We start from the raw sequence: 72,089 nt of genomic DNA on the forward strand, positions 1-72,089 counted from the left end.
ACTAATATATTTCCACACTCAGGTGCAAAGTGGTCAAAGTGGCTCGAACAGGTTATCAGTAGAAGGAGTCACAAACTAGAACCCCTAAACCCCAAGTGCTAACCTCCTTTCAATATTCCCTCCTTCTCATGTGCAAAATAGCCACAGTGACAGCCTTATCTGTAGGACCAATTTCAGTCTCCTATGGGGAAAACATGAGAAGCTTCTGTGAGATTTTTCCTCAAGACTTGGGGCATGTCTACTATCCTAGAGTCATCCCTGGATCATCTCTGTGTGTCCAAATGATGCACAGAGGATCTCAGGGACAACCTGGGATGACTAGGGACTTTCACTCTGATATTTGGGATCGTGGAAAACCTGGTTTTTCCATGGTTCTGGGACCATTCCGAGGAGCATGGGCCATGTGGCTGCTTCTCCCGGGTCATTCCTTCCTCCCTGCAAGTAGCGGGGCTCTTAAAATGGCCACGGAGCTGCGTGAGGGCAGTCCGTGCCCATCAGGAGTGGGGAGCGGTTTCAGGTTTGTTTTGTTGTTTTTTAAAAAACCTCTGTGGAGGAGCTCAATTGTGCTCCTCCTTTTCCTGAAGAAAAAAATGGTGACTGCGACATCCTGCAGGTATGTCCGCGATCCTTTCCCCTCCCTCCCTCCCTTTACACCCTTAGGTGTTGCCCTTGAAACAACTTTGTTTTCTTTGAGGGATAGCAAATAATGGTCCTGGATGCATGAACAAATCAATCTTAGGATGCAGAAATGTTTTCCAGCTAGCAAGAAGGGGTGGCAGAGAGAGAGAGAGAGAGAGAGAAGAGGGGGCTTTTTTACTTTGGCTCTGGCCCTGTCTACCACTGGCATGCTGACCCTAATAGATTACCCCTTATGGAGTAGAACTCACAACAGAAAGAAGGCGCCCCACCTGGTCTAACCACTAGCTTGTATGGTCCTTGCAGCAATGTTTTGCTGAATTTGGATCAGCTTGAAATATGCAAATACCTGATTATTCTTGGGATTCTGAATGACAATGACTAAGCCTACTAGATTTCAGAGCATACAGTTTTCCCCTGAAAGTCGATGCCCTCAAGAAACTGACTTCTTCTTCACTTCTAGTTTGCTAGAAAATCTGAACTCTGAAACTGTGAGGTCGATTGGAAATCTGAGGGCAGCCATCCCACCAGGCCACTCAACCAAACAAAGCAAAAGAACACAAATGTTTGTACCACCCCATCATACGAAGACAAGCAAGCAAGACCATGAAACCACCGGTCTAATTATATGGCAGTGATTGTGGGAAACCAGACATTTGTCCCAACTTCTGTACATACGTTTTGTTTTGTTTTTAAAAAGAAACAAACACCAGCATATCTTAAAATACTGAGTTGCTTTATCAATTGAAAGCTAAGGCTAGCTTACTACTTGAGCCAAGTAGTTGTGGGCTAAAGTTAGTGGAGTTGACAAATATGTGAGCGCATTTAGGACTGAAGCTCACGTGGCCAGAACATTTTGAGAACCAAAGTCAACATTTGAATTTCCGTATTCATTTCTTTTGATGGGTTGCCTCCCTCAGCTATTTGCCTAGCTTGTCACAATGATACCCAGCAAATGTTTACAACGGACCTGCACAAAAAAGGGCTATTCAACAATATATATTTAAAAATGGGCTTTTTCACTGATGTCTTGTTTTACAGATGGCCAGACTAGAGGTACAGGGCATTTCCATGTGTTTTAACTTAAGCACATGATTGTCCCATTCACATATAAAATGGAGGGTATGGGTAAGGGTCTATTTCTCTCACAAAAAGGAGTGTGCAGAAGAGAAGAGTGAAATTTCCCTTTCTCTCTTGCCTTATATTGCTGCAATCTACTGCTTTTCAGCTGGTTTACCCCTGCACATGGACTGAGGCAGGAAAAATTGCTTAAAGCAATGGTATGCAGTGAGATGAGCAGGGCCGATGCAAGACTTAGTGTGGGGCGTTCATCTGATGCTACTAACACCCTACTACCATCCCTGTGTGGCGTTGCTACTTGCTGCCACCAGCCATCACTCTACACCCTCCCCCCCATTTTTTTTCTGGTGGTGGCGTTTATTACAGGAGTTGAACCAGAAGACAGCTTGGTTCTGTGGCAGGCAGCCACCATCTGTTACTGCCCCCACCCCATGCTATGCCTGGCATTGGGGTCATCTACACCTAGAGCCCTTTCAAGAGGAGGGAGGGATGATAGCGAAGTTATGCCTTTATTTTACTGTTCCATACTAGAACAGTGGATCTTGGTCCTATTGAATTTATGGACAGACTTGATTTCCTTCAGGACATTTTTATTATTATTATTATCATTATTATTATTATTATTATTATTATTATTATTATTATCTTCTTTGATGCCTAAGTCATGGTGCATTCACATTACACGGCTTGGGACCACAATACCTGATGGAACATCTCTCCCGACATGAACCTACCCATACACTATGCTCAACATCTAACATTCTCCTCTGGGTACCTATTCCAAAGGAAGCTTGGAGGATGGCAACAAGGGAGAGGGCCTTTTCTGTGGTGGCCCCCCAATTATGGAACGATTTCCCCAACGAGGCTCACATGGCACCAACGTTGTTATCTTTTCAGCACCAGGTCAAGACTTTTCTCTTCTCCCAGGCATTTAACAGCATATGTTGAGTTTTTAACTGACCCAGAATAGTTGTTTTAAACGGATATTGTATCTAATCTGTTTTTATGCTTTTTATGGTTTTAAATTTTGTATATCAGTTTTTAATGTTCAGTGTTTTAATCTTTGTAAACCGCTCAGAGAGCTTTGGCTATGGGGTGGTATATAAATGTAATAAATCATCATCATCATCTTCATCATCATCAAACCAGAGTGCTTCAGAAATGGTGGTTGGTTTAACAAGAGATGTGCATAGGAAAGCAGAAGTCAGATGCACTCAGGATACACAGATCTACACCAAACAGGATACAACACTTTGAAAACGTTTTGGAAATGGTATATGGAATGTGTCCTGGGCCTGAACAGTTGTTAAAACTATTATAAACTGTTAAAAAGCAGTAGTGTAGATCCTGCCCCACTTACATTTTTCCATCTGCGGTGCTGCTCTCTTTTGCTCAACATCCAAGGGGATCAAACTCAATATTCTGTCAGACGGGAGGTGGAATATTGACTGAGGGGCAGCAGTGACCCTTGAGAGAGAGCGCTTTAACCATACTTTAATATTATTTAATCCATATCCCACACTTCAGTTGCAATGATAATACTCCCTAATAATACTTTATTAGGCAGCTAATAAAATAAAACAATTAAAACAACAACAACAACAACAACAACAACAACAACAACAACAACACAATAATTAGAATGGAAGAAAGCAAACTAAAAGAACAGAAGCACTGAGAAGAGATTGAAAACAAACAATTCCTGTGGAAAGTAAGACCTTTTTTTATTTTTTTAAGGTCTTTAAAAATAAGACCTTCACCTTTTGTCCAAAAGACAAAAGATCTGCTGCCAGACAAAAGAGAAGCTATCTATAGAGAGTTCTCCAGAGATGGAGGGTCAACTACTGAAAGTAACCTTTTCCTGGTCATCGCGTGGAGAAGCCCCACTTTTCGGCATTCAGACATGTTCATGCGAAAGGAGGCAGTTCTTTAGAGGCACATGTGCAGCAAATTGAAGTAAAAAAAGTTGAGGTGGTAGTAGGAGGGCTTGTACTGTTTCACACTACATGGTTGTGTGTCATTTTCCAATGCTTTCCTGGGGGCAGGCGGAGGGACTTCCACCAAATAGAAACTAACACAGCATTAAACCTTCCCCTGACAACCTTGTAGCCTAAAGTTGCAGAACCTTATTATTCAGCACTCTACCAGGTAATGGTGATGTGTGTGTACACTACAGGTAGCAGCAAAGTTTTCCTGAGCCAGGCTGGGGGGGACGGACCATAGGTGTGCGCAACACATTTCATTAGGGTGTCTACTTTATTAACTCTGCTTTGAATGCCAGCATATCCAGAGAGACAGGATCTTTGTTTGTGTGTGGTTCAAGTAAATGTGACATCACGTTTTGTTTTGTGTATGGGGGTGTCCCTAAATGCATGTCAACACTACTATTTTTCTTTCAAATGAGTCTTATAATTTTGCAATGGTCTAGTGAGTGAAATGTGCAGCAGAGTCCTGTAAAAGGGGTGCACCACATATGCAATAAACATGTTTGTTCAAAGCCTTGTGGATGTCCAGTGCATAATGACTCAGTTTACAAGACTACCCTACCTGTAGATTTCACCATGCAAGAACTACAAAAATTTGCATATAGCTATCACTTCATAGTCCGACGAAATCGTCATATGAACCTAGCTCCCCGTATAAGCAAACTGTTGCATTTTACACAAGCTTGGCATTTGACTCCTACACAATTTGGAATTTCTGAAGATTTGCAAGCTGCATCTAAATTCTTAGGGTTGAGAGATGGCAAAGAGGGCAGAATAGTGCAGATGAAAGAACTTGTCAATATTATATTCTCCTTGAATCATCCTCAGTAATTTGATCAAGAGCTGTAATAGAATCATAGAATCATAGAATAGCAGAGTTGGAAGGGGCCTACAAGGCCATCGAGTCCAACCCCCTGCTCAATGCAGGAATCCACCCTAAAGCATCCCTGACAGATGGTTGTCCAGCTGCCTCTTGAAGGCCTCTAGTGTGGGAGAGCCCACAACTTCACCAGGCAACTAATTCCATTGTTGTACTGCTCTAACAGTCAGGAAGTTTTTCCTGATGTCCAGCTGGAATCTGGCTTCCTTTAACTTGAGCCCGTTATTCCGTGTCCTGCACTCTGGGAGGATCGAGAAGAGATCCTGGCCCTCCTCTGTGTGACAACCTTTTAAGTATTTGAAGAGTGCTATCATGTCTCCCCTCAATCTTCTCTTCTCCAGGCTAAACATGCCCAGTTCTTTCAGTCTCTTTCTAATAATTAATTAGAATGTTGTAGTTTGTATAAACAGAAAAATAATATCTATTACCAAAAACCACTCTGCTAAATTATGGAAGCCGATTTCCTTTTATTTAAGCTATATTTAACATTTTCACCCTACTGTTTACTTGGTTGCTCTCATGCTGGGCCTTAACCGATCAAAGAAGAAAAGAAGTACATACAAACCACCCCCACTGTCTGACATTTACATGAGTGAAAAGTTTCAGAAGGTCTCTCTGTCATGGTTCGTGATTGCACAGCCCACAGAATTTCTTTCCTCAGGAACGAAGACACTTCCTTGATCAACAGGAACAAACAAACCAAGTGAGTCAGCTATAATTGGAAACAAAGGTTGTGGGCTCCAATTAAAGTTGATTATCATTCATAAACCCTGATTCAGTTTTCCTGAGCTTGCATTCTATAAATATTTTTCAAGTCCTGCCATCCAGTTTGTTTCTTTCTTTGTTTGTTTCAAAACAAAGCGATTAAGAAGGCTGAAATATCAGTTCACCTCACATTGTGAAGAAACAACATCTCTTTAGCCAGAATAAGGAGAGAAACGATTCAAGGACAATCATACCCTAGATGTTGCAAACAATGATATAGTCTGACTGTCAACCTTTGATTCACCTTAGGGTCAAACTACACAGTACATTAAAAATGTAGCATGCTGCTGACCTTCACTTTCTCTTTTACTATAAAGTAAGGTTGCACACTGGGCTGTGGCAAAAAAATCCTGGGGCTTTGTGGCACGAAATGTTGACATAGAGCTTTTCTACATGAGCCATTTATTGTGCGTTCGTGATTGTTTATTCGTGGTTGATTACAGATTCTTCAGATGACGTGGTGAAGGTGATCTTCCAGTTTCACTTATGTTTTTTCAGTGCACTTTCCTAGGGTTTTTTTTAGAACAGGGAAAATAGTATATTATTTCTGAAAGAGCTGTTTCTACTTGCTTATTTGTGCTATTTCACTATAGCACAGCTCCACCTAGAGTTTATGTAGCAGAAAAGCAGGAAGGCAATTCTGAAATGACACCGAAAGCAGAAACAGCAATTAACAGTCTTATGTGGAAAAGCTCATAGGTTTGGAGATGAGATCACCTTGGGTTTGATCCAGATTTATGCTGGAACAATTGTGCTGATGGAAGTGAACTTCCCTGTCCCCTTCTTTGTACTGCAGACCCTCCAACCCCTGAATATGCTACACAGAAAGTCAGGAGAAGACCCCATTCAATGGTGTGGGTGTGAGGGACAGAATTCTCAAGAACTGGGCAGGGGGACCTTTCACAAGTAGAGCCCTTGAAAAAGGGCCCTTCTTCCTCTTGTGGAAGTCAGACCTCTATCAATGTGGGACCCTCCCCTCAGTATGTCATTTTCAAACTTGGGGTTGCAGCAAAAAATGTTTTATTTTCGTGTGTGGATTCAACTGGCACAAAACTTTGATTTGAATGGTACACCAGATTTGGGGGTTCTTAGTTAATACACCCAAATAGGAGTGCAGGTGACTGCTGTGAAGATAAACACCCTTAAAGCTGATAGAGATGTTTAATGGGGTATTTTGTGTCATTCAAATATATCCAAGGAAGATAATGGTATAGGGTTATTCCTTCAACATCTAGTTTGAATGTTCCTCCTATATCAAACTCTGTCAGCATATAGAAAATTAGCTTATCAAGGTGAAGGTTTCTATATTTCCTTTCCAATGAGCTTTGAATATGCACAGAAATTTTGGCATTACACTTTCAAACATGTGGGCCTCACATGGGTATCCATGATAGTATGGAGTATTCTATGTGCCTGCGGAATGTATGGATCAGCTTTTAATTGCACTATAGATCCTGGCAGGGCTTGGTCTTGGGTTGGACGGACACAGGCTTTTCTTCATCTCTTCTCATCCACCCTGTGTCTCAGGAAAACAAACACAAAAGTAATCAAGGGAAATCACATACCAGTGACCGGTTCACTGTATTTTGAATGATTGCACACTTCTCCACATGCACACATGCACAAGTGCGCAGACACACACACACACACACACACACACACACACACACACACACACACACACACAGAGTCACTGATAGCAGCCTTTGGATACCTCCAAGTAATATGCCAGGAACCACCTGCCTTTCCCTTTATGGCCTACAATGATTAGAGGAATGTTTCCAACCTGGTGCTCTCCAGATCTGTTGGACTACAACTTGAAATAAATAAGTATTCCACATGGGAAAGGAAAACAGACTTGCAATGCAAATGGCAGAGGCCATTTCTACACTAGCCCCAAAATCTGGGCTGGGCATGGCCGAGTGACACAGAGACTCCCAGGGGCAAAGGGGGACGAGTGTGGGTTTTCCCAGGGATAAATAATCCCTGGGAAAACTCGATTCTTTCCATGGTCTCGGGATCATCCCGAGACCTTGGGAGGTGTGGGTGCCCATTACGGCTTCTTCCAGGGTTTAGCAGAGGGAAAAAGCTGGACCAGGAGAAATAAAGGGACATCCGGGGGGGGGGGAGGAGCAGAGTCGGGGCTTCTTCTTTTTTACCTTAATTTTCGCTGGAGTGCAAGTGTGCTCCAGCTCTTCTTCTTTAAAAAATAATAATTGGCGGCTGCAACAGGCGCAACACCCAGGACATTGTGTGGCCATGTGAACACAGGGCGATGATCCTTGAGCTGTTAGAGCACATGTCTTGCCTGCAGAAGGTTCCAAGTTCCATTGATGGGTTCTCCAGGTAAAAGGATCTGCAGCAGATGATGAAGAAGTGCTCTGCCTGAGACCATGAAGAGCTCCTCACCATAATGTAGGCAATACTGGGCCTGATCCATAAAACCTCTGACCTCAGATAAGGCACCTTCCTAGGTTTGCCTAATTGTTGTCTGGTCAAGAAGTTGTGGTTGTAGAAGAATGATATAAGATTTGAGGTAGTATAATTTATTTATTGGTTTCATGTTTATACCACCCAATAGCCGAAGCTCTCTGGGCAGTTTACAAAAATTTAAACCATAAAACCCATTCAAAATATAAAACAAAGAGTATAAAAGCATAATATAAAATACAATACAATGCACAGCCAGGATAAAATCAAGCAGCAATGCAAAAATTAATGCGGATTTATAATACAAATTTATAACAGCACAGTTAAAATTAATTTGCTAGACTGTTAAAATGCTGAGAAAATAAAAAGGTTCTTTTTATTTGTGAATAAAAATAAAATAAAAATAAAACCTGGCATCTAAAAGAGTATAGTGTAGGTGCCAGGTGGACCTCTTTAGGCAGCTCATTCTACATCTGGGGTGCCACAGCAGAGAAGGCCCTCCTCCTGGTATAATGCTGAGATGATGGAAAGGACTGTACCACTTTAGACTACAGATGGGGGAGGAAGTGCCACTTTTGTGCATTTTTAAAAAATCACCTCACAGTTGGATATCTAGGTTAAATTAGCAGAACTTAGTTCCCATTGAGATCACTTATTCATGACTGGCTTTTCTTATTGAATTCATTGAGACTTAAGTGCAACTAATTTGCTCTGGATCACATCCACCTTAAATGGAAATCTAGTCCAGAAGGATGGATGTGGTAGCAGAATAACCATTTGCTTGTTCTGCTGGTTCCTTGTGGAGTTTTAATCATGTGGGAGCATGCAGGCAAGAATGTGATTCCCCACATGTGATCTCATATAGTACAGCCTCTTCTAGTCATTCTGCGTCGTGTGTAGGAATGCTTTCTTTCTTTGGAAATCACAAAAGATAACCCTTCCGTGTTATCCTTGCTACCAATTTGAAGTGGTGATGGTAGAATTCTTTTAAGTAATAGTGGGCTATGAAGAACTGCATCTATTCATATATAATGAATATGACAGCAAAGTACGATTATGGAAACTGACAAGATGATATCAAACTGAGCTGAATATCAAGAAGCAACTTGTGAAGAAAAAAATCACATCATGGAGTGATTTCCCCCCTCCCCCGTCTTTGGAACCACCAGAAACCTCCATGCATCAACGTGGGAAACATGAAATGATTCAGTTTCCTGGAAATATGAGGTTTATAAGACTTTTTCATTTGATAAATCTAACCTTCAGGTGGGGAAATATTAGGGTTTTGGACTCTGTTGCCCTGTGAGGAAGAGGTTCTCCAGTGCCCTTCATAAAATAACAACCTCCAGGTCATTCTATAAAATGCGGGATGTGATGTAGAGAATGGGGACTATGCCACAGTCTGACGGCAGCAGTGACTAATTTTTTTTTTTACACAGTGTTGAGTAAGCTGATGCAGTCTGATGGAGCAGCAGGGAATGATTTAGCAGCACAACATACGCAGAGCTTCACAGAAAATCTTCACAGAAAATGACACTGTGGCAATCTTGTTAATGACATTGACCTCAGACAGATCAAAAAGGCATCCAAACATTATTGTGAAATGGTTACCTTCACCACTACCCACTGCTATAGCAGATTATGGTTGTGATGAAAGGCCATGCCATAACATCATTAGCTCCTAAGTGCTGTTGTGCATGAACACCACAGCTTTCACCTTGATCTGGGTCATATACACATCATGCGCATGTGATTTCTCTATGCTTGTGGCATCACAATGTGTAACTTAGAGACCAGAGCCATTTTCAGACATTCAAAGGCACATTCAATGAAGAATGGCAGGACCTACCTCTAACCTACATGAGGTCATTAGAATATCTTCAGGGAGCCTCAGCACATACATAAATGCAGCACACATTCATTGCACACAGGTTTTGAAACATACTGTCATGTTTTAAAATAAAGGGAGTCCAGTTTGTTCAATGGAGCAGAAAAACTCTACCATGAATGACACGTCTTTAAAATAAGGTATGTCCTGTAAAACAAAGGATGTCTAGCCGCCTTGCCTTCTGGAGACAGTTTAATAAGCAGATGCTACAGGGGGCGGTGGGAACCTGTATAGCACCTCTGTTCTGTGTGCTAACTTCTGGCTGTTCTGTACAGAATAGGATTATCTGTAATCATAGACTAAAATTATACATCACATGTTATTAGCTAATTGTGGTTTGAGCATTTTTTTTAAAAAAAAAATCCTGCTTTTTCTATGTCTGTGTTCTCTTTTACATCCATCCATGTTATTCATGTATATATCAGTGACATTTGATTTTTCTGGAAAAGAACAGCACATAGATCATAACACTTTCAAGCTGTGAATAGGACCCAGTCACCCTTTCACCTTGTTTGGCAGAAGGGATGTCCTAAAGAGTTCCATTCAGTCTGAAGATCAATGCAGGATCTTTGGGCCTGGATGTTGCTGCATCTGTGCAATGTATTCAGGAAGCTAGGTACTCAATTGGGCATGGTTCCCAGCTTTCCTGTACTCATACTTCATTGGTTTCCTCCACCTCTCAGGAGAGCTCTATCGTCTGTAGCTTGGTCAGTGATGGACCAAGGGTAAGTCAAATAGCAGGCCGTGTACGAACACTGGGGTGTCATGGGAAAGCAATGCACTTATTGGCACCTGAGTCCAATAAGTTGTGAAAATAGTCACAACTTGCTGCCCTCACTCTCATATTTACTTATTTGAAATATTTGTAGCCATCTTTCATAGTGGAACCAGGCCTGGCTCAAGGCATTTTGCTGCCTGAGGCAAAGAACAAGAGCCAGTGTGGTATAGTGGTTAGAGTGTTGGACTGGGACTCAGGAGATCAGGATTCTAGTCCCCACTTGGCCATGAAATTTACTGGGTGACTTTGGGCCTGTCACTGACTAACCTACCTCACAGGGTTGTTGAGAGGATAAAATGGAGAGGAGAAGGATCATGTAAGCCACCTTGGGTTCCTTGCAAGAAAAAAAAAGCTGGGATATAAATGTAATAAATGAATAAACAAGATGGTGCCCCCTCCCACTCCATGTTCAAAAACGGGCTGGACTGGCAAGTTTAATTTTCTTTTAAGATTAGTGATGAGGCAGCCTCCTCTACCACCACATCTGAAGGCAACAAGCTAGCTTAGGAGGCACAGGGCAAGCCACTTGGCACAGAGCTCTCTCTTTCAACACTTCCTTGCAGCTATCTCTGAGCATCTGTCACCTGAGGCAACTATTTAACTCTGCCTAACGATAAAGACGGGCCTTGGGGCAACCTTTCCAAGGTGGCTTCCAACATATAAATTTACAGTATATCAACAATAAAATACTACATTAGTGATATTCCAATAAGAACTAGCAATAATGCTAAACAAATGATGATCAGCCTCATAAGTACAATAAAATCAGATAAACAAAGCTAAAACACCTTATATACCCAATAAACCCAATAAAATCCAAAGCAGTATTGAATAAATGGATCTTTAGAGTTCAGTTCAAGGCTTGCTTTAAAGGTCAATATCAGTATTTTAAATTTGGCCCATAAACACACTGTCAACCAGCGTAACTGGTACAATGTAAGTGTCACATGATTTGATCCCCAAAGCCCCAATAATTCTTAGCCAATGACATTTTACACTAGTTGAAGTTTACAAACTGTGTTTAATGGCAGCCCCATGAAGAATACATTACAGTTATCTAGCCTGGAAGTCACTAATGCATGGATAAGTGAAGCCAGATCCTTCCTCTCCAGATAGGGTTGTAATTGATGTACCAGCCAAATGTGTTACAAACCACTTGTAACTGCCGTTGCCACCTGCCCAGTCCAAGAGAATTCCCAATCTATGTACTTGGTCTTTCAAGGAAAGTGCAATCCTATCTAGGACTGGTTACAAACCTCAATTCAAGGCCCTCTGTTCCCCACCCACACTACCTCCATTTTATCTGGATTAAACCTCCGTGTTATATTTTGTGAGTGTCATGTTTTCTTGCAGGCACAACTGTGTGCAATATCTCAACCTTACAAGAATTATTTCTTTGATTTTCCAACATATAAACACTTCAAGAAGAAATGTAAGAATGTTCATGAATTAATGTCATCATACAATATAAGAAAGCAGGTCTATACAGAGTATTTTCATCCTTCATTCAAGCAAATTTTAGAAAACTAGGTGGAGCTCAATTACAGGAAGTGCCCAAGGGAAAAAAATGAGGCCTTTAATGAGAGTTCTCCAGATAATGGAAGACCGTTCAGAATAATCCATTTCCTCTTCAGAACCAAGTTTGTTTGGAATAGGACTTAAACACACAATGGGTGCTAATATTGTTGCAGTTTTGTAGCTGCTGTTATATTAAAAATAACTTGGGTTACTTCCACATTAGCTTTTTTCTATAAAAGCCCATCAGACAATGTTGCTCTTTGAGCATTGTCCTCCAGTGGTTTTTCAGTCTTGATTCATGGCAATTATTTTGCAGCAATCAAAACATATTTTGGCAGTGTCAGAACAGCATTTCCTCTTTCCAGAGGTCAGCCAGGGATTTGTAGGGCCACAGCCCATAGCAGTGGGGAAATCCCCTAGAAGAGGGACAGGCAATCTGGTGCCCTCCAAACAGGGCCAGTGCTACCATTAGGCCAACTAGGGCGCAGACCTCAGAGGGGTACAGTACTACCCTTTAAGAAAAAATTGCTGTTTTAAGAAAAAACACAATAAAAGGAAAATATAATAGTTTAGAAACTCTTCTTGACCAGCTGAATCAAAGTTGGCAATTTTTTGAGGGGTGGGGTGCAAGTAGCTCGCCTTGCCTAGGGCGCAAAATACTCTGGCACTGGCCCTGCCTCCAAATGTGCTGGATTATGGGAATTGTAGTCCAACACATCTGGAGGGCACCACATCCATCCATAACCATTAGTCTGCAGAGGTGGTTCATTCAAAAGATATTTATTTATTTATTTATTTATTTATTACATTTCTATACCGCCCAATAGCTGAAGCTCTCTGGGCGGTTCACAAAAGATTCCCCACCTATGTAGAGGCTAGGCATGTGGATGAGATTAAACCCTACCAGGTGATCTGCCCTTGATAAAGGAACCACACACAGATCACCAACATCTCACCCAGCATAAGATACCAAACCCAGTGCATTCCCTGCCAAACCTATCAAGCCAGATATCCAACAAGATAGGAACATAGGAAGCTGCCTTAGACTGAGTCAGACCATTGATCCATCTAGCCCAGTATTGTCAACACTGATTGGCAGTGACTCACCAGGGTTTCAGGCAGGATTCTTTCCTCACCCTACCTGGAGAAGCTGGGGATTGAACCTGCACCCTTTGGCATGCAAAGCAGGTGGTCTATCACACTTAGGGTGACAGATACAAGTTGTCATGGAGGTTAGGAAATCATGACCTGCTTCCAACAGGAGGACTCTGCATGAATGTGAAAGGACAATTAGGCTCAGAGACTCTTAAGATCTTTCCAAGGGGGAAATAATCTTCATCTATCTAGTGCCCTGGACTGGGTTGCTTTTATTTATTATATTTATATCTTGAATTTTTTTCTCCTAAAAGAAATCAAGGTGGCATGCATAGTGCTCCTCCTCTCTATTTTATCCTCATGACAACAACCTTGTGAGGTAAGTTGGGCTGAGAGTCTGTGATGGGGCCAAAGTCACCCAGTGGGCTTCCATGGCTGAATGGAGACTAGAATCCAGATCTCCTGACTCCCAGTCCAACACTCTAGACACTATACCACACTAGCTTTTTTCATCCCAGATCAGGTCCTTGATGGCAAGGCAGGTACACATGTATGTATTTCTATAACATTTCACCAAAGAATAAAGATTTTTTTTAAAAAGTACAAAAAAACATGTTAAAACAGTTCGTACAATAAGCCAGGGGGAAACAACCTGATGGTGGCAAAACAATTTGTGGCAAATGTCTCTTATAGAGCAGGCTTCCTTTCTTGGCCAAGTTATCTCTGCAGCTGGCTCCTGACTCTATCCAACAATTTCAAACACCCAGAGGTAGTTAGTTCCGTCTCTTCCTGGCACTGATGCCCCTGATGCTACTTCTGTCAGCTGTATTGCCCCCACCCCACTTCAAATTGTACAGGAAAGTGGTACCACATTTGGATTCTGTAGAGACTTTGTTATAACTTTGCAAAGATCCATCTTAATATCTCCAGAATGGCCAGTATGACAGGGATCTCCAGCAGTTAGGAATGATAATCTGCAGCTGTAGTTTCTGAACACTTTTCAAGAGCAGCCACAGATAGAGCACATTATAACAGAACCCCATCACATCTAGGTCGAAATGTGTGGCTCCTGTAGCTTCTCTGTTGTCACTCCGATGTCGCTTCCTGAAAACAGGAAGTAATAAGCCCATTCAGTTTGGTAGGAGAGAGCAGCAACTGGACTTTTTCTGGGGCTTTTTGTAGCACAACAAAGGCCAGAAGGGGCGGAAGACATGCACGAGGCAGACGACGTCTTGTGAGCAATCCGTGAGTGCCCGGTAAAGAGCGTGCAGTAAAATGCTCGTCGGATGGAGCTTATAGTCTAAACAAAAGGATGTCAGATCCACCTTCCCTAGGAAGGGACATAGCTAATGCTGGGTATAGCCAATGCTAAAAGAAAGGGGGAAGATCAATGTTGCAACCAAGGATAGAATGGTGAATATATATCCCACATAGTAGTTTATTTTTTCAAGATGTACTCCATCCCCATTCATGTGACCAGGGAATCACTTGTCGGGTATTTTATATAATTTTCTGCTATATGTTAATGGTGCCATCACGGTAAGATTTTTGGGCAGACGTCCAGGATCTTTCTCAGCAGAATGAGCAGGAGGGCCCCCAAATACAGCAGGTCTGGCTTACTACATTTTAAAGTGAGGGAATATGCATTACCATCTAAGGAACCCACCCCCAATTAGACCATAAAGTCCATAATCTAAAATTAATTAACTTCATAGCTGTAAGTGCAACCAATGATCAAATTGATTCAGATACCTCATAAAGCTGAGTCGATGACCTTAGGCTAATCATTATCTCTCAGTCTTACCTGCCTCATAGAGTGGTTGTAGGAAATGGGAAACCTTGTGCACCACCTTGAACTGTCCAGTGGGCTAAGAATGAACAACTATAACTGCAACTGATCCATCTCAGTACTTAAGCTATGGAGAAGCTGGGCAGATCTGTTAATCTGATTCTCTGCAGCATGAGTACAATCACTTATACAGAAACTGGAAAATTACTGCCCTTCTTGATAAAATTCTATGCAGTTTGGCTGTTCAAATCACAGTCCATCCCCCCTGCTAAGTGCAGGAATCTATCTTAAGGCATCCCTGACAGATGGCTGTCCAGCTGCCTCTTGAATGCCTCTAGTGTGGGAGAGCCCATTATCTCCCTGGGCAATTTGTTCCATTGTCATACTGCTCTTACAGTCAGGAAGTTTTTCCTGATGTCCAGCCAGAATCTGGCTCCCTGTAACTTGAGCCCTTTATTCAGTGTCCTGCACTCTGGGATGATTGAGAAGAGATCCTGGCCCTCCTTTGTGTGACAACCTTTCAGCTACTTGAATAGTCCCATCATGTCTCCCCCCAATCTTCCCTTCTCCAGGCTAAACATGTCCAGTTCTTTCAGTCTCTTTTCATAGGGCTTTGTTTCCAGACCCCTGATCTTCCTCATTGCCCTCCTCTGAACACACTCTAGATTGTCTGTATCATTCTTGAAATGTGGTGCCCAGAACTGGATGCAATACTCAAGATGAGCCCTAACCAGTGCCAAATAGAGGGGAACCAGTACCTTGCACAATTTGGAAGCTATACTTCTATTAATACAGCCCAAAGTAGCATTTGCTTTCATTGCAGCCACATCACACTGTTGTGTGATCAGCCTACCTCTATCTGGAAGACTATTATTGCATTCCATTCCCAATAAGATCCAGTCAGGGAAATGCAGCCCATCTATTTTGGGAGGGGGAAAAGAGAGTGGGAAAATGTTAAGGCAGGGGTGGGGATACATTTGTGATCATTGGCAAAACTCGCATGCTGAGATGTGGTGAGATGACGCAGAGATGATTTCCCCTTTAGTAATGCAGCTTGTGCCCATGTCAGTAATGCACTGCTCTTAAAAATAAAAGTTAAGGGAAAGGAAGAGTGTCAAATAGCCCCCATTATTCAGAAATAATAACAACATCACTGAGTCCATCCAAAACAAACATAAAATCCTCCAAATCTGCAAAGAAGGATATAGAGTAATTAGAACAGGTTCAGAGGAGGGCAACAAAGATGGTGAGTCATATAGAAAACAGTTCCTATAAGGAAAAGTTGATGGAATTAGGTATGTTTACCCTGGAGAAGAGAAGACCGAGGGGGACATGATAGCCACTCTTCAAATACCAGAAGGGCTGTCAGATGGAAGAGGTAAAAGGTTTGTTCTCTGCTGTTCCCGAGGGAAGGACTAGATTGAATGGGTTTAAGCTATGGATGGGTAGATTTCAGTTGAACATTAGGAGAAATTTCTTGTCGGCAAGAGCAGTTCAATAATTGAACCAATTTCCTAGGGTGGTGGTGGGCTCTCATTCACTGAAGGTCTTGAAGCACCGTCCAGACAGGCAATTCAAAATTGCTGCATCCTTTGCAAATCACTGGGAGCTGCTATTACATTGGACAGCAGTTGAATATCTGCAGAAAAACACATACATTGACAGTATGTCCTGTGTCCCTTTTGGAGGTGCAGTGTTAAATACCCTTTCCAAAAAGTGAGCAGTGACTGAAGCAGGAAAAACACAGTGCATTGCTCCATGCAACTCCATTTTCAAACCTGAACTATTAGGAAAAGTGTGTGTGTGTGTGTGTGTGTGTGTGTGTGTGTGTGTGTCTTTCTATTTGAGGCTTTTACTGTGCACTCGTGATTTCTCACTCATGGTTGTTTGTGGGTACAATAAAAAGGCCTTCACCTGGCCCTGGAAAGAATACAACATAGGTGCCAGGTGAACCTCTCTAGGGAGCTCATTCCATAGCTGGGGTGTCACAGTAGAAAAGGTCCTTCAGATTACCTGGCCCCAAGCTATTTAGGACTTTGAAGGTTAGGCAGATTGCTACCAAAGAAATATTCTTCTCAGCTTCATCCCTGCCTTTGGAATGACTCCACAAGAAAGTTCTGATGGTGCTTCTTCATATATTTTGGGTTTTCCGTCCAAGGTGTTTTCAACTTTGGTTGATTCGATTGTATGCTGTGATTTTATGATGTTTTCATGCTGCTGCTTTCATTGTTTAGTTGGATTTCATTGTTTGTATGATCGTTAGCTGTTCTGAGACTTTTAAAAAAAACCCTGGGTTGCTTAAATGTGTAAATAAAAGTCACATTTTACTTCAGCTGTATGGTAGATGGGAGGAGTTTGCACTCACTCTTTGACCCATGGGGGAATTATGAGTGTACAGCCATTTCTATAGGCACATAAATCACACAGAGACTTTCTTTTTGCCTGTAAGGGACATGTTATTCCAGTATGAGATGATCTATTGCTCTCCCTGGGGCCTATTTTAGATAAACAAAGTGAGGATTATTATTTTTTGCATATGGGAAACAAGGGTAGGGTTAGACCTACCATAGCAGGATCAGAAAGAACACTGCTAAGATAAGGATAAGCCCATTTAACTAGGCCTTGGATGTGCTAATTAAAGAAATGTTCATCCAGTTTGCGGTACTTTAGATAAGTGTTTTTTTTCTTTGTGCCTCTCCTTGAAGTTTCAACCAAAGAGCCTCTCAAAGTCAGGAAGCCAGTCAGACTTTCAAAGTATGCCGTGACGCTGAGGCCCCATAAACCGGAAGCAGCCATGTGCTGTGTACTTTCCCAATCCAATTGGCTTCAGATATCTGGCAGAGGCTTTGGGGTTTTGAGTAAAGGCCAAGATACCTAACCTGGAAGACTGGTCATGCATAGCTCAGACAAATTCCAGAGGGGGAGCTACGTTAGTCAGAAGCACAAAAACAACAAAGTCTTCTATGGCACCTTACAGACATTAGCTTTTGTGGACTAGACTCCACCTCATCTGATATGTGGAGTATTATCCATAGACAGATATGCACACACTGAGGGGAAACCAACTGTAAAGTGTGGGTGGGAGGGAGGAGACCATGAAATGCTGATTCACTCATTCCCCTTGCATGTCATGACTGTCTTGTGTGGGCAGATCCCTATAGGGATTCACAGGGTGCTGTTTTCTCCCCCTCTCTCCCTGGTGTGTGCAGATAATTATGTGTGCAGGCAGGGCAATAGGCCACTACAGGGAATGGGAGATTTGCACATGTATCCCATTTCCCATCCAAACCTAACCTTCTGTTCCGCCAGGCTACTCAAGCTCTGGAACCCAAGTAGCTTAACTGAGCAGAGGGTTAGAGATGAGTGGGCTCTTCTGCAGAATGCCCTGGTTTAGGGATGTGTATTTGTTTAATAGCAGATTTTAAAAAATTAAACCAAATCGTACCCATTCAGTTCAACTTGCAAACCAAGAATAACCAAGGGAACAGGTGCAGTTTGTTTTCATTACACCATCCAACATTCATTTGTACGAGCTTGGCAATCTCCTGACAGGCAGGATTTCTTTTTCACAGAATGCCTCGGTGCATTCCAAAGCATTCTGAGGAAAAAATGAGGGCTGCCACAAAACAATGGCAGTCACCAGTGGCTGGGGGAGCTTGTTTTTCTCTTTACCTTCCTGCTTTTCTCCCCTCCTAGCCTCTAGCCACACTATTTCTCTCTCCACAAACTCTTTTGACTAGCCAGATCCCTATGGCAGACATTATGTGATTAGCCACATGCTCCATTGGGGATATTTTGTGGTGGTGCCCACAGCAGTTTCACAAATTCCCAAATGTGCCTATGTGTCATTTGGGAACAGTGCTGAATCTGCCATACTGCGTGTGGGAAAACACCTAAACTGATGTTCATCTGTGGGTGCAAAACATGCCACACAGAAATGTGCAAATTCAAGTGGCTTCCAGTGAATTGCTGCACTTTATGCAAGTGTGAAAAGCTGTATCACAAGGAATCTGAAATAACCAACCCAAGTTCACCAATTTAGTTGCATTTATCGGTCAGTAATGTATGCAATTGTTTCAATGTAGACTCTGATTCAAAATTATTCGATAAATATTTTATTCCACCCTTCTAAAGAATTATCCTCACAATAACTACAATAATTCTGTTGAGGTAAGTTAGTCTAAGAGATGGTGATTGCCTGAAGTGCATCAAGTTGATCAATAAATTCTACTTGCACGTATTGTTTTCCTCAGACTTTGATTAAGTGGGTGCAAAGGTGTGCAAAAGTGTGCCAGTGTAGTCTAGCGGTTAGAATATGTATTTATTTATTACTTTATTTATTTATTATTTTATTTAATACTTTATGTGTGTATGTTCTGTGTTTTAGAATTTTAAATTTTGTATACTTGTTTTAATCTTATTTTAGAATTTCTGTAAACCGCCCAGAGAGCCCTGGCTATGAGAACGGTATATAAGTGCAATAAAATAAATAAATAAATAAATAAATTTCCATACCACCCAATAGCCTGGGAATGAATGGAAGACCTGGTTTGAGATCCCCATTCAGCCAGGAAACTCACTAGGTGACTTGAGCCATGAATACTTTCCTAAACTCCTTTAAGGAAGGCTGGGATATACATGTCAACAACAACAACATGTATTTTATAAGGAAAGTTGTGGTTCCTCATCTTGCCAATTGTAATCAGTTTGACTAAACCCCATTTTCATGGCTCCATATTATAATCTGAGAAATGGCCCTCAGACATACAAAAATGAGCACAGCTTTATCACCACAGTGGCAGTCAGGGCTTCAAGGAGATGGTGAAGCTGGTGTCTCCTGAAACACTATGAAACTCTTGAGAGGAAAAACACACACATGTGGAGTGGATCTACCCATTTCAGGAGCAGCATTGGGGGGAGGCATTATTCGGAGGCCATTTTCCTGCTTCCCCCAAGTGACAGAGGTAATGTACAGACCTTGCATTAAGCCTAGTGAGGTGGAAGAGGTTGTTATATTTGCAGCGTTAACCAATTTCTGTTTTCTGCTCGGTCTACATAACCATCTGAACAGTAAAGAACAGTCTTGGCTTCTCTGTGCTTGTGGGATTTTGTAAAGTAAACCCTAATAAAATGCTTCCTATCATCCTGGTTTATTGGAACAAGGAGATTTCCCACAGAAAGCGTGCAAACCCAGAGGGAGCAATAAATCCACTGGATGACATTTTAACATCCCAAAGTATACTGAGCGAATAAGCAGTAAAATGTGTTTTACCATGTCTTAAGTTAAGGGGTACTCTGTGTTTGCCTGACACATTAATTCTGATTTAGGGCTATTATATTCTCCTCCTTCAGTTTTTACTCTAAAAAAAAAAAAGACACTGTAGTTATGTCAAGACACTCCTTTGAAATTTACTGTAAATCTTGCCAGAGCCATGTCCCAAGACAGAGGTGGTTGTTCCTGCAGATTCACATATGAATTTCTTGCATGCACGGAACTGCCCGTGACATCGTAGCAGATGGGGATAGGTGATTCATCCATTGACAATATGGAAAACATATTGAATAGGTGGGCAATCTGGATATGTGAACTACTCCCACATTAAGGAGGATAAGGGCATCTATCATTCTAGTTAATGAGACCAATATAGTGCACAGGATGTCTTCTTAAACGGAGCAGTTGTGCACACATTCCATTCACTTAAATGGCACATCGGCAGGTTCCCCACTCTATTGACTCTAGGTTTACAAAGATGTAATTTAGAGTGGAAATGTTTAGGCTGCAATCCTGTCACCATTTTCCTGACAGTAAGTCCAACTGAGCTCAATGGAATGTACTTCTCTGAGACTGGATTGCGCTATTGCAGTCTTTAAATTAATCAACAAGATGCATATCGGCATAAAAAAACCACAGAAATTTACCAACGTCTTTTAAAAATCAGGTAATTTTATGCCCAACAACAATTTGTTATACTTGGAGGTAGAGGGTGGGGGGCGGGGAGGTTCAAGGCATTCTCCCTGCTTCCAGAATGAGGGCTTCTAGGGCTACCAATTAGAAATCATTGTGCAGCCATTCCATCTTTTCCCCCTTAATGGATTTCTAGCAATAAGGGGAAAAAAGATGGAAGAAGTGATGGGAAAGCCTGGGAGAGTAATGAATAGAAGACGACATCATTTGGACCCCCTGTAACATTCCAAGAAAGAGGCAGCGTGATGGCATTATCAAAACCTCATCTGGAAACATCCTCTGTCCAAGAGCAAACAGAAAGGCATGGAAAAATCCTAAACAGCAGGACAGAACTAGCAGCACAGTTATTGTAAACTCAAATTCAATCATGGTGAAATTCCCTCTTCATCACACGAGTTAAAGCTGCAGGAGCTATACTAGAGCTGCAGGAGCTATACAAAGAGGGCAGGGCTCCTGTATCTTTAACAGTTGTACTGAAAAGGGAATTTCACCAGGTGCTGCATCCATACAAAGAACACCTGCTGAAATTCCCTTTTCAGTGCAACTGTTAAAGTTACAGGAGCCCTGTCCTCCTTTTCATATGGTCACCCTAGCAATGCTGGATGGGGATTGTGGGGGTTGTAATCTAAAACATCTGAAGGGCATCAGTTTGCCCACCCCTGGTCTAGTATAACAACACACATCCTAAGGTCACAACATGGTACATTCCCTTTCCTCCAATCCACATCATTGGCTGCCTTTGGGGGCATGGGCTGTGAAAATACACGCTGTCCTTGCAGCAACACACAGTGATGCTATACCAGATATTATAGAAGGCATAAGGGACCTAATCCAGCCACGATTTTGGCAGCAGCTACATGCATTTTGTATGTCTAATTCTGGCCTGAATGTATCAACAAACTGTTGATCGTGGTTTCGCTTTTGTGGTGAGAGTGATCAGCACCAGGATTTTCAGATTTCCTTGAGATATGGTACTGTGTGTTTTGCTTCTGGTTTAATGTCAGCACATTCATTTTCTAGTTTTCACTTTGAACGGACCTGAAATGTTGGTTTCTCTGAGACAGCCCAGACGATTTGCTGCTATTGGTAGAGTTGGCATTAGCCGTTTCTGCACTTTGCTTTCACTTCCCACCGGGTGCCTTAGAGCTGCACCAAGCCAATTATATAAAGGCATCACAACACATCCATCAAGGCTGCAGCTCTGCAGGTCCAATTAGACTAATCCTGAAATCCCCTTGGTGGCTTAACTATGTTTAAATTAAAGCACATCTATACTGAGCTGTGCTGCTATATTTATAGATAGCCTGATTAGTTCCTTGCTCCCACTTTGCAAAACTTAACGCGCACGGGCAAAGGGGAGAAAAGATGACAAGGGAGGTGGATGCAACAGCAAATGGAATGTGCCACTTCTTTTTGTACAGATGTGGAAGTCAAATGAATGAGATAAATCTATTACAGTCAATAATCTGAAGATATGGAGTGTGCCAGGCAGTAAGACAGAGTTACTGTAAACTACTGTTAGATACCATCAATGCAGCTTGCCAGAAGACAGTGAAACAACAACTCAGCAATTGCCTAGGGACATTGTAGTACCAACAGAAATTCACCAGGCCCTAGAAAGCACCAGCCTCCAGCCTGGCTCCTCAGGGTGAAAAAAATGTTACATCACCGAAAACCAACTGCTGCCTGCATGGCTGGTCAGTGTTTGATTTGCCATTAGACCAGAGGTCAGCAACTTGGTAACCTTGTCCCCTCCAAATGGTCTGGGCTACAATCCCCATTATCTCTGACAATTGGCCATACTGGCTAGGCCTTATGGGATTTGTAATCCAAAATATCTGGAGGGCACCTGGTTTGCCTACCTCTGGTCTAGATTCTCAGCGCCGACTTCAGGTCAAATCCTTGTGCCAGGTACTGGTAGCTGGTGGCTCTGATTTCAGTGGGGTTGTGATTCCATTCTGGGTTTCAGTCTGAACCAGCCAGAACTCCAAAGGAGCTACCCAAAGTGCTGACTCCTTTCCTTAAACTGGCATCAGCACCTTGGATAGCTCCTTTAGAGTTCTGGCTGGTTCCCACTGAAACCCAGAGTGGACTCTCAGCCCCTCTGAAATTGGAGCCACCTATCTCCACTGGTACTCTGTTGGTATATCCCAGTAAAGGAGAATTTTAGGGCATTTTAGGCAATTGCAACAGCAGTACCTACTCTAAATAAAGTTTTGGTCAGGTCTTCAGAACCTCAGGCCCGTGGACCAAATCCCCAGATGGCCTTCTAGGGTTCCTGCATAGCCACACTCCCTTCCTCTGACCACTGATTGCTTGGGGGTTTTATGGCTTTTGACAGGGATGTCCCAATCTGAAGGGTCCAAACAGCTCTATTAAGGGTTAGTTATTGGCTGTAAGAAGTATAAGCTAAAATATGCTGGTATCTTTAGGGGTTTTGGCCCCATCTCTTCTGCATTTTTCCCCTCCCACCACTGGAATGTGGTCTGTAGTACAACTGGTCCCTTTCCATAAGGCAAGGCCAGCCTAATGTTTTTTGTCATGTGAAGTGAAGGACAAGAAGGCACTCCCTGCCATTCCATGTGCAAAAACTGATCAGACCTGATGTCCAATCTTACTTCAACACTGGTAATGGGAGAGCATTCTTAACTAGGGCTGTGCACGGACCCCCCGAACCGCAACTTCTGGATCGGGTCCGCTCCGCCCCGTGTCGATCCACCTGTGGTCTGCTCCACTCTGCTGCAGGGCTCCAGATCCAGATCAGAACTCTGTGTTTCCCCCCCCCCCCATATACTTGCATTGAAAATGTAAAATGCCTATAACTTTTTTAGTTTTCAAGTTAGAAACATCAAAATCATTTTAGCCATTCTATAAAAATTAATAGCAAGCAAAGCACATGACGAAAACTTCTGAAAATTGACACAAATGACCCCCCAATCATCACTCTCTAAGCACAGTAAGTTTCAGGCATGTATCTTGAAAAACAAAAAAGTTATACACGCCTATTTCGTACAATGCAATCCTATGGGAAAAAACTTCCAAAATGGCAGGTGAAGCTTCATGACAAGCGGATCACTCCGCAAATGGGCGGTCCGCTTTGTGATGCTTCACCCTGCCCCTGACTCGCATCGGCTCTGCCTTTAACAGAAGTGAAGCACCCCGCTCCGATGCCGCTTCTATGCCCCGAAATGGAGCAGAGCACAGCCCTATTCTTAACCACACCTGAGGACAGTAAACTAGCTTAGGGGGTGCAGGGCAGCTCTGTTTTGCCATCAACATGCTGCAGCTCCTTGCCTCCCAGCAGCATCTGCCACCTGAGGCAGTTGCCTCACTGCCTAATGACAGGGCCGGCCCTGGTGATAGGTAGGAAGGAGAAGAAAAATGGAGGGAATGACAGCTTGATGCATGTCATATACATGACTCATGATACAGGGCTGGGTGATGCCTTTCAAAAGTGGTGGGCACTCTAGGAAGTGTTGCCAGCAAAAAAGCCTCTCTGCTAGGAGTCCCCAGATGCTTCAATAGCAGGCAGGGCTATTTTAAAGTAACAACAACAACAACAACAACAATCCAGAAAGAAGTCCAATTGGCCACCTCCTACACTTAAAGGCTAAATGGAACCTCTCCTCCCCTTCCCAGTTAGAAAAGTCTTCGAAATTCTTCCCCTCCCCGTGAAAGAAATTGAAAAAAATCAATGCCTCTTTCACAGGCCAGGAATATTTTCATGAAAGTAGGGGCAGTGGTTCGCACAGCACTAATATAAATATTATTAATAAGAACAACATTGCTACAGAGCTGTGATGGCCAAGTGTTGATGGTTTTGGACTTGAAATGCTGTGTGGATTTCTGGTTTCACCCCTTGAGAATGTCTCCACTGAATTGAACTTGTTGGAATAGTGATGGCAAGAAACCACACCATCATGATGATCATGATGATCATCATCATCATCACAACAACAACAACAACAACAACAACAACAACTTAATTGTTAATAGTTTTCTTAGATCATTTAAAGCAGTTATTAGGTTCTTTAGAAGAGGCAGTAATTAGACCACTCCTGAAGAAGCCTAATCTGGATCCGGAGGACGTTAACAACTACGGGCCGGTGGCTAATATCCCTTTCCTGGGCAAGGTGCTTGAGCAGGTGGTTGCAGGACAACTCCAGGCACTCTTGAATGAAACGGATTATCTAGATCCATTTCAACTGGGTTTCAGGCCTGGTTTTGGAACGGAAACTGCCTTGGTCGCCCTGTGGGATGACCTCTGTCGGGAGAGAGACAGGGGGAGTGCGACCCTGTTGGTTCTCCTAGACCTCTCAGCTGCCTTCGATACCATCGACCATGGTATCCTTCTGGATAGGTTGTCTGAGCTGGGAGTTGGAGGTACTGCGTTGCAGTGGTTCCGCTCCTACTTGGATGGCCGATTCCAGAAGGTGGTGCTGGGAGATTATTGCTCTGTGCCGTGGCTCCTAAGCCATGGGGTTCCACAGGGCTCTATCTTATCCCCTATGCTGTTTAACATATAGATGAAGCCGCTGGGGGAGGTTATCCGGAGATGTGGACTGAGGTGTCATCAATATGCGGATGATACCCAGCTTTACCTTTCCTTTTCATCAAACCCAGGTGAGGCCGTGACTGTTCTGAACCAGTGCCTGGGCACAGTAATGGACTTGATGTGGGCTAACAAATTGAGACTCAATCCAGACAAGACGGAGGTACTGTTAGCGGGTGGTTCATCTGTCCGGCGAGGTGATGTTTGCCCTGTCCTGGACGGGGTTGCACTCTCCCTAAAGGATCGGGTCCATAGTTTGGGGGTGCTCTTGGATCCAGAACTGTCACTTGAGGCACAGGTGAACTCAGTGTCAAAGAGCACCTTTTATCAGCTTAGGTTGATATACCAACTACGCCCTTATCTGGACAGAGATAGCCTAGCTACAGTTATCCATGCTCTGATAACCTCTCGCTTGGATTACTGCAATGCGTTATACGTGGGGCTGCCTTTGAAAACGGTCCAGAAGCTTCAGCTGGGACAAAACAGGGCAGCCCGTTTACTAACAGGGACTGGCCGGCGAGATCACATTACGCCAGTCCTTTTACAACTTCATTGGCTGCCAGTCTAGGTCCGGGCCCGATTCAAAGTGCTGGTATTGACATTTAAAGCCGTAAACGGCTTGGGGCCAGGTTATTTGAAGGAATGCCTCCTCCCATATGTACCTGCCCGGACCTTAAGATCATCTACAGGAGCCCTTCTCCGTGAGCCCCTGCCGAAGGAAGTGAGGCAGGTGGCTACTAGAAGGAGGGCTTTCTCTGCTGTGGCACCCCGGTTGTGGAACGAGCTCCCCAGAGAGGTCCGCCTGGTGCCTACATTGTACTGCTTTTGTCGCCAGCTGAAGACCTTTTTATTCTCTCAGTATTTTAACACTTAATTTTAACTTAAATTTAAATTTTACTGTTTGAACTCTGTATTTTAATCTTATATCAATTTTGCTGCGTGGTTTTATCCTGGTTGTGCTTTTTATACTGTATTTTGTAATTGTGCTTTTAACCTGTTGGTTGTTTTATTGTGGTTTTAATTTTTGTGAACCGCCCAGAGAGCTTCAGCTATTGGGCGGTATAAAAATGTAATAAAAAAATAAATAAATTAGGTTCAGTAGCAAGGGTTAGAAGAGCTCAACTATGTATTGGAGAATCTCTAGATGTATTGGAGAGGTGCAAACAGGGTTCAGCTGTTGCTGAGCAATCAGCCAGATGGAGCCAAATAAAGTTCCTTTTAGCCTGGAATTCTTATGTATAAAAATACGATCATGTTCAATATGTTGTGTAGTAATATTGGTTGCATTATGTTAGAAGCTGGCCTAAGATGTTCTGCTCTTTTATATTTTTGAAGGCTTAGCCATGGGACTATCTGTTTATGACTCAGTAAAGTTTGCTAATCCTTCTCTTTCTGGATTCAGTCTGTTTTATTCAACCATTTCTGCTTACAGAGCTGACACCAAAATTCACATACTTGTTTTTCTTTGCAAAAATCCTGCTAGTTGTGTAATAAATTAATCTGCACATGTGCAGGCATTAGCACATCCACAAATATTTTTTCAGAGTGATGGTAAAACTCACTCACTCCATTCACGTTTGTTTTAGAATAAACTTGGGTAATAAGATTTAATTTTGTGAGTGTTTGATGCTAGAAATTACATCATTTTACATTTCACCTTTATTCCCAGTGTTCTTTTGAGGGTGTCACAGTGGGGACGAGAGGCCTCTCTATCCCCAGCCCCCACTATGATCCAAACCTCACAATCTATGACTCATTTTCAAGATGAGCTGGTGGCAGTGGAGACACCTCAGTTTTTGCTGTGAGCATGTACAGAAGCAACCAGCTTCTGTACATGCCCCCTCCATAAGCTCTCCCTGCCACTATCACCAGGTAAGTTAGGGACAAGGAAAGGAAATGCTTTGGCAATGGGAAGGGCCTGGCTCACAGTGGGACCCAATTTGTAATGGGTTTGGAGAGGGTTGAACTAACAAAATCCCTTTTCAAAACTGCCAAGTTTGACTTTCAATCCATCATTACTTCTCATGGAAAACCTCAGCAACAGAATACGTGCATAGAAAGTAGATTCTAAGGAGTCGTATTCAATTATTGTCTAATTGAAGTCCCATTCATTTCAATGGGGGCTGCTCTAAATAGGACTAACATTGGATGCAACCCAATGCCTGCACAGATAGTCATTTCCCATTCCTCACTCCCCCTGACGTGAAAGTTTTGTTTGTTTGGTGGGATTTTGTGAATCATGCTCTGGGAGCACCGTAAACAGCACGTATCTGAGTTGGCAATGTTGTAATGTCACAAGGTATGACTTAAGTTTCATGCAAAAAGTCAACGGTTTGAAATTAGCCCCACATGAACATTGCAACAGTTCTCATGGACTCTCTTATTTTTGAAGGATTTTCTCTGATGTGGTAATGCTGGTGATTTTCACACAGGGGTTTCAGACAAATGGCTCCTCGCTTGAAAAGGTAGTGGTAAAGTTTCTGCATGGAGACTTGACCTCCCTCAACTATACATGCATGATTCATCTGTTTCAGACTCCTCACTGAAGCCAGTAAAATACTTTGAGTCCATTATTCATGTGATTGTTTGACATTGTTCCAACACTTCTCCAGGAACAAACAAAACTGGAGAACATCCAAGTGCCACATAACCAACATGTCAACATTTCACCTTTAATTTATTTAAATATTTTTAGGCTGTTTTTTAAGGGCACAATCCTGATGAGGCAACTAACAAAACAAGAAAGAAAATGATAAAACAGCAGCCTGAAAACATAGGCAGAGCCATTCTTAAAGGTTTCTATAAAACAGTTAAAAAAACTGGGGCAGGGGAAATCAGCAACACTAAGACCCTTATGAAAAGGCTATCTGGGCTGCGTCTATATGACACTGCTTTGCATCCTGATTCCTGGATGCAGCATTGATATGTTTAAATGGTAGGACTGAGCATGGACTATCAGGAGAGGAAAAATCACAATGCCATGGTCAGACGGTGGGAATGGGCAGCAGACCAGAAACCATGAAAATGTTTTTTGGGGTCTGTTTTTCTAGGAACTTTGCACTACTTTGAAAGCCTGTAGCAGTAAATCTGCACTGCTACGGTTCATTGAATTGATGTGTTAAGACATCAAAACTGTCCTTACTTTTGTTCCCCAGACTGTAATATGGCCATGGCGGCCATTACTCAGCCTGCCCCCTGCCCTGTGTTCCTGCACTGGGAACCACCCCCTAGCTATGCCCACTTTCCTAATCCAAAGTGAAGCCACCAGTAACAGACAGAAGAAATAACATGGTGACATCGGAGCAACTGAAAAGTCGCAGTAGAACAGCACCGTGAAAAAGCTGGTGGCTGCATCATATGAACAACGCAGTGCCAGTGCACAGCCATGAAGGGATAAATAGGCCATATAGACATCCCCCTAGAATAGGTGAACTTTTAAGGACCACTTGAAGGACTGTGTTGTAGGGGTCACATACAGTTCAGTCAAAAGGGAGTTCCATAACTGAGGGGCCATCACTGAAAAAGCCCTGTTTTTTGTGCCCCCTGATCTTCCTTATGAGCAGAGCCTCTGAAGCTGATCTTAACATATCACAGGTTTGTCCTTCAGATAACCTGCCCCCAAACCATTTAGGGCTTTAAAGTCTAACACCAGCACTTTGAATTAGGCCCAGAAATACAAAAGTGCAACTGATGTAAAAATTTGGTGTCAAATATTCTGACCCCTCATCAATGCAATAAAAATCTGTTTTAATGGGAAGTAAAGTCTGAAGGATTCTTTCCAAGGAGAGATAAGATTTTGAGAATCAATTAATTGGAGAAAACAATACAATCATGGAAAATCCTGCAAAGTGGCAGGGAAAAATAATTTCCAGCTAGCAAAAACTTGCCATAGCGGGGGGCGGGAGCGAGGTTGGCAGAGCGGCAAGATGCCTGACTAGTAAGAAAGTATGTTTCACTTTCAGGCACCTAATATGTGAGTCAATCACCATATACTACACACGAGACAAGCACACGCTGGGATGTTAATCTGATGACCATGAGACTGACTGAGTCTCATGACAATTTATACAGAGAAGCTTTCCCCTGAGATATACCAGATAAGAATCAGATAAGGAAATGTCCTGGATTTCCCCTCTACACACATCCCAGAAATTTCATTGTGTTGCTCTTTTGGGCCGATACCTTCCTTTTCAGTGGCCATTTGTCCTATTTTATGGATGACAGTCCTCTGTTTGAAGGGCTGCCCTGTCCAAGTCCAGTTCAAAGATTAGGGGCAGAATCCAACATGGTGCTTACACCCCCACCAATTCTTTTCTCCCCCCTCCCCAATTCCCTTCTATAAGTGGTGAATCCCACTAGCTCCATTCTGCAGGTGGGGCCCACCACTTATGTGAGCTCTGCCAACCTGTCTCATATCTGCTTGTTTCAGGTTGCCTGGAAGCACTAAATTATGACTGCACAACACAATTGGTGGGACATAAGAGATCAGTGGGGGCATAAGCACCCCACAGCGGCCTATCAACAGTTAGCACCTGGGCTGCAGACTGAATAGGCAGGCACACAAGAGTCACCTGAGCACAGTCTTTTGCTGTGAAATGTGCTGCATTCCTGTTTAATTTCATGTCCTGCTTGCGTGAACAGAATGCTAGATTAGATGGACCCTTGTTCTGGTCCAGCATGGCTCTCTCTATGATCTTATGTAAATTATAATAAGTTCTAAATGAACTTATTATGAATTAATAAATGAATTAGCTTGTGCAAATTTTGTGCAAATCTGTTCTCTTTTGTGTGTGTGTGTGATGCATTTCCTCTTTTGGGGGATTTCGTGAGTGGCCACCCCAGCTTCTTTCCTAGAAGGAAGTACTGACATGGTCACCTCAAGGAATGCCCTGTTCCATTTGCGATTGTTCCATTTCAGTTTGTGTGCCATCTTTCCGGTAATGCTGAACACACATGAATAATAAATTATTTATTGATACAAAATCATTGGCCAGCATGCACACTGCTTAGATGTCAGTGGGCATGATCCTGTGAAATTTAAGCACTGAAACTGAAATCAACGGACTTAAAAGTGCTTAACTTTCACTGGATTGTGTCCAATGTTCCTATCTATACAGGTATTATTTTTGAATGAGTGTTATGCAAATTGGAACAGGTCCAGAGGAGGGCAATGAAGATGGTGAGCAGCATAGAAAACCGACCCTATGAGGAAATGTTGATGGAGCGGGGTACGTTTAGCCTGGAGAAGAGAAGACTGAGGAGGGCATGATAACCACTCTTCAAATACAGGAAAGGCTGTCCACATGGAAGAGAGCAAAGGCTGTTTCTCTGAGGGCAGGGCTAGATTGAATGGGCTTAAGTTACAGGAGGTTAGATTTCAGTTGAGGGAAAATTTCTTGTTGGCAACAGTAGTTTGACATTGGAACCAATTTGCTAGAGTGGAGGTGGGCTCTCCCTCATTTAAGATCTTGAAGCACAGTCCAGACTGCCATCTTTTGGGAATGCTCTAGCTCTCAATTTTCTGCATCAAGCAGGGGGTTGGACTAGATGGCCTCTCAAGCCGCCTCCCTATGATTCTGTTATTTCATTGGCAATGTGGTGTGGTGTGTAGACTGGGAACCCTGAGGTTCAAATCCCCATTCACGATCAAGCTCACTGAGGGACCTTGTGCTAGCGATTATCTCTTAGGTTAATCTACCTTATTTAATACCTCACAGTGTTGTGAGGATGAAATGCAGGTGGATAAGCATGTATGTATGTATGTATGTATCCTACAACTCCCAGCATCCCTTCAGACAACTGAGGCATGCTGTGAATTGTAGGACTTTTTTTCTGTCTAAACATGCCTACGATTGTGCTTCCGGCAGGCCTACCCAGTTGAATTTTAAGATGCCTTTTAATACTGTGCTGCTTTTAATAATGTATTAGTTTTAAATGTTTTAATCAATTATATGTTTTGTTTTGTTTTGCATTTGTGTTGTACCCCACCTCAATCCAGAGGAAGAGGTGGGTAACAAACAAATAAATATATTATTATTATTATTATTATTATTATTATTATTATTATTATTATTATTATTATTATGTGGGCCTTGCTAGACCTACCTGATAATCCGGTGGGGAGTTGGGGCGAGGCCACACTGCAGCTAGTGCGGGCCGTCGCCCCGAGCTAGACGTAACACGTGACAGGGTAAGGGAAAGCCCCGTCGCATCGGCCATTTTTTAATCTTAAAGGGGCCATGTGCGCAGGAGCACACCAACGGAAAAGTAAGTCTTTTTTTAAAAAAAATAAAGGGTTCCTCGCTCGCCCTGCCCCCGATTCCCCACCACAATGTCTGATGACCCCCTGCCCGCTCGCTCGCCTGTCCTCCCCCGCTCACCATGTCCACCCCCCGCTCGCTCGCCTGTCCCTGATCTCCTTGCCCTGGCCCCGTTCTTCTCCCCCCCATCCGCCATGTCTGATGCCCCCCTGCCCGCTCACCAGCCCTCTCACCATGCCCGCCCGATCACCCGCCTGCCATGTCCGATGCCCCCTCCCACCCCTCCCTCCATGCCCTCCCCACCCTGGCTCCGTTCTTCCCCCCCATCTCTCCTGCCGGGTCCACTCTTTTCCCCCCAGCCCCCATCTCCCCCCCATGATTTCACTCCCCCTGCCCCAATGGGCACAGCGCTCCTATGTGCGCGGCTTCTCCCGGCTACTTGCGAGTAAGCGAGCAGCTGGGAAAAGCCATGGAAGTAGCTAGACCTTCCGCAGCCCTGGGCTCAGCCTGGGGCTGCAGAAAAACTGGGCCACAAGTGGATCCGGTTATCCCGGGTCAAGGGAGGATTTAGCCTGGCTTGACCCCGGGATCCCCTGTGCGTCATCTGCACGCACAGCAGGGAGCCTGGGCCTCGTACCGGGCTAAGTCCTCGTCTAGCAATGGCCTTTGTCTCTGAGAGCCATTTCTCACATGGGAATTCATGGGAGTGCTATTGCAAGTCATATCTATAACAAATCCTGTAACATGCGAAGGATACAGGAGCAGTTTATTTGTATTGTTCTCATGAGTTCATATTGTTGTTTAAAAATCAGGGCCAGCCCTACCATTAGGCAGAAGGAAGCAGCTGCTTCGGGTAACAAAGGCTGGGAGGTGACAAGCTGCAGCAAGTTGTTGGAATGAAGACGCTCCCTGCACTCCATAAGCTAGCCTGCTGTGCTCAGGTGTGGTGGACAGTGTCTTACCTCCAGTGTTGAAGGAAGGTTTAACTGACTGTCTGGACAACTTTTGTATAGGGAGTGGGAAGGGGTGCCATTTTGTCCTTCACTTCAGGCTGCAAAATGACTTGAGCTGGCCCTGTCAGAATCCCTTTCCACCTATTTTTTGTCTCATAATCCATGTATTTTACTCCTGAGCCATTTTAGGGTTTTCTTTGATTCTTCTTCATGTTGGTTTCAGAACAAACATTCCTTTTTGTTGTTGATATCATGCTTCTTGTGAACTACTTACATGCTATCTTGACTCTGATGAAACTCTGGGAAAGTTAATCTTTATAAGCTCCTCAGAAAAGCCATCAGACAACACTGGTAAAAGGCCAAATCCAGTTAAGAATCCAGACATAACTCTGTCTGACTTTCTGATAAGAAGCATTTCAATCGTTCTGAGGTTCAGTTATTTCCTAGTTCTTGCTTACACTTAAGAAGTGTACTTTTGGATTGCATTGTAATGCATACTAGATGTTCCCGTAAAGGTACGTTAGTTGATGAAAATGGCGGCTGTTCTTCCTCCTATCACTGTAATATCTAGTTCAGTAAACATGTGACAAGTCATCATGTATTTTTACTTCCCTATTCCTGCACCATTTTATTGATTGACACTGGAAGGCGAACACCATGCCTATCCATAAATAGAGGTTACAGCAAGAAGAGGTGAAATTAGATGTGTGGTGCATAGTTCTGGTAAAAAGAAAAGTACACTTCCAATAACAGTTTGAGCAGGAGAAAGTATGTTTCTTCAGTCTGAGAAGGAGCTGGACCATGTAACTCATTTAAATACTTGTTATCAGAAAGTTAGAAAGTAACACTTTCATTGACCACAAGCAGAGTCCTGATCCCTGAAACACGTGGATGGATTTGGGAGAGACAAGTCCACTTCTTTCCCACAGCTGACCACAGGAAAGCCTTGTTTTGCCCACTGTGATAAGCTCTGCTGGAGGTTCTATGCTTCATATTGCTCATATATACTTTACTAAGCAAAACTTCCAATACAATCTGTACTGCCACCAACATTTGCAGTTACCATGTATTGTAGTTGCAATAGAATTATTTGATTCTGGTTACATTATATTGTTAGGATTTAATTGAAAGACCAGCATAGTTTCCAATAATCAGGGAAAAAAACCCAGAAAGACAATAATCTGGGAACTATTCATTAATATTATATTTTAAATCGATAATTTGTATTTTTGTATTTATTTCATTTCTGTACTACCCAAGCTCTCTGTAAGCACCCCAGCCCAGCAGTCTTTTGGTGTCATGGAAACTCCCATGCATACTTGGAGCTCCTGCGTATTAAAAGGCTCCTTCATTTAGTTCAGAGGAGGAAATTCCTCCATTTACACACAATAGGATATGAATATACATCTAAGTTACATGCTCTTACTGGGCCCACACTGACCTGACTCTCTCTCTCTCTCTCTCTCTCTCTCTCTCTCTCTATATATATATATATATATTTCAGACTTCTATCAGATATTGTTCTTGTCCTCATCACTCTCAGCTGTATACCTATCTCATACGCACAGCAAAGCTGTAACATCTTACACTGACTGCTTTCTTCTGCTTTCAGACCATCCCCAAATTTCTAAATTCTGCGCAACAAAAAAGAAAAAAAAGAAAGATGAACATATCTGCATCCCTGAGCAGAAATATTCTAAATATTGAGGATGGTTTAACAAAAGTTAAAAAGGCTTTTTTGACTTAAAAGTGTGTAACATACGCAGCATTGTGCCCATTATTTTCTATTTTCCTAAAAAAAAAAAAAAAAATTAAATGCGAAGATTCATTTAATGCAAAGATGCATTTTCTGGTTAAACCTTACTGACAGAACTGGGCTACTTACTGTTTACCCACTAAATTTGAACTCTTCCACCCATCCTTGTTTCCTGAGACAGTACTGAAACAGAGCAAAAGAATCCTATTGTTTGGTGATGTTTTCAATAATCGTGTAAAGGAAAATCGTGAGATTAGCCTTGGGATGTTGAGGACATTACAGGAACAGAATTAGATCACTTACAGTAAGGATGGAATGTTCTTTCCGGTCCTTCTATGCTCTTTGAATGATTGCCACAGGATTCCCTTCCTACTCATCCGTCCCTCCCCCTTCCCTTTCCCGCCTTCTGCTTACACGAGTATTTCTGAAAAGTAAACCATCCTCAGGTGTTTCAATGGGTTTATTTGTTTTGTGGGCAAAATCCATACACACTTGCATAGCTTAGGTTTGATTAAGGAGGAAAGGGCAAATAAACCTGAGTGCTGTGGTTGCTTTGAATGTCTGTCTGCTGGGTGACAGCGCCAGCAGTACTCGCTGTCTCAGCCACAATATCTTGACTCATCCGGGGGCTGTCTAGCAGAAGGAGGCCATCCCCTTGGGAAGGAGCTGCAAACACAGAGGATCCAGCTGGAAGGAGATGCTGGCTGATCTCAGGGTCATGTCCCAGTGGGTTTCAGTGAACTCTCACTTGCACCGCCCTAAGAAGAGAAGGCCCACAGTGAAAGTTTGCATAAGACGTGATCAATGAAAGTCTTATTGAAAAGGAAGTTCCAGTGCACAGAGCTTGTCAAGTGGCCTGGCATTGTCCAGATGTCTTGGACTTCAACTCCCATCAGCCCCAGCCAGCATGGGTAATGGTCAGGAATGCCAGGAGTTGTAGTGCTAAACATCTAGAAGGCATCAGGTTGGGGAAGGCTGTCACAGAATGTGAATATCTCTAGATCTATCTATCTATCTATCTATCTATCTATCTATCTATCTATCTATCTATGTATCTAAACTTCCCCTTGGCCTCTTATCTCTAGGGAGGCTTGGCTTTGGTTCAATCATTACTACTGGTTCAATCATTATTAGCTTGTCTATTCAGTGGTATAGAAATGCAATAAATAAATATTGTGCAACATTCAAATACTGCCAGGATGTCTTTCAGTCTGCATTTTAAAGCCAACGAACCTACTCCGTAGCTCTCCAGACTAATGTGCAGCTTGAATCCCAGATCCTTCACCTTTCACACTTCTCCGAATTTTGCATTATAGTTCTCAGCACACACACACACACACACCGTATAAAATTGATTTATACTACTTTTATATTGCTTTATCTTATATATACATGCAGTATAAAAACAGTATAACAAAACAACAACAATACTTTAAAATATTACAACAAGACCATCATTAAACAAAGCACTGTCCTAATCTACTACAAGTCAAGGAAAACCTGTGTTAACAAATACGTCTTCTAGAGGCATTCACCATACTTTCTGCCTCGCAAACACCATGTGGGAGGGAATTGTGGGGGGGGGTGCCTCTACCAAGAAGGCCCACTTAAATGCTGTTACTTGACAAGATTCTATTGGTCATGGAATGACTAATAAGGCCTCCTTGGTAGTTAATTGGTAGCTAACAGGTATATATTTAAGATAAAATGTGTTTAGAGTGTGCATGTTGAGTGAAAACATTTGTAGAAATGTGTATTTGTGAGAAAATATGTCCAAAAAGATGTATTTAAGTGTGAATTTCCATGCAGATTGAAGTGTTTTTGCAGATTAACGTGGAAATAGGATGGAATAGAATTATGAATGAAGATATAACAATCTGAAACTGACTGAGCTGTCCATCCCTAATACAAACCAGAGTGGTAGGGACATATTTAGCAGGTGTAGCTTCTGATCATTATGCTGTATTACTGAGTTCTGTTTTTCCGTAAACCATCCAGATAACTTTGGCTAATAAATGAATGAATGAAATGAAATGAATGAAACCGTCCTACCATGGTGAAGCCATTTTAAAGCTAGGAACGCAAGCTCTGGGCGACCCTGGGAAAATCCTTAGAGCTTTTAGTGCTGTTTGCCCTTTAGAAGCAATCACTACTTCTGTTCTATTTGCGTAGCCGTCACCTATGTCCTAGATAGTTCAAGTGTGTCTCACCATAATTTGTGGAACGAAACGAAACAAAACAAAATTACACTCTTGTAACTCTGTTCCAGGCCTGAGAAACCTGGAGATACAAATAGGAGCTGAAGTAATTTTAATTTGAGGAACCATTTCAAAGCTAAATTTTAGATGAGTAAGACCATATCTAAGAAGAAGCTACTTGAAATCAGTAGAGGCTGGTGGATCTGACTTCAGTGGGGCTGTGATTCCATTCCTGGTTTAAGTCTGAACCAGCCAGAACTGTAAAGGAGCTATACTGAGCATCGTGGATCATTCCTTTACAGTTCTGGCTGGTTCTGACTAAAACCCAGAATGGAATCACAGCCCCACCAAAATCAATGCCACTTTGCTCCACTGCTTGACATGTACAACCAGTGGCCTTTTCTGTGTTTGACACACTGGAGAGCCGGTGTGGTATAGTGGCTAAAGTGTTGGACTGGGAGTCGGGAGATCCAGGTTCTATTCCCCACTCGGCCATGGAAACCCACTGGGTGACTTTGGGCCAGTCACAGACTCTCAGCCCAACCTACCTCACAGGGTTGTTGTTGTTGTGAGGATAACATGGAGAGGAGGAGGGTTATGTATGCTGCCTTGTGTTCCTTAACAGGAAAAAAAGGCAGGATAAAAATGCAATAATTAATAAATAAATAATTTGAGCTCTAAGAATAACCTGTTGCTATCATCTATTTACTTTTGCTTTGACCTTGAGCATGTGCAAATGGATATGCACTCAAAACAACGTTGATAGGAGTAGCTTGCCAGGGAATTCTACAAAAATCTGCAGCAATTCAGACATACTGAGTTGAACAATGATGGATAGCAGGGCTTTAATAAACTTTCTGCTTTTGCTGGTTGTCTAAAAAAATAATAGTAGATGAGTATCTTGTAACCTGCAGTCCATGACAGCAGGGCTGTATTTGGCTTTCTCAGATGGGTCCCAGAATGTGCTGGCCCAATTGTAGCAGCAGACCAGAGCAGTTGTGTTTTGTAGACCCAGCAAAAAATAGAGGAGGTAGAAGGAGATATTTCCAAGAACAACAACTACAACAATTACAATACAATGAGGTGATGGTGGTGGTGGTGGTGATGATGATACTATTACATTTGTATCTTGCCTTTTACCATCCAAGGAAACCAAGGTGGCTTACATGGTTCTCTTCCTCCCAATTTTATCTTCACAACAACCCTGTGAAGTAGGTTAGGCTGAGAGTCAGTGACTGGCTCAAAACCACCCAATGAACTTACTGGCCAAATGAGTACTATAACCCAGATTTCCGAAGTCTCAATAGGTTGGACCAACTGCATCAAAGGAAATGGACTTCCCTGCCTCCTCCTTCCCATGGCTGCCTGCCAGCCCCCTGAAAAATTGGGTGGAGGGACCTCCTGCAACTGGATCCCTTCCTCTTGTGGAAGACAGATCCTGGATCCAACTCAAAGTTAATAGTATTTATTACATAAAACATGTTGACTTCTTTGTCTTTTTCTGGTGCAGACGCATATCTGCCTGAAAAGTCATCTAAAATGGAAGGGCCTCTCTCCTTCCGACCCAGTTGCAGCTCAGCTGCATGATTAGCAGACAAAATGTGTTGGGTAAGGAGAAATGATCTCACTTTGGGTTATTTGAGTCTGAGCTATCAGTATCGACCGTTGCCTTTAAGAAAGATTTGCACATGCATGATTGCAAGGCTGACAGATTTTAAACTAGGATTTATAGCACATCTTGTAGATTATATTGTCATAAAGCTGTTTTCTCCATCAGAGTATTGCTTTATGTTAATATTTGACAGGTCTTTTATGTAAAATATCTGCCAATGCATGTCCCCATCCCAAAGAAAAACATCCTAACACCCAACGATAAGTAAAAGAGGTCTGCTACTGTTACTTTAAAACAACAACAACAGTATATCCATTATTTCTTTCAAAAAGCAAGACATCATATCCATTTCTTCCCCCACCTCTTTATCCTCACAACAAAGCCATGAGGTAGGTTAGGCTGTGAGGTAATCACCCAGTGGGCTTCATGGCCAACAGAGTAGGCTGTACACTGGCTCCCTGTTAATCTAACTACATTAGCTGTGGTTCCTGAGTCTATGGGCCCATTCAGATGACACTGAGGACTCTGTAGTTAGCTTACCCATGCTTCTCTGTGGTTAGCACTAACCACAAGCTGTACGCTCACACACAATACCATTAACCCTGTCCGGTTCCCAGTTTCCTTAACCACAAAGCATTTAGATGAGCACCTGTGTCCTCTGAATGCTCCACCCTGTATCCCATCAGCCCTTGTGCTAAGAGAGCTGGCTTTTAGGCTGCTCTATCCTGCTAGCGCTATGATTTTGGCCCCTTAACCACAGGTGTGTCTCAGACGACACGTTACCTTTCCTCATGTAATCCTTCTATTGTGCTATGTCTTTCTTTGTGTGGGCGGATGTTGGGTGGTACAGCATTGACTGGAGTGTTTCCTCCTGTGCCTCTGCAGCTTCATATTTCACAAATATGTAAGCAGATGGGCAATGGGGAGGGGATGGTGGTTGCAACGGACGTGAGCAGATGCAAACTGTTTCTATTCAATCAAACAAGAAAAATGTTACTGTTGCTTTTAGAGTGTTTTCAGGTGAGAGGGAAATCGCATGGCTGGGAAGCATGGTCATAGCTGCAAAGGAAATCTTACAGGGGCAATATTGATTTTCACTTAAGGTTGGAGGAGGTGGACCTCTGAAGATGCAGACTTCTGAACTTGCGAAGAATCAGTGCTTAACAACGGGCTGCTCTGCATGTGCCTCCTGGAAAACTTTTAGCCCTTTCTATTCAATTCCCTGGACACAAACAGGAGAGAAGTGTAACCCCCTTCAACCCAATCCCCTTTTCCAGTGTATAAACAAATGAGGAAAACATTACTGATGCTTTTACAGGGACAATACTGACTTGCATGGGGTGGGTGGCTGGGTGGGTGCGCGGATCTCCAATGACGCAGACTTCTGACCTTGTGAGGAAGTGTTTCATTTCACACCAAGAGAGGGTAGGGGCTGTGCCAGAGGGATGGACAACCGATAACATCCTGTGAGGCTCCACCCACCCTTACAAACAGCATATAGCGCTATGCATAAAAAGAAAAACTGGCTGTATAAAGACCCCATTTAAATCCCGAAAAGAATCCAGAACAGGAAGAAGCAGTAAATCATGGGAGAAAACGCCCCATCTGAAGACACGCCAGCTGCTGTGCCTCTGTGACTGGGGTAGCAACATGTTTAGAAATGTCCCATTGATTTCAACAAGTCTACTCTAAGCTTACCTAAGTCTGGATCAATCCATTATGTTTCTGAGGCTACAATCCTATATCCACCTGTCTGAGAGTAAGCCTCATTGAACCCAATGGGACTTCTGAATCGATACGTTTAAGATGCAAGTGTGAATTTTATTTATTTATTTTATTTTTATTAATTTATTTGTTACATTTATATACTGCCCCATAGCCAAAGCTCTCTGGGCGGTTTACAACCCCTCAGTGTAAATTAATTTGATCTAGGGTTGTTACTTTGATATGGATTAGATCAATCCATTCATCTCTTGCATCAAAAGTAAACTGGTGTAAAAGTTATTCCACTAGTGAGGTTTCACTTACTCCTTTTCAACTACTACTAGGCACTGCTGGTTTATTTACTCACAGTGTGATCCTATATATGTCTACTCAGAAATGAGCTCCATTGAGTTTAATAGGATTTATTATCAGGTGCGTGTGTGTAGGATTGCAGACTTACTTACAAGGGAATCCTAATGGTGGGTGGGGTTGTATGTAGGCAATCCACCACCTTCAAACTCTTCTGACTCTCATCAGCTAGGGTGGCAAGTAGGAAGGCATGTTTTATTTTTGTTGTTGTTGTTGTTGTTTTAAACTAACGAGAGGGAAATTTCCAATGCCAGTCTAAAGATCTGCTTGTTATTTTAAAATTTGTACCCACTTTTCCTTATAAAATCAACTGAAAGTAGCTTACTAAAAACATTCATGAAATACAGAAAACACAGCGCAAATAGATAATCTGTTCTATAGGTAGATTATATGCCATGGGCTATAACTCTGGCTTTACCATTTAATTATAATGCTGAGTAGCAGAAGTAAATGATTACAGAGGTGAATCAAACTTTATATAGATGCTCACCAATTCAAGGAAGAAAAACTTTCCTAGAAGACAGATGTTTTACTTGTCTTTCAAGTGGTTTACTATAAAACCATGTGTCTAGAGACTTCAAACCAATTGCTTCACACAACCTCCTCTGCTTCAGCGTAGCAATAGATTTTACTGGTGGTGTATGTGTCATGCTAAACTACTATAAGAATGAAATTATATTCCCATCCCTTTCACACATTTCCATATAGGGCTAGCAGATTAACTGTGCAGTCCTATACAGATCTCCTCAGGCATATGCCCTGTTAAGTTCAGTGGAATTTACGTCTGGGTAAGTGAATATAAGACTGCTGCCTTATTCTGTATTATAGTGAACTTCTGAAAGTTGAAGAACTTGATAATTCCAGACAATTTTTGTATATGTCCAAAACCTCAAGATGCATTGGTGAATATTGTTATTCACATATGCATGTCTCTGAAAAGTGGCAGATATATATTGGACATTCATAACATTCACTTGGGTTTTGGATTATTAACATGTGAATGCCAATATTGGCCATACTTCAGACATTTACATCATCATCATCATCATCATCATCATCATCATCATCATCTCTGTACTTTTTGTAAACCGTTCAGAGAGCTTCGGCTATGGGGTGGTATATAAATGTAATAAATAAATAAATACCACCCAACAGCAGAAACTCTCTGTGTGGTTTACAACAATTCATAAGATAATAAAATACAACAGGGAATACAGCATAAAAATTAAATGTTAACATTTAAAACAATTTAGACAATTGAAACCACTAAATGCCATTAAATGCCTGGGAGTAGAGTGCCTTACTAGTATAATGTATATACTAATAATGCACTAAAGGTGTGAGTACAGATGACCTGCTAAAGCACTTAGCTAAAGTTGTTTATTTGTGTGCGTGCACACACACACACACACACACACACACACACACACACACACACACTTTGAATATTGCAATGGTGAAAGGACAATGCCTTGGGGTAGGCACAGTGCCTCCAGCTTCCAGTTTCAAGGAATGTATCTACTAGCACAGGTGCAAAAGTCAAAATAACATTCAAAATAATATACAGCATCTTTCGCCAACCTGCTGCCTTCCAGATAGTTTGGAGTGCAACTCTCTGCAGCTCCAGACATGGTGGAAGGATGGGAGTTGTAGTCTAGAACATCCAGAGGCTGGGGAAGGCTGCTCTAGAGTAACTCAGAACCATAGTGAGACCACCAACAGTCACTGCAGAGGAACAAATGGCAGTCTGGAGCATCTCTCTTGGGCTGGCGTCAACTCCGCCATACACTCTCAGGTGGACCTGGGATGGCAATGCTACTATTAAAAACAAATGTTTCTATACATTTTCACTGGCTTCCTGTAGCCTGGACATAATAGCTGTTTCCTATGGATCAGGCTGCTGCATGGATATTCTTCAGCTTCTCCCTCCAGTCTAAGCTGGTACTCACTAGGCAACAAAGAGATGGAGCAGCCAGTGTTGCTATGAGGGCAGGACTCTGGGGCAGAAGTCTAGGGCCTCACTCAGCAAAATGAACGGGTGGGTCTCCAAACACAGCAGGACTGGCTTATTGCATTTTGATGTAAGGCACATTAAACATCTAAAGCACTGGAGAAGAAGCCACACAAGCAAACCTGCCCCAGCTGAGGTAGCAGGTGGCGGAGAGTTCCAACTGTTGGCTCGGCCAGGGATACTTTACCTGCACAGCGCCTTCCCCATGATGGGATCCATGAGGGCTCCAAAGGCCAAATGGGAAACTTCCATAGGATGAAAAAAAAATTCAGAGGCTACCCTCCAATGATCTAAAGCAGGGTAGGCAACTAAATTAGGGTAGGGCCCAGATGACCCACCACCCCAGTGTTCCAATTGCTGAATGACATCAGGGGGCATGGCTCCACCCCTGACATTATTTGGTTTGCAGTCCTTGGACCAGGTGCATTACCTGGACCCTGTTTTGCTGTGCAGCAGGTTCCCCCATTGGGAGAGGCTGGCATGTAGCAAAATCACCAGCAGCTTAAGGAGCGGTTCAGCCACCAGCTCAACTGGGGACACTTTACCCACATGACCCCTTTCCCATGCAAGAATCCATGTAGACTCCACAGGCCAGATGGAAAACTTCTGTGGGCTGGAGGTCGCGCCGACCCACCCACACCCACATGATCTAAAGAGTGGAGGCCCAGTAAGATTATTGCATCTGTAGACAAACATTAACTGCACCACTGGGAGCAGTTTCACCATGACAAATATTTTTAACATCCTAACTAAGCTTGTGTGTGTACATGTGTGTTCTCTACTTCTAAGAAATACAGAATGAGGTCTGGTTACTTTCTTAATCATGGGAAAGAAAGAAAAAGAACTTGGATTTCACTGTATATGAGCAAGTAAGATGCCTAGGAAGATTAGGAGAGATTTCTGAATATAAACATAAGCTTCATTCCCCTTTCTCGGATCTATAGATATGGGAAACTCTATGTTCCTAAAAGACTAATTCATGGATTTTATGAGTCAAGAGAAAGTAGGAGCCGGGCCAGCAAATCAGCTCAGACAGACCTGTAACAGCTTAACCACATTTCAGACAAAGCAACCAGAGCCATCAGGACATCCACTGGATATTAGAAGCAACCAGATGATGTGGGGGGAAAAGTGTACTCTTATAATGATTTCAAACCAGACATGAGTACATCCAAACTGTTTAGAAATGTGAGGCGGGAACTAATTTTAATAGATTCAGTTGTTCACTTATCATCCCACAGAAATGTACTGGCACCACAGTGTCCTTCATTCCCAGTTACATTCCCTGCAATGCTGTTTTTGTCTTTGGCCTGCCCTATCTGTCACTTACCCTAAAGGTGCTGATTTAGAGCAATAAAAGAGGTGATTTCTGTGCTGGTAGCAGTACACGTAGCACTGATAAAGAAAAGTGTCTCCTATAAGATAAAGAAGAGTAAGGTCAAACGTTTTATTGGGACTGCTTCTACTGGAAAGGTGTGGAAATGGCCAAACTGTACACACACAGATATCACCACCAGACATAGCATCACCCTGAAACAAGATAGGACAACCATCTTAGGTGGCAAATTTGGGGAGCGGTTAAGAGAAGCAAAGGGGGGGGGAGCAAGAGAGCTCTGAAACATAGGGCAGAATTTGCTTTGAGGTTCTCTGACATACACATGATTAAAGTGAACAAGAATGATGCAAGAACACAATGCAGTTGTTGTGGGGCTCCTGTTCATTTCAGTAGGCTCAGGAGAACCTCCCAGTACATGTGAGGAATCCCATTTGGATGTTCTGCCTCAGACACCAAAATATCTTCCACTGGTACTGGATACCAATCCATTTCGTGTAGACTGATCCATTTGGGGGCATGAATGAAGAGCTTTTCTACACAAGGCTGTTCATCACTGTATCTACTTTTTGTTTCATCTACAATTAAGACGAGAGCTCTACACAAAGAACTGTCCCTTAATAAAGGCAGGATCTACACTACTGCTTTATACCAGTATTGAAGTGCACTGACAACTGTTAGGGCCCATGATAAATCTACACCAAGCAGGTTATAACACTATGAAAGTGATATATAGAATGTGTCATGGGCCCCAACAGTTGCCAGTGCACTTCAATACCACTATAAAACAGTAGTGTAGACCCTGGCAAAGTCTAGGTGGTACTGTGCTGTAGCAGAATAGAAAAATACATTTTCTTTCTGTTTGAGAAATAACGCAACATTTTTCCCACTCTAAAAAAAAAAGCCCCCATGAAAGTGCTCTTAAAACACAGAAGCAAAATTGGAAGATCATGGCATCGTCTGAAGAACCTATAAACAGTAAGGAATCACTAGCACATATTAAATGCTTCATGTACGGAAGTTTTAAATATCACAATACTACAAAGCTACAAATCCAAATTTTATTTATTTATTTATTTATTTATTACATATTTATACTGCCTGAAAGCCTAGGCTCTCTAGGCAGTTTACAACTAAAACCATGAAATCCAATTTAAAACTTTAGAATCACATAAAACCAGAATAAGTTACAGTCCAGATAAGGCTTGTTTAAAGAGATATGTATTTAGGAGGCATTTTACACTAAAGTAACCCAGCTTCTGCACTATTTTTCTTTTTTTAAAAAAACAGCTCTCTGACACTACAATCAACACTTGTGGCCTCTCTCTGAGTGCCACCTCCAAGGGAGGCTTGGAAGGTGGCAACAATGGAGAGGGATTTATTAGTGGTGGCCCCCTGACTATGGAATGAGCTTCATGCTGAGGCCCACCTGGCACTGACACTGTCATCTTTTCAGCGCCAAGTAAAGACCACCCTCTACTCCCAGGCATTTAATGATATATGATGAGGCATCTATGGCAGGATCTACACTACTGCTTTAAAACATTTTAGAACTGTAGTGACAACTGTTGGGGCCCAAGACACACACTCCAGATACAGTTTTCAAACCGTTTTCAAAGTGCCATATCCTGCTTGGTGTAGATCTGGCCTAGGTCTGCTGTTTTAGGACAGGTCTACTAGGAAAAGCGTTATTTAAATTGTTTTTGTTTACATTGTTTTAAATTTTCTATGTTGCACACATTAGACAATTTCATTATGCTGTATTTGGTATTTTTATGAATTGTTATAAACTGCCCAAGAGCTTAGGCTATGGAGTGGTACAGAAATGAAATAAATAAGTATGAATTGGGTGCGTATGGATTTTATTAAATCCATTCCATCTGTATTTTGCGGCTTGTCAGGCATCTTTAGTTCATCTTCCACTCACTGATGGAATCAGATTTTTATTTTATTTTTTGTACAGGAATTTTCTTCACTCCCAAATGCACATTTGCACTGATGCCCTCTTGTGTAAGTGTGCATTAGCACAAGCATGCATTAGTGCTAATGTGCATTAAAATTGCACAAAGGCTCCCAAAGCTTTTTGAAAAAATGGTTCACAAGTCCATAGAATCTGTGCAATTCAGAAAAAGCCAGCCCGCTCTGGAATTTGCAGGTCAGTTTCAGAGTAATCCTAACTGATTTGACTCTGTTGTAGATTTCACTCCCTAGTGGGAATAAACTACTGGAGAACTCAAAATCCACATCCGCATATAGGATCTCTCGTCCTTTCAGAGAATGCTGACAGAATACCATGGCTTCTCTTTTGGATGGCTAATTTAATCCAGGAGCCATAGCACGGTTGATTTATTTTATTATGTCCTGCTTTTCACATGAATCTGCTAAGATACTAATTCACATTTGTCATGCTACATTCTTTCTTAAGGTGAAAATCCTATACCTGTCATTTCTTGGGAGTGCTCTGAATTTGATTATGGATACAGAGGTGGAGCAGGCAGGAGGGAGTGGGATCCGCCTAACCAATCTGCATGAAATTCCTTAAAAGGTATTTTACTAACAAATTGCAAGGAATTGAATGTGACCATGCCTACTAGATATTATCTAGATTGGGCGTGGGAACCAGGGGGCACTTTCCACCCCTGGAATTTGAAAGTGCAGCAGCAGCAAAAGAAAAAGAAAGAAAGAAAGAAAGAAAGAAAGAAAGAAAGAAAGAAAGAAAGAAAGAAAAGCTAAAGTTGTAAACAACCTAAATTTGGCCATTTTAACCCCTGTAGTGGTTTGTGACGCTTTCAATGGCAAACTCCCATGTTTGTTTGTTTTTGCCACATCACTGAATTTGGTGGTGCAGCAGAAGGGGTCAACCAAGAGGACGGGGCTAGGGGTCACATGTGGGTCATGGGCTGCAAGGTGCCTGCCCCAATCTAAATACTTTAAATAAGGGGTGAAAACATATGTAGCAGACCAGTTGCTGTTAGAACGTATTGACTATCCATGCCCTATATAACATCCGTTTATGAATGGGCAAGCCTGCCCCATGGCAGCCATTTTATGACAGTAAATACAATATTCTCTCAATATTCCCAATGTGCCCACTGACCCAGAAAGCTTGAGCACCTTTTCCCCTATTCCTGATTAAATAGAAACATGGCCAGAGAGTGCTTCTAGAATCATCCATATGGCTGGAAGATCAGGTGGCAGTAATGTGCACGAGAAGCTGTTACCTGTTCCATCATTCTGCATCCATTCCTAGAGGGTTTTCAAATAGGGGTAAATCATGTTTCCTTACTGTCACTCTTGCTTCCTGCCTCTCTTCCGCAATAGGGATGAGCTAAATCACACAGAGAAGAAAGGGGAAGAAAGCAGCAACCACATGGCCTATTCAGTATAGTGGGACAGCAACCTCTAGTGGGCATTTTATAGTGAAACTTCTCCTGCACATGGCAGAAAATAGCGGCAAATATTGCTATAGCCTAGAAAAGTCACGTTTACTGAGGATTATTTTATGACCAAAAAAAAAAAAAAAATGGTGGAAGGAGCAGAAGATGCACAGAAGGAACACAGTGTTGTCAACACGACCTGTGGCCAGTCACAAGAAGGCTATAAATCGCTTGTGTGAAGAAGCTCCTAGTTTCTGGCAGTTGTCATTGTGATGATCCTGGCTTTGCTTCACATGGCTGCTGCCAATTTTACAGCAGCCAAACGTCTTCCTAGGAGCCAGCAAGGCTAGCAAAGAAGTCTGCTTGCTTTGTTTAATTCCATGCCCCTGTTTCCCCTTGAGATTCTCTGTTTAAATGTCAATACGTTTTGCTATCTAGCAGAGAGTGTCGTTAACTTTGATGCATAATAAAAAGCAAAGGTGGTTGTGTTAGTCATAAGGATGTTGGAGAAATCTCCAATGTATTCAAATGAGTTCGGATTTCTATGAATCTGACCTGCACATTCCACAGTAAATGAGCTTTTTCAAGTCGCATGGATTCCGTGAACTTGCAGGAAGATTTTATTTACTTGCGGGGAGGGGAGATTTGCACAAATGTACACTTGCACTCATGCGGATCAACCATCTCCTCACTGACTGGACAACCAAGAGCAGATTGACAGGAAAAGTGACTTACTTTGTGGTCATGGGATAATATTTCATTGAAAATATTTCATCAACACTATTCTTATTTATTCATCTCTCTTCAGTAGAAAGGATTCACTGTAAAATCTAGAATAGTTGATTTCTGCCTCTGTCAATGCAACCATTTCCCCCATTCCACCAGTGCACAATATTGATACTCGATGGAAGTCATCAGTGAGTTTACTACACTCACCAGAGTGGGTGTGTTAAAGGACACTGTCCTTAAGAGGATTACCATGGTCCCTGTGGAGTTAGAACATGAGAAATGAACTTCCTTTGCACAATTTTCCTTGACTTTAAACAACTCTAAGTTCATTCCGTCAAGTACTTTCTATAGGAAGGGAAATGCCGGCTTCAAAGCACCCTGGTCCGTGTTGTTTTGTCACTCCCTTCATTTGTGCTCCCCGCCTTCATAAAATTATCCAACTGTGTGCAATAATGCCCTTAATCCCTATAAAGAAACAAATGATTCACTGCAGCTCACTGCCTCAAATCCAACATGACTGTTCTCCAAATTCAGAGTCGGTTCATTTTTTGCAAAGCTAAATAAAAGTGTGCTTCTGAGAATAAACATGAGACACACTTCTCTGGACTCGTTGCCACCCAGTTCTGGAAACATATGTGAAATTTTGTAAGACTGACGATGGGCTGCTGTATTGAGGTCCAGAAAGAGCCGGGCTGGAAAGTCCATACTTACTCATAGGAAACAGCTGCGGCTTCCTCACACCCATTGTGAATTTGATGGAAATGGATCAGTTCTTCCACCATTTTTTGAAAAGAAGAAAGAAAGAAAGAAAAAGACCTAAAGCGAGCTTATTCCCTTTCAAATATTCAAGGCAAAAGAAACAAGGAGGCTCAAAAGAGCACAGAGTCTGTTGGTTTTTGCTTTGATTGATTTTAGAGCCACCAATCTTGAAAAGCCAGGATTGGCAAGAACATGCTTGAGGGCGTAATTATGTGTTACTTTCAATATGATGCTTTAAGTGACTTTAAGAAAAGAAAAAAGTGCAGAACACCCCTAATCCACACTGGGACTATAGTGAGTGACTCCTGCCACAATCCTGAAAAAATCTTTCCCCTGCCACATGTGGAAAATAGCAATGGTTAAAAACAAAGAAGCAAACAACCACAACTCCCATTAGTGCCAACAGGATTTTTAATTATTATTATTATTATTATTATTATTATTATTATTATTATTATTATTATTATTATTATTATTATTTTACTAATACTATTGGCTCCTTCAGAAGGGCGGAAATCGCATTTCCTTACCGTGGCTCTGCTTCCTGCTCCTCTTCTGCATTTTCAACGAGCTTAAATCACATGGGGAAGAAAGCAGCAATCATGTGGCTTGCACAGCTCAATGTAATTCAATGGCACAGCACCATCTAGTGGGCCTTTTATAGTACAACTTCACCTACACACAGCAGGAAATCCTGGCAACTCCTGATATATCTGAGAAGAGTTGTGTTTTCTGAGGTTTATTTTTTATCGCTAAAACTGGGAAGTGGCATTGGAGACGCACACAAGGCAGATGGCATCATCAAAATAAACTGCAAACATTAGGGGTGTGCCCAGCAGTTCTACTCTGCCCTGAAATTTGGGGTGAAGCTCCGTTGAGCGGGTTCCCTGCTCCAATTTTTGGAGGTGGTCCATCTCTCCACACTGCTGGATTACTCGTCGGAAAACTGCTCACCACGTGGTATGTTCCTGTGCTGGGATCGATCCAGCTAGCTAGCCAGCCAGCCAGCCAGCCACACCCCCTTCCAGGATATTCTGTTACATTCCAATGTCCCCCATCCCATATTTTCCTGCTTTCAACTGTCAGCCACCATTTCGTGGCCCTGGAACATGCCCAGTTTTGGGAGTCCCCCTCCGCTTAGTTTTTTTTCCTCTAAGGATTTTTTTTTGTAACTCTGCAATCCTTGGGGTTTCCTCAAACAATATATGTCTTGCTTCTAAAAATCCCTTCTGCAATCATCTCTTTGTGGGGAAGGACTTAATTTTTTGATCTCCTCTCTACACCAGGGAAGATAGACCTGTGGCCTTCCTGATGTGTTGGACTCCCAAGTCCCATCAGGCTCAGCCAGCTTGGACAATGTTCAGGGATGATGGGAGTTGTGCTCCAACAACATCTGGCAGGCCACACATTCCATACCCATGGTCTACAGAATGGATAGGCAACCTGGTGCCCTCCAAAAGTTTGGACTGCAATGCCCATAATCCCTGACCAATGGTGAAGATGGCTGGATAGATGGGAGTTGTAGTACAAGACATCTGGAAGGCACAAGGTTGCCTAACCCTCATCTACACCATCTGACAAGTGATAATGAACTCCTTCACCCTTTTGAGATTGGTAGACTCATGCGTTTCTGGACCTGTCTGAGTAAGACTGCACCACAATGAGAAAAAGTTTCAGAAGCACTCATCAGGAATCAGAGCATGTATATGTTAACAGTGACTACTGTAGAAAAGTCGGGTAATACAGTTGACCAAATATCCTGTCATTTAAGCAGATTTAGCTCATCATTTCCTTTGTCTTCTATGGGAGCGAATGTATTCTTTTCAATTTAAAGCCTGCATTCCTACATGTTTACTTGTCAGGGGCACAGAGCAGCATGTGACAGGACGCATGTGCGCAACGCTGACAATGGGCCTGGATGGGAGCCAGCTGAGCGAAGGAACAGTCTCACATTCAGTGTGGTAAATACATAACAGCTGGAACGCCAAATATGGAAGCAACTTGGAACTCTTCCTCTTTTTGTTGTCTTGTTTGGTTGTGGATATTTCCCTATCAATATAAACATGGATGGAGTCAGGGAGAGAGGGCAGAGGTCATTTTCAACTCATTTGATCCCTAAGCAATGACCTGAATACTACTACTACTACTACAACAACAATGTCAAACAAGCAAAATTATACGAAACCAGTAAAATATCAAAGCCAAGGAAAGCCAATTTTTAAATGTATATGTTGACAATAAAGGTGCCCATAGTTTTTTGAGGGTGGGTAAACAGAAAAAAAGAGTAATGATCTCAGTTTCTGATTACATAAATTAGAATAAAACCATTATCTCAGAAGTCTCAGGGTGCTTCCAAACAATACTTTTTTATTGTACCATCTTGCTGCCTCATTCACAGAATTTTACAGTGCCATCTTCCATTTATAACCTTCCTGTGTTTTTTTCTTACCAGGAAAAAAAAACCCTGTTAAGGAAGAAAAGACGGAATAGTTGCACAGTGCCTTTTGAATGGTGGCACCAAGACAGGAGCTGTCCATCTGGAAGCACCCAAGTTTATTCTTTTGTACCCACAGATTTTTTTTTCACTGCACCAAGACTTCCATGAGTCTCTGCTCTTTTATCAATTGATTTCAATTAGGGTAAAGTAAAAGGAGTTTCTGGAATGTGTAGCTTCTTCCTTTTTTTCAAGCAAGTTTTACTTTTTACTCAAATGTGAATGCTTATAAATATTTACCAGGACGGTAAAAACAGAAAGCAGCTTGTCTCCCTTCTGCAAAGCACACAGACGTATTTGCAAAACATTCAGTTTATTTGCAAATATGCTCATCGGCCTTGCAAATAAAATGAGGACGTGGGGGTCGCTGATTTGCTTCTCCCTTGGCTCTGCTTATCTCTGGAAGAGGGAAGGGAGACTCCCCACGCTAGGCCCTTCCAAGCCCTGTTTCTGCATAGTTCTCTCCTTCTCCCCTCATTTCCCTGGACAGCTCAATTTTTCAAGCTAGAAGGAGGAGGGAAACGAACAGTGAGAGTGTCCTTGAAGGAAGGAAGCACCATTTCCCAGTTGGGTGCTTGCCCAGGAGCTATTGGTCCTCTCCATGTAGTCCAATGTCATCCCACAAGCCTGATTTAGGGCTCATCAATATCATCTACAGGATATTCCACTATGAAAGCAGTATGGAAGTGGTATATAAAAGGCAGGAGACACACTACTGCTTTATGGTGGTAATGAAGTGCACTGACAAGTGTTGGGGCCCATGACACATCTACACCAAGCAGGATATTCCACTATGAAAGTGGTATGGTCTGTATCAATGGGCCCCAACAGTTGTCAGTGCACTTCAATACCACTATAAAGCAGTAGTGTAGATCCTGTCTTTTATACACCACTTTCATACCACTTTCATAGTGGAATATCTGCTTGGTGTAGATGAGCCTCTATTTCAACTCAATACTTAACGTTTGTTCTCTTTAAAATTACAAATCCCCAAATGGAAAGCAAGGAGCCCACTGGTACACACAAAAGCCTTGATGCGACAGGCAGGACCAGGAGACAGGGCCTTCGGTTTTTATTTGTTTTAAGGGAAATTAATATTTTTTGTAACAATATTTTTTTGTATTTTTTTTTTTTTTTGGTATCCCAACTCATATTATGCATGCACAATAAGAACACGATCTGTTGCTGCTTCCCTTCTGCTCTCCAGTCCCAGGGTAGCTGCTTTTGTTTGTTACAAACAGCAGCAACGGAGGCATCAGATTCAGGATCACTACATGCAGGGAGGGGTTTTAACCCTTTCTCCCCATGGCACAGCCCTGATTATAATCCCTCCTTCCCCAAAGCTACCAATTGCTGTGAGCGTCAACTGATGCACAATGCGGTTAAACTTCGCACCAGGACCTCATTATATCCATGCACTGTGTCCATCCTTTAGCTGACAGTCGTTTTCCAGGTGTGCTTTAAGGGGTAAGTTATTACCTGTAAAGTCCTGGACAAGCTGGGACCCAGTTACCTAAGAGACTATGACAAGAATGGGAACTAGCAAGCAAAACTACAATTACCTACGCTGGAGCGAGCCAAGCACACAGAGACGTTAACAGCCCCGCTTTTTCAGAGGTGCCATGAAAACTTTCATCCTCCTGAGTGCTCAGAGAGTAGGTTTTTATGTTTCATCTGAAAACATTTCCAGCCGCTCTGCATCCCGTCAGATAACAATGGGTCAGAATTCCATAAAGAGCTATTATTCTCACACCGAACAAGGCACTTTATTAAAACAAGAACTTGAAGTATTTCTTTTATTTTTGTCCAGTGTTGCAGAGATGCGTCCTCGCATCTTCTCTCGGTTTTTGGACACATCTGGTTTCTTCATGCCGTTTTAAAGGAACCATAACCTCATCACCAGAAACACCCATTCATTTTTGCTGAAAAGAAAGAAGAGTGTGTGTGTGTGTGGGGGAGAAATCTTCTTTCAGGGTTAATTGCTAGTGTAGGTCATTAAAGTATTAATAACACCCTAGAAAATGTTTAAAAATAAAAGGTGGTGTGTGAGAGGGAGACCCTGGCATTTTTGTAAATTTCTTTGGCACCATTCTTTAAAAGAACATAAAATAGCCAAAATAGAATTTTCCTAATACTCCACTTTAGCTACTGGGAAGAAATGAATAATTTTCATTGTAACTTTCAACCTATAATGTACAACTCATTATTGTGTCACATACCCTGTGCCTGTGGGGTTTTTTTTGTTTTGTTTTTCATTATTATTCATTGCTCTATCGGACACATTTCCCTCCTATACATATGTGAATCTGCATGAAATCAGAGTACATATATTAAGTTCAGTGCCTTGGTGTTGTTTGTATTATGGCATACAAGAATTAGGGCATAGTGTTGCTTCCCACTCCCCTGTTTTTTGGGGTGGGAGAATACACCTTCACTTCACCTGTTGTCTTTTTCATTCGATACAACATAAAGGAGAAATGAACTCATGCAAAACATTTTGCAAGATCCCTTGACAAAACATTTTATATTTTAAAAGAATATAAAAGCAGTGGTAAAAGGAATCCTGTGGAAAGGCGTTGGGTAAGAGGTTGGCGGGCCATATCTGGCATGGGGTATCTGGCCCAGGAGATTCCCCCAGGCCAAAGGGTCCCCAGGGCTGCAGTCAAGATTCAACCCATCAAATAGAACAACAATGCATTGAATGTAGAACAGGATAAAACAGCAGAGTATACAATCAGAATTAAACCAGCATTCAGAGAATAACAGCAGCGTAAAAGACTTAAGAAAACTAAGGCTGAAATCCTGTATGTACTTGGGAGTAAGTCTCATTGAACTCAGTGCGGCTTACTTCCGTACAGGATTGCACTGAAACACACTTTCTGAAAAACCTGAGAGAATAAAGAGGTAATCACTGAGAAGGCCAAAGTACAGGTGCCAGGTGAGCCTCTCTGGGGAGGCATTCCAGAACAATGCCATAACACATTCAGTGGGAGCACATGGAGGAGGGCCTAGGAAGTTAACCTTAGAGTCTAGGCAGGTATATATACAAAATTAATCTGAGTGCATAAACTGTCTCCAGATAATATAATATCCTCTTCCCCTGCCCCTTTGCTGTTCTGTTGATTTTACAGGATAAAACGACTGTACAAAACTGTTTAATTACACAATAATGAGAGGAGCTTGGTGCAGTGACAGAATGACGAACCTTTAAAAGCGAATGCTCATTTGGACTGGCAAAAAAGCCCTGTGCCAAACTGAAATCACTTCCCATCATCTAGCAGTGAATGATTTCGCATGATGCATGTTGATAATGACTCTGTAATAGTCAGGTTTGCGATTTCATCTGTGCTGGTTATTATTAATGCAAGAAAGCAGAAGTTCTATTTAAAATAACTCTCCTACTTTTGTTTTGTGAGCATGAACCAAACTCTGGCTGACCCACATAGTGAATCATCGTTTATTTAAGAGCGAAGCACTGCACAGCAAACAAAAATCCCCCCTTTTAGAGTCTTTGAAATACCACTGCTGGTTAGTGGTTGTCAGGCAAGTTGTAATAGAAAATGTAGAATTGTATCATTAAGGCCTAATAATGAAACTGTGCAATTCGACAACCAATGAGTCTGGAAATAGTATGTGGGAGCTTCTAGAAAGTATCGCACCAGGCGTGACCTTTTCTATAGGCAAAGCAGGCACTTCAACTTAATACTAGCCTAAACTGTAGTATGAATTTGATGCATCAAGCATAGGTGGATGCTGTGGTGAGACAAACGGACCAGGGCATGTTAAAGTTCTGCTAAGAGAAGCATAAACTTGTCCAAAACACTCCAAACAATAGCAACTCCTTACCTAATGCTGCTTAGACTTCATTTAAAGTAAAACGTTCAATCCTGGAGTCCACAAGTGAAGAAAAACATCGAGAAATTGGAAAGGGATGTAGAGGAAATCTATTAGGATGATAAATAACCTGTAAGTCAAGTTAGAACTGGAAGCACAAAGGCACTGTGTATATTTCACGTAAGAAAATAAGTTCGAAGGCACCAAGGGGGCAGCCTTTTCGGATGATCTTCTGGAAGATTCCCTTTTAGGAAAGCATTTGGCATGTGAATTTAACTTGCTGGTTTTAAATGGACTCTGACTGTATTATTTAAAATATTTTAAGTATTTTAACTGCTTTTGTGTTATTATTTTCTGACATTTTTGTGCTTTAATATTCACTGTTTATTCTGTAAATTGAAAGTGTGTTTTTAATTGATATATGATGATGATGATGATCATCATCATTTGTTGTTAGCTGCCTTGAATGCCTAGGCAGGGTATAACTCTTTTAAAATAAATAGATAAAAATAAAATTGATCCAAGTTGAGGTAGTTTCCTTCCTGGCAGAAATGGCCAAAAGGCTACTACATATAAAAAGAACAGGACAGTTTAGCAAAAAGTGTTCTCTGTAGCACACTGTGGTCACAGGAATGATACAGCATATAAAGCCAGTGAAAGTAAAACATTTGAATGGTGTAGAAAATAAAAACCTTCCCGTGTTTCAAGAGTCGTCAGTTGATGAAAAAATCTTTTTGTTCTGTGATCTCTCCCGTCTGATTCCCTATTAACCCAGTGAAAGGTTTCACTGACAAGACTGAGATGAATAAGCTTCATTTTTTCCCTTCTGTAATATTCAAACACGTTCGCCTCCAAGAGGACAGGGAACTAAATAGATCACATTCTCTTATGCTGGAACATTGGTTTTAAAAAAGGCACATCCAAAGGTTGCTGGAAAAAGCCCTGGGCATTGCGTTACTGTCCGAAAGAAAGAAAGAAAGAAAGAAAGAAGTCACCTTGTTACTATTGTCATACAATAGATTAACATCTTTCATTGCCTCTCTGTTTTTTTCCAAGACAAAAGAAGCCAGCTGAGAATGGAACAAAGGAGAATATAGGGAAAAGAACTGAGTGTCAGGCAAGAATAGTTTGGATAGGGCCAAAAGTGGAAAAGGAAGTCTAATTCTGTCCTACTCCAGGGGGGGAAAGAAAGGGTTTTGAGCAATGTAAACAAATCAGGAAATCCTGGCACTTACTCCAGTTCCGATTTGGCCAAACACACCAGCTCTTTCCCTGTGTGTGAGCTGCTGTTTGTGAATGAAATCCAGATTAAGTTATTCACTGCATCTTGCCAGTCCCACCATTTCCAGGTTTCCTTTTGCCTATGGCATAGCTTAAATCTTAAAATAATAATAAAAAAAAACATATGCATGTTATTAACTCTCCATATTCAAATGGAAATACAATGCTATCATAAATCTCTCTCTTTTGCGCTCTCTCTCTCTCTCTCTCTTCCCCCTAACATAAATTCCTTTCTCCAGCATGAAGCTGCAGGAAAGCCATTGTATCTGAGTAATCTGAACTTGAAAGGGACTTTTTTTTTTGGCGGGTTAAACTAGTTATGATAGGGGAAGCATGTTTTTCACTGAGTCCAAAGATTAAAGTTGGTCGTAAAAGGAGGCGGAGGGGATGGAGGAAGATGGTTGGTTGCTCAACTAATGATTAGATACAGAACTTCATGGACAAATTAAGGAGCACTAAAAAAAAAAGAAAAAGAAAGGGAAGGAAAGATCTTGACAGATAAGTGAAACCAGTTCAAATAATATCAAATAAAAGATGAATTGTTTATCATTCATTTTAATCATTTCCAACTCCACTTTACCCCAATTAGTTTAATTAGACAACAAGAGTTTAAACTCCAATCGAGGCAACCGATCAACAGCAAACAAATAGACCTCAGTGTTTCAATCTTTTTCACATGCCCACTACAGCCTGGCTTTCTATTACTTCCTTCCTTAGAAGGTTGCCAAGTCTTTGCTTATGGGCTTCTTGGTCTCACACATTAATTGATTTTTATGTTGGTGAATAAAATCCAGATGAAGTGATCAATAACTGATCATTGTACATGTGATGGCAGGCATCTGAATGTGTGGATCAATCCTAAGAAGAAGCATTGAGGTGATATGAAAGTTCTGCCCAAGGTATGTAATCTGCGGTGGTCTGTTCACACATGCAGCTAATCACTGGATGTTGCAGTCATCAAATGGTAAACATGTATCTGTGAACCAGGGTATGCATCTAGTGCTCAGTGATAGGATACCATGACTGAGCCTCTTACCACGTTCCTGACCACATTCCTCCATTGGGACCGTCACTCCTTCACCAACTGCTGTGGTTTGTGTAAGGCTTCTTCCCCAAAGCAAGTGGAAGTGGGAGGTGGCGAAGAGAAATGAAAATAAAGGTGGGAGTCATAGGGTTGTCTCCAATGTTAATATTACTTAGAGTAGACCCACTGAAATGAATGGGACTGAAGTTAAGCCAACATTGGATACAACACTTACATTGTCTTTTGGTATTCCAGAGCATTTAAAAGGCTAGTTGTAATCTCAGGCTAAAGTTCTGGAAACTCGATTTACAAGTTGTAGAATTCTAATGGGAACCAAAGATTTCTTTTTGCGGGTTTTACAACTCCGTCTTATTTTGGACATTTATGGAAATGTGGCAAAGGTTCTTCAGTACTATATCTGAAAACTCAAGACATGGTTTTGCAACCAAATCCTAAGACTACAGTACTTATGCAGAAATATATTTGAATCTGGGGAAGAGGATGTCAGCCAATACCCTGGCAGGCATCACAGAATACAAATCAGCATCGATCAGTGATGTTACACTGGCGTAGCATGATGATATGCCAGTTATACTTATATTGGTCTGTTGCTATTATTATTTTATGCTGAAAATGCATAACTGCCTCAGTTAAATGGCTCTGCCCAGATCCCTCACTTGGTATATGTACTATAGTTTGTGAATTAAATTCAACTATGTTGAAATGTGAACACAACACAGGTGACAAAATAGAACTAAGGCTGCTATCTGAATGGATTATATTTGGTAAATGGATTATATTTCATTCAGTAGCTTGCTATCTTACCTTGGGCGTTACTAGACGGGGCTCTAGCGCGTGTTACCTTCCGCAGTCACATCGAGGCTTCCAGATGACGTTCATGAGGATCCACCGTTATCCTGCGGTGAAGCCTCTTTCTCCCGACTTTAAAAAAGTGAGTTCTAGTGCGCCTTTTCCTGGCATCCCGCGGTAATTCGGAGTGCGTGTGGGAGGATGTGAGGTCACTGTGGTCCGCACTGGGCAGGAAAAGGCGTGCTAAGGGGGAGTGGTCAGCGGCTTCGGTCAAGCCGTCTCCGCCATTTGCGCCCAGTCCGCCAACTGGGGCAGTGCGGCGGAGCGGCTTTTTTTTTTTATTCCCCCAGTGACAGTTTGCGCAGGAACGGAGGAACGGAAAAGTGGCTGGTGACTCCTTGCGGTGGGCAGCTACCGTGGCCGCATAATGGCGGTGCTGTACGCTGCCTGTTAGTGTGGGTACCAGGCTGGCAGAGGGCAGAGCTGTTTGTGGGCTGCTGCCAGGCAGTCATCGCCGCCGACACCTCAGAGGCATGATGGGAGATGTAGGCACAGAGTGCCCATGCAGACGATTGACCTCGGGTCATATTACACCCGCCACGACCCCCATCAGGAAGTGAGCGCATCAATGCCCTCAACAGCACCAGCAGCACTTCAGCTGGCACTAGCACTGCTGCCGGCTCTGCCGGCTCTGCCGCCGCCGCTGGGGTCGGCGGCGGCATCGCTGACGGCTGCGCAAGTTTGCAGTCTTTCGGACTTGCGCAAATCGTGCAGCGAGCGAAAAAAAAAGCCGCGGCAATCAGGCCGGTGTGGCTGCGCAACCGTGCTCGTGGCGGCAGCAGCACAACCGGCACAAACTTCCGCCACAAATCGAAGGCAGGTGTGGATCATGAGGTGTCACGGCTGAACGGGAAAATCCGCTTTCACCGCTCCTCAATGACGGAACACCTGGTAGGTCTAGCAAAGCCCCATTTCTCTTAAATGAAAAATCCTCTCTGGATGTATACTCCAACACTCCATTTCAGTCATATGTCTCTGGAGCACATTGGATGATTCTCAAAGGACCCTACATGGTGTTGTTCTACAGCAGATGATGAAGCATCACTTCTTGCATCAAAATATAGACCAGGGATGGGCAATTTGTGGCCCCCTCCAGATTTTATGGCTTTACCCGGTCAAGGGAGAGCTGTGGGTATGCCCGATCTAGGACTGGGCTGTATTCTCCAGAGCTGCAAAAGAAGAGGAAGCAGATGCACAATCTCCTTAGCATCTGGTTTGGATGGTTACAATGCCCCAAACACCTGCACTTTGCAATCTAGCCAACTCTTGCATCCCATTGTTTTTTATCAGACTTTCTGCCTGGAGCAATAACAACAACAACAACAACAACAACATATGTCAGATATCTGATTTACCAGAGGAACACCAGAATGTAGGGAACGGTCACCAAATCTGAAACACAAACAAAACAAAAGCAAGTCTCAGTTGCACTTTTTGGCATGATGGTTAGTAAAATCCAAAACAAGGAAAAGAGTCCCAAGTGTGTTTGTTTTGTAACCGATGAAAGTCACTCACTGCTGAAACCATTTTTGTAAATGCCTGTTCTTCCGCTGTGATGATTGCAAGAGGGCACTGGGCACCCTTCCCATGAGCACACACCGTCCACATGAAAGCCTTGCAAAGGAGCTTTAGCAGTTGGGCATTTAAAAGCAAACAAAGAAACCTGGTGGCCTTTGTGAGGATCACTGAGTCTGCTCAGCTGTACTTTTGTAGAAACACTTGTAGATCAGGATACATCTCCTAAACCCACCCAGATCTTGCCTGCGGCAAGCTATTAGTGGTTGGAGTATTGGGTTTGGATTTAACTAACCATAACGCTGAAAAGTCCAGCTGAGATGTGCTTTTTTGTCATTATTTATTATTTGGGTGGAAATAAGAGAGTTGACAAAGCCACTTGCAGAAGCCTATGATGGTGATAATTTCCCCTTCCCTTCATCTGCTGAAACAGACTAAAACTGAAACAGGCTCATGTTGCCTTGCATAGGAACTCAAAGGACTTTCTTTCTTTCTTTCTTTCTTTCATTCATGCATTCATTCATTCCTAATTCTCCCAATAACTAATGTTCTTGAATGTTGCACTAGCGGGGCTCAGTTAAGAAGCCCAATCCCTCTTTTCCTTCAGGATATCACTACCCTACACCAAGGCTGCAATCCTACATACACTTACCAGGGAGTGCTTTTCACTGAATTCATTGGAGCTTCCTTCTGAATAGACACATAGAGGATTGCACTCTTACTTTAGTTGGGTTTTAGATTCCATGGCTCAGCTTTCCCCAACCTGGTGCCCTCCAGAGTGTTGGACTACAATTCCCATCAACCCATGGGAGTTATAGTCCAACACATTCTGGAGAGCACCTCGTTGGGGATGGCTGCCCTAGCTCTGAAGCACGGGTGGGCAACTTTTACACTTTTCTCTTCCAGGACCCCCACCACCTCCACCGTGGACCACACTCCTGTCATTGCTGTCGCACCCCCCAGTTTGGCAGTGGCAGCATCAAAACAATTGTGATTTGCTGCTGAATTTGCCCTTTGGGCTTTTCGTGTCTCTCATTTTGAGCCTACAGGCTTTGCAAAAGTGCCAAACGCTTCTAAGATGACATCTGAAGGTCTTAGTGCTACTACAGCTTTTCGAAAGTCAATTCCTTTGATGCTCTGTCGGAGTTGCCGGTGATTCCGCTGATACTCAAAACTATGTGGTGTGTAAGCGCATGCTTCCTTCTGCTTGGATGGAGCGCCAACTAGTGTTAGAGCGAGAGAAGTACAGCAGGAGGGAAGATGGAATTAAGAGAGTATGTTTAGACTTCAGGGTGCTCTTTCACTAAGAAATTTAGACAAACGACAAAAGGAAACGGTCTTCACTTTTTTTTTTTTTTGTTATGTTTAGGAAGGAGGGATTTCGTATATCCAGTTAAGTGTATGTCTATTAAACTCAAACTACAGTGTGAAATTAACCACTTTCTGAAAAGCTTGCTGTTGAAAAAACAAAAAATTAGGAAAATGATCTAGACTGTAGCTCTGCTCAATCCCATTGCCTCCAACACCCACTCTATTAAAATGAATAATTTCATTGCTGATAAAGACATGGGGGGCAGTTTTCCTTCTCTCCCCCCCCCCAAAAAAAAGCATTGGAAGAAGCAGGAGGGGCATGGGGTGGCAGCTTCCAGCCTGATCGGTACCAGCTGTTGACCAGGGACCCACAAGCAGGATACAGTGCAACAGCACCCTCCCACCCATGTACCCCAGCAACTGGTATATACAGGCTTACTGCATCTGATACTGGAGGTAGCACACAACCATCAGGGCTAGTAGCCATTAGTAGCCTTCTCCTGCCGCCACAGGAGATTAAACTGAATGCATTTTCTCACTGTGATGAGTAAATCACTGGCAGCGCCATTATAAACGTGTAGAATGAGGAACGTGATAACATAAGAAGATAGGGAAAAAATCTGTCTGAGCCATTAACTGTTCAGCTTCAGCACATAAATGGCCACCTGCAAAGCAGCATATGCACAACTGGACTTTGTTAGAGAAACAGAGATTCTTTCTCTCTCTTGTCCAGAATTCTTCATCCAGCTTCACAATTTACTATAGTTTACACATAAATGCCATACTTTAAATTACACAGCTACCCTAGTTTTAAGTGAAGAATGGTGCAGGCAAAAGCACACACAAAGAAAAAAGGAGACACAGCAACACATATTGCAACTCCCAAAAACAGTCTGCAATCTCGGCGTGCCCCAACCTTCAGAGCAACCAAATAGGCATAAATACATGAAGGACAAATCATAGATCAGCTTCCCTCTCGAGCTGAACATAACAATGTTAATCTGACGGGGAATTCTTTGAAGCTCCCCATCCGAATTTTGTTTTTGATCAAATGGTAGTGACTCTGGATCCCTAATGACAATTAAGCCTCTATTGAGTCTACCCTTAAATGCTGCACTTATTAGTTGGGTCAGAACTGCCTTTGAATGTATTATTCTTTGGCTCTTTCTGCAGAAGATAATACTCAAGAGAACCACATCAGCCTAAGGCTTACAGCCCATCAACAACCTGATGCCCACAACTTTCTCCAAACTCTTGGTAGTCAACCAATAACTACATTCCTTCGTGTCTCCCTTCCTCTGAAGTCAAATAAGTAGGTTCTGCTCTATTTCTTTTGTTTTCCTTCCCACCTGAATCTGTTATCTGTTGTCAACAGCACCTGATCCTTGGTTGCACAGCACCTCAGACCCTTTCTACATGAGGCTTTTATTGTGCCCTCATGTTTGCTCATTCACAATAGTTTCCAGGTCCTTTACATGATGGCATTATCCTCCAGGGCCTCTCCCATGCTTTGCAACCACTATCCCATTTTATTTCCTAATGAGGAAAGTCTGCTATTTTTCTCAATGGTGTTACAGAAGCCTTATGTAAGTGCGCAATTCCATGATACCACAGCTCCATCTAGTGGCTGTATTATGAAACATATGGAAAGCAGAGAAAGGACCCCACCCCACCCCCAGAAAAAAGCATGTGTAAAGGAGGCAATCTTAATCCTGCAAAGAATTCGGAGGAAGAAGCCTTGGTAAAGGTACAGGATAAAAGCCTCATGTAGAAATGCCTTCCTGCCTTGTCATTTCCATAGCCCCACCTTTCACTCCTCATTTGGCGAGCACCAATTTCCCCACTCTTCATCTCCCTCCCTCCTAGTTAGAACTAGTATACTGGTCCATGTGCTAGGGTGGGGTACTTGGGGTTCCAAACCTGCACTCTGGTGTTCCCCAGAAGGCTATGCCCCCTTTCTCCTAACTACCAGTTGGTTTCCCACCTTTTGCGTGTTTACACACACACACACACACACATTCTAAAAGGCTGAAAGGCCTCTCCTATGGCTTAGTTCCATGGTGGGGATGGATGAGGAAAGAGTGGCCTCCAAACATGGTTGGACTTTGCTCCCATCCAGACTAGCTGGCAGAGCCAATGGTGAGGAATGATGGCATTTGCAGCCCTGAAACATCTGGAGGGCCCCAAGTTGCCCATCTCTGGTTAGGAATTGGCAGTAAGAGCTTTAAGCTAATAGACTTGCATTTTTGGTATTTTGACACTGGCCCTTTCTACACCTAAGGATTATCCCAGGAAAATGGAGGGATCATCCCTGCCTGCTCCCGGGATCCCCTGTGTGTCATTTGGATGCAGAGGGATGATCCTGGGGCAATCCCAGGAAAAATGGCAGGTGTAGAAATGGCTTCTGCCCTCTTTGCTTTTGTCCCACCACATCTTGCCTCCTTCTGCAGTGACCCCTGAGAGCATCTCCAAAACTGAATTTGGCTGAAAGGGGCTCAACACCCCTGTGCCAGGGGATGGATATATCAATGAAGCCATTCTTCTCTTCCGTAATGAACGTGTATGTGTGCATTGAGAATAATACCTTTAAAAACACAGTCCTATGTTTTGGGACTTTTAACACATGTTTGAGTTAATTTCCCCATTGTTAGAAGTAGTTATTCCTCACTTTCCTTGGAACATAGCGCAAAAATCTGCTCTGTGCACATGACAGTTTAGGCTCCCTTAGACCAGCATTGGTCCTTACATATGCACAGATGTGGTGTGTCCATGTGGAAAAGGATGCATGGCAACAGACTTATTTCCAAGTAGATGTGCATAGGATTGTGCTATCAGTAATTCAACATGCCATCTTGAACCATCTCAATGCCATTCAAAAGAAATTGGCTCTTTATTTGGACTTGTAGATTATAATTTGACAAGCCTTGTAGAATCAAAGGTACTGCTAGGTTAATACCAATAAGTGTCTCTGCTCCTTGTACTTTTTCTTTGTGATTAATTGCTAGAATTTTAGTGGAGTTTTAAAAGAGAAGAATTTTTGTGCTCTTTTACATCAATGAGCTTTTCTTTTTCTTTTAGCAGCGAGGTGGTCCATATAAATTAAAAATAAACAAGCAATATAGAAAAAAATCATTGTGAACAATATTCCAGTAAAAGTCTGGCTAACAATAAAAGATAGTGTGTGTGTGTGTGTGTGTGTTTATATGTGTATTTCTTCTGATATCTGCTAGTGAAGGTTTCAGGTTTTGCTTTTAACCTTGGAACTATTCTTAGGAAATATAAATGTGGATGTAGGCCAAAAACTTTTCTGCACTTCATCATGATATAGCTCAGGGTTTCTGTGAAAATGTAAATTTTCCAATACTCATTGGCTAGACTGACAGATGTGGTTAAATCAGTCAGGACATGTTTGATATATCTATAAGTACAAAGGATAGGTTGTATATATAACCAAGTGCTCAGTAACACCTTCTTAACATTTTTTGTCTGGATTCTTTGTCTGGATTCTTTATACAATACTTTGATTGTCTTGGAACAGAACAAAGTATTTCTTAATTCATTCGGATCTTTTGCCTACACAATCCCTAAAGAATCAGAGTCGGTAGCAATATTGATAAACAGTAAGCAATAAATCCCTTAAATAGGATGTGTATCTAACCGTCTGTCTAGTCAGATTTGTAGTATGTTTAGTCAGAACTAAATGCAGTCAATGGGACTTACTCCCAAGTAAGAGTTTATAGGATTGCAATCCATGTTACCTAAATACTTGCTGATTAGAAAATTCTGCATCAAAAATAGACCTATTTCCAGCCTTCCCCAATCTGATACTGTCCATATGAGATGTACAATGGCGGTAGTGGTTGAGGATGAGAGAGCTGGGATGCTGCCAGGTTGAGGAATATGAGGAATTCCATAAGACAATCTTTTCACTTGTCCTCAGAGACGCTAAATTTACATTCATACACTTTTAGCTGGGAGTAAGTTCCATTGAACTCAATGGAGCTTGCATTTGGGGAGACATATGTAGGATTATTATTAAACAAGCCATTTAAAGATTATTATTTTTTTGTAGAATGATTTGTATTTATTTATTTATTTATTTATTTAAAGGAAGACTGTGCTGGCAGGAACAAAGTTACAGATCAGCGAAGGAAGTGTCTGTAGAGGAAGGAAGCCATGTAGCCTGTTGCAAAAACTTTCCCCAAATACTGCTTGTGTATTTTAAAATGCACCTCAGATACTACAAAGACTGTAAACATTTTTAGATGAAATCTCTGATTCTCAGGGATCTGTATCCTAAAATGGCAAATTCTGCAGCTGACTCTAAGCAAAGTTCTGCTTACACAGACAAGAGGACGTCTTGCTCTGGTTAAAATTAAAACATTCAATGACTGGCAAAACTAAACCCTAATTTTAAATACTTTTAAAGACTTCTTACACATGATCAATTAGAAACAAGTCACACTATTTTCAGTGGGATTTACATTGGACCATGACCATACTGTTTAAATTATATTGTCCATTCCCACACACAATGTTGTATATAAAACGTTCCTTGTCGTGTTTAACCCATACGGAAGAAGTCAGGAACCTCCTGCATAGCACCCTTGTTTAGACTCAGTTTCGTGACAAAATGTTAAAAGATATGATTCAAGTCTATCTATGAATGACTCACCACAGCTGGCAATTAAGATGATCTTCGTAATGTCTGAACAAATGTTTTCCATTACATTGCTTTTGCTTGAGAATTGCTGCTGTCCAGTGTTATAGGTTTTACATTTTCTTCTCCCTACCATCTGTTTGGAATGGCTAAATGTACTTAACTGTGTCAAGCCACAAAAGGCCAATGGAAAACTTCAATGGTGCTTTGCAGCCTGACCTGCTGCCCCCGCCAAGCCTCTAAGTAATCTTGAAAAGATGACAAATTGTTCCTCTCCAAAAGGAGAGATTACATAATTTAAGAATATTTTAATCACCTCTGATGACTATTTTGCATCTGAGTCTCTAAGTTTCACCTGAAGTCTCTAGATCCACTAACGCTTAATACCCACAACTGAGCTGGTTCTTATTTCTGTTGTTGTTATTGTTGTTGTGTTTTTAATTGTGCTTTTAGTTGTTTGCATGATTGTTTTAATTTTTTTTAAAAAAAATCAATCTTGGTGTCAGTATTGTTAGCTGCCCTGAATGCCCCCCCCCCCTTTTGGGGGGTGGAAAGGCAGGTTGACCATCACCACCACTACCATCATCATTGTTGTCGTCATCTTACGCAGGGGCAGGGAATTATCAGCCCATGAAACCTTCCAATGAGCCCTCCCGTCTCTCAGCATAAGCCGCGTCCCTGACCCCTCCCCTCCCCTGTATCTGTCTTTGCCACTCACCCCTTGCCTTCCTGTCAGGAAATGTGACAGGGGAAGAGAACCAGCTCTGCTGGGAGTAACGGCCTCAAGGTGCCTGTAGTGCTTTGAAGTGGTAGTTCCTGAAATAGCAGCCCACTCTATGCTGTGTATGAATCTGGGCATGGCTATCTGTGTCTGTATGTGGCGTGCGGTATCAATGTGTGTCAGAGAGTGTAGGGTGGATCCACCTACTGCCAACTCTGACCCTGTGCACATCAATTTAGGCCCCTCACATTGCTGGCCTGAGGCCTCAAGGAGGTTAGCCATAGGGTGGCCCATGTGCCCTACATTCCAGTGAATAGTCTTCTATTTGAAGGTCCTCTATTTTAATGTGTCCTTTATTTATTTGTTTCCCTAAAGAGGTTCACCTGGCACCTACACTAGACTCTTTTAGATGCTGGCGGCTAGTCTATACTGTTTGTTTACCCCGACCTAAATGCACATATTCATGTTTTACGTTACATGAGGCAGCCGTCCATTCGCCACAATGCTGAGTTTTAACCGCGATAATGCGCATCTTCGAATTCGCGATTCACTGCGACTTTTCGATCACGTCCAAGTTTGCACCGAGTTATGGCTATGGGTCTTTGGGGGAGTTAAATCAGATTCTGACATGTGGGCGGAGCTTTAAGGGTAGGACAACGCGACTGGCCGACTTCCCAGTTTTGTACCAATTGGCTGCCTCAATCGTTCGTGCTGATTTTAGTTTGAAGTCTCTCTGTGGAGCTCCGCAGAGAAAGCTTTTTAAAATAAATTTATTTATGTATTTATATATTTAGCGCATTTCTGTATTGCCCAATATGTGAAGCTCTCTGGGCAGTTCACAAAAACAAAGAGGGGGAAACGGGCAGCCAGACAAAGGAGATGTGTTCTGCTTCCTCGTTCCTTTCCCTCTGTAGCCTTGTTCCTTTCCCTGTGCTGCGTCTTTCTTCCCCCCACCCCCCGCTCCCAGTTTGTCTGTTCTATGAATCTGTGGAGGTCCGGATATAAAATTTATAGCTTTGCTCCTCTCTCCTTCTTAGCTTTGTATATGCAATAATGCTCATGTGCGCATTTATAACTCATTATAAAAATAAATAAATTCAAGAAATAAATCACTGTTGCTACTGCAGTGTGACGCTCTTTACCTGCATTCGAATCAACGAAAATTCAGGTTTATATTTAATGAGGAGCAATCCTGTTATCATATAGATGGGGGCCAGGTGAAGACCTTTTTATTTTCTCAGCATTTAAAGAGTCTAGCAACTTAATTTCAACTTCGCTGTTTTAAATTTGTATTTCAAATCTGTAATAATTTCTGCATTGCTGCTTAATTTTATTCTGGCTATGTTTTTATATTGTATTTTATATTATGCTTTTATATTGTTTGTTTTATATTTCGAATGGTTTTTATGGTTTTAATTTTTGTAAACCGCCCAGGGAGCTTCAGCTATTGGGCGGTATAAAAATGCAATAAATAAATAAATAAAATATTTTCTTTGTATTCTGCCTTTCTGCCAAAAAATGGCACTCTAGGCGGCTTACACAACCAACTGAATTTCATTAAGACAACATATCAAAGTACAATAAAAACATAATAATGAACAGAAAACTATTATTAAAAATAGCTCCTAACCCACCAGACCCACTTACGGGTTAAAGGCATGCTTAAATAAAGCAGCCTTTGCCTGCCAGTGGAAGGACTTCAAAGAGGGAGCAAACCTAGCCTCCTTTGGGAAGGAGTTCCATAGTCTGGGTGTGACCACCGAAAAGACCCTCTCTCAGTTCACCATTACATGCACCTCTGAAGGCAGTGGCCTCGAAAGAAGGACCCCTCCAGAAGATCTTAGGAATCTGGCAGGAACATACGGGAGAAGGTGGTCTTTCAGGTAGAAGGGCTGTCCAGGCAAAAGCCTGTTTGAAGATAAGAAGCTATAAGAACTGTTGCCTATCAAGAATGAGCACTTGGACAGCAGGGCTGAACAAGCAGGCACGCACTATGGTCAGATGTATTATATTTCTATTTGAATTACAGTAATTATTTCTAAATTTGCATTTATACATATAAATTAGCATATGCAAATATTATGCAAATCTTTTGTCCTCTTTTGTTTGTTTGTTTGATGATGTCTAAGTAGCCATGAGGGAATATGACCTTTGGGCTAAAAATATTTCCCCACTCTTAACAGATACTTTTGCCATTTCTTTTTTTTTTTTGCTCCTAATGCCAAAAGCAAAGTAAAACGTAGTGCTACAATATTACATAAGGTGTTCTTCTTGGTTTTTTAAAAAGAAAAATGTATTGAAATCATGATCTGATTTGACATTTTATAGTTATTTATAGGCATTGCATTCTTATTCAGATCATTTTCTTTTAAACGGGGCTGAAAACTGAGCTATCTTTAATTTGATAGCATTGAATGGGTGAAAATGGGGGAAAGAATTTGCAGGATTTAATCCAACCTTGAATGGAAAATGTGATCAGAAATCCATAACTACAGTGTGTCATTGCAGTCCTGTACCACTGTCAAGTTCTATGACTTTCTGCTAAACTAGAGCTTGCATTGGCTGTTTTGAAAGTGTGTTCTGGGACTCTGTGGGACTACCTCAGAAATGTATGAGAGGGGGCGGAGCTTGGCAGCCTGAGCGATGGCGGGTTTCTTCTGAGGCTCTGAACGGCGCTTGCCGGAAAAGGCAATTATCTCTCTTTTAATGGGCATGAATCTTTGAGCAACTGACAGAAAATGATTATAAAACCAACAGGAGCCGGGAAAGTGGAGAGATTTGGAGAAGGGAGGTGAGATGAACTATGATTAATGCAATGTCTGTCTAAACGGCAACTCTATGAAAAGTGAAAGTAAACGCTGACTGACGCAGTTTAAAAAGAAGGAATTTATGTTTGCTGGACATTGATCTGTGATATAACCTCTCATCTTTATCTCACATGGGAACGATTGGAATGCTGGCTTTCTAAGGTTAAAGTGGTTGACTGGATTTATTGGCGTGGCGAGAAGGGGGGTGAAGGGGTGAAAAAAGCTGCATTTGGCATTCGGTGAGGGAGATGTGGGATGTGAGAGACTTTGAGTGATTAAATCTGATCCCCTCTAGTGAATGCTGTTGTGAACTGGATTTTTCCCCCCTCCTCGTGAAGAAGGAGCTGTGAGTGCTATATAATAGAGAAGCCAGCATAAGTTGCTAAGGAAGAGAGTTGGACTCTAAGATTTATGCCCTACCCAGAAGGGACCCATGCCCAACGTTAAAAAAAAGATCAAAAGTTGGGAAAAGCTTAATAAACAAAAAAAGAAACCTTCAAATCATAATTTGGCTTACCTCTCCTTCCTGGGAAGTACAGCCCCTGGAGTTGAACAGGAAGAGGAAGATATAGACCCAGTCTCTTTGGATACAATACCAAATAAAGAAGGAAACATGGCAGAAGGGGGGAAAGAAAGTGGTAGTAACCCTCCCTCTTTAATGGAAATCAAGGCTATTATAGCAGAAAATAACATGATTATTTTTAAAAAAATGGATCAGCAAATGAGTGAATTCAGAAAACAAATGCGTACTATTATGGATAAAACGATGGAAAATTCGGATAAGATCAAAAAGATAGAGGCTAAAGTGGATCTGGACCAGAAGAAACAAGAGGCTTTCGAAAAATTAACTAATATACAATTTAAAGAATGGGAATTGCGTTTGATCGCCTTGGAAGATCAATCTCGTAGATCTTCGCTTCGAATAAAGCAGCTGAAGGAGACGCAAGGAGAAGATCTTAGAGAAATTATCGTGAACTGGTTCAAGGAGCTGACGCCTGACATTCCAATAGATGGATCGGATCTGGACCGAGTCCACCGTGTGGGGGGGAAAAACTACAAAGGGACTAGAGACATATTGGTGAAATTTGGCAACTATTACAAAAAAGAGCAAATTATGAAAGAATTGAGATCTAAGGTTCAGATACAGTGTAAAGGCAAACCAGTGCAAATTTACAATGATCTTTCTCAACGCACATTAAATTGGAGACGTAGTCTTAAACCAATAACGGAAACATTAATGAAGAATAAAATTCCTTATGCATGGGGTTACCCGGTTTTCTTAAGATTTACATATGGGAGGAGGGAATACAGAGTAACCTCATTGGATCAAGGTAAAGATTTGCTGAAGAGGCTGGGTCTGGATGGGGAAGCAGATGGGGCTGGAGTGGGTGGGGGAGGGAATGAGGCTGGGACATCTGGAGAGTAAGAGAATTGTTAATTATGTTGGAGATAATTGCAAATAAAAATGCTAATATAGAGACCTGCCAGCCAGGCACAGCACTGCCTCCCCCCTCCCCCTTTAAAGTAGATGGCTGGAGTATTAGACTCACGGGGATATGGGGGGGGGATTAGAGTGGGGGGGTGGGGAGGGGGGGAAGGTAGGGGAGGAGGGATCGGGGTAGGAGGGTGTGGGTTTTATGTATGGAGTTTGTGTTTTTATGTAAGCAAGTTTGAATTGCTGAGCACAAGGGATCGGAAGAGATTTCAAAAGGGTGATTATGGATAAAAAGATAAAGGTATCAACACTCAATGTTAAAGGTTTAGGGGCAGTCGTGAAAAGGAAGAGAATAGAACAAATGCTAAATAAAGAGGGATCAGATATTATAATGATCCAAGAGACACACCAAGGCTCCGAGAATTCGAATATGATAAAATTAAAGTGGTTAGCCTATTATGAAAAATCATTAGGGACATCAAAAAAAAATGGAGTGGCCACTTTGATTTCAAAAAAAAGTGGGTTTATATTAGAAGAGGTAAAAAAGGATGATAAGGGTAGATATCTTATGTTAAAAGGTAAAATTGAGGGAAAGGTTTATACTTTGATTAATGTTTATGCCCCAAATGAGAGGCATAGAGAATTTTTTATAAAGCTGTTCAAAGAAATAGAAGAATTTAAGGAGGGGTGTGCATTATTAGCTGGGGATTTTAATATGGTTATGGATAATAAAAGGGACAGGTCAAATCCCACTAATGCTGAAAAGAGGAACAATATGACTATATTGAATAAATTAGTAAAAGAAAATGATTATTTAGATTCGTGGCGCTTACTTTACGGGAATAGGCCTGGATTTTCATACTTTTCCCCAGTTCATCATACATACTCCAGGATAGATTATATATTTGTTTCAAAAGACTTTGCAACGAGGATTTGTAAAATGGAAATGGGGGTAATAAAAGTAACCGATCATGCCTTGTTAAGTTTAGAATTTACAGTTAAGAAAGATTATAAAGAGGCATATAGATGGAAGTTGAACACAAAGATATTGAAATACAATAAAATAGTAGATAAAATTCGGAAGGAACTGTCGGAGGCATGGGAAATTAATGAAAAAGGAGGAACAGCTGGGTCAGTCATTTGGGACACCATGAAGGCTGTAGCAAGAGGAATCTGTATTAGAGAAACATGTAGTTTAAAAAGACAACAACGTGCAGAACAGGAAAAGTTAGAGATAGAAATTAAAAACTTGGAGGAAAGATATTGGCGAAGTAAAGATAAATATAAATTAGTGGAAATACAAGCTAAGAAGAAACAATTAGAAAACTTAAATATAGAAGAGATTCAAAAGAATTTAATGTATATGAAAAGGGAATATTTTGAAAACAGTGACAAGAACTCGAGGTTGCTTGCCAAGCTCACACAAAAAGAAAAAGGGAGGAATGGGATAGAAACGTTGAAAGATAGTCGAGGGAATTATTGTCATGCAATGAAAGCTAAAATAAAAAATTTTCAGGAATTTTATCAGGAATTGTACAAGGGTAAAGAAATTCAACAAGAAAAGGTGGAGGAGTATATTGGAAGGTTTATAAAGAAGGAAATAAAATCAGAATATAAGGAGTTAATGGAGTCAGTAATAACTCAAAGAGAAGTTGAAGAAGTTATTGATAAGTTAAAAGTGGGTAAATCACCAGGAGCAGATGGTTTGGGTCCAG

This window comes from Elgaria multicarinata, chromosome 4, assembly GCF_023053635.1.
Source record: "Elgaria multicarinata webbii isolate HBS135686 ecotype San Diego chromosome 4, rElgMul1.1.pri, whole genome shotgun sequence".
In the NCBI taxonomy this organism is placed as follows: domain Eukaryota; kingdom Metazoa; phylum Chordata; class Lepidosauria; order Squamata; family Anguidae; genus Elgaria; species Elgaria multicarinata.